The sequence below is a fragment of the Microtus pennsylvanicus genome, chromosome 2 (assembly GCF_037038515.1).
Source record: "Microtus pennsylvanicus isolate mMicPen1 chromosome 2, mMicPen1.hap1, whole genome shotgun sequence".
Taxonomy (NCBI): domain Eukaryota; kingdom Metazoa; phylum Chordata; class Mammalia; order Rodentia; family Cricetidae; genus Microtus; species Microtus pennsylvanicus.
Genome location: NC_134580.1, coordinates 117,698,963 through 117,771,051, shown reverse-complemented (window position 1 = coordinate 117,771,051; position 72,089 = coordinate 117,698,963). Strand labels below are relative to the sequence as shown.

At 41.7% G+C, this 72,089-nt stretch overlaps 1 protein-coding gene and 1 pseudogene across 1 annotated transcript; both read left to right on the top strand.

Annotated features, from left to right (window-relative positions):
• Positions 1–25,579: 25,579 nt before the first annotated feature.
• On the top strand, positions 25,580–71,444 carry Sel1l2 (SEL1L2 adaptor subunit of SYVN1 ubiquitin ligase). The gene is made up of 17 exons (XM_075962332.1): positions 25,580–25,682; positions 27,387–27,549; positions 35,447–35,500; positions 35,925–35,984; positions 36,073–36,154; positions 38,383–38,537; positions 39,213–39,269; positions 46,985–47,053; positions 48,649–48,726; positions 54,715–54,777; positions 55,285–55,372; positions 58,410–58,558; positions 59,620–59,785; positions 59,914–59,988; positions 62,616–62,788; positions 70,369–70,497; positions 71,231–71,444. The coding sequence occupies exons 1-17, from the start codon at positions 25,633–25,635 to the stop codon at positions 71,348–71,350; spliced, it is 1,731 nt and encodes a 576-aa protein (XP_075818447.1). The 5' UTR covers positions 25,580–25,632; the 3' UTR covers positions 71,351–71,444.
• Positions 52,273–52,361, top strand: LOC142845321 (small nucleolar RNA U13; annotated as a pseudogene).
• Positions 71,445–72,089: the final 645 nt, after the last annotated feature.

Below are 72,089 nucleotides of genomic sequence, written 5' to 3'. Positions count from 1 at the left end.
GAAGAAACTTTAAAAGTCTGGCGTTTTCAAACACATTAATTCAACAATATATAAATATTCACATAAAGGAAGATAAATAAAGAATAGGAGTAACATCGTAGGAAATTCAATACCATTTTCCCATCTTTAGTTTTCCTCAACCCCCTCTTCCATCATGTAGATTCTTAGGTTTAGTCTCTTGATCATATCTCAGACTTCTGGGATGCTATGGTCATGCTTTTTTTCCTTTTTGATCTTTGAATGTAGTTCTTCCTAAATCTTGTCTTTCAACCTATGATAGTCTTCCTACTGACTGGTTCAGTCTAGTAGTGATGCTTTCCACTGTATTTTTTATTTGAATAATTGATTTAAAAAAAACACGAATTGTTGAAACAGCTCCTTCTGGGGCCATCAGAACTGAGGGATGGCTAGTTTTACATACAGCAGTGAGTACAGACCATTCGAATTCATGGACTCTTATGCTTCCTGTGGCAGGTTCTTCCATCCTTCTAAGATTCCTCAAACCGTACCACATGTGGTGGTCATTGTTGTAATCAGGAGGATTCGTAGCACTGAAATCTGTACATCAGCATACGTGTCTCCATAGTTCTATGGCCTTCTGTGTATGATTCATCTAACTAGAGGGATACAACTATGGATGTTCAGAATTCAGCTTGAGCTTCAAAGTCTGGGGCTCTGTATCAGGGAATGGCAGACAGGTGGCTCCAGAAGTTGGGTTTTGTTGTTGTTGTTGTTTTGGGGTTTTTTTTGTTGTTGTTTGTTTGTTTTTTTCTGTCGCTCTCCAATTCAGAACTATCAAACTCCAGTGGCAGTTGGTGAGATCTGCTCTTGGCCCCTGAGATAAGGCTACCTATCCCTGTGTCATTTGCTGTTTGAGATGAGCCTCTTTTGCTGCATACTCTTCTCTGGACAGTGCTCCACCCTCCAGCTTCCCACAGCTGCCTCTAAAAGGACTCTCATCCTGGGACTGTGGTAGGCTCGCTGCTTTGTGGTTGTTCCCTGTCCTTAGGCCTCCAGAGTGGCTCAGTTTGAGATAGCACAATCCCATCCAAGATAGCACTCAGTTACTGCCTCTGCGTCATGCAGAGTGATAAAAGCCTGACCCACTGGCTAGTGGAGTTACTGTCTCAGATATCTACAAGGTACATGGCATGATCGCACAGACCTGTTATCTGAGAACTTGGGAGACAGAGGCAGGAAAATCAAGGCCAGACTGATCTACATAGGAAGTTCCAGGACAACTAGAACTGCCTGGCAAGATCTTCTCTTAAGCAAAAGAGACAAGAAAAATAAAACAAGCAAACAAAAACCCTCCTACAGGATATACAGCATATGAGAGTCATGAGACTGTCCGAAGGCTAGGACGCCAGCCTCTTCTCACTGGGGCTCCACGTTTTATCTTCTGAAGGAGACTCCCCCTCCCACTTCCAGGGAATCACTGAATGGGAGCTGTTAGCTAAACTAACACCCGTGCATCACCTGTCTTATTCGCTGTAGTTTTCAGGTAGCCTATCGCTACCTTTGTGATTTTTCTGAAGTTCTCCTTTTCTTTCTCTCTTTGGAGCAGAGCCGTCTTTTTCCTATTTTGACTCTTCTCCTGGGTCGCACAGAGGCAGCTTTCTGTCTGCCATCAGTCCCAGAAGTCTAAGATGATGACATGCTTTAATGATGGAAGGTTCTTTCTTCTCTACAGGGAGCGGGCACGTTTTTAACATAGCAGTACTTTCTGAATTTAATATAGTTGCCTTGCTAAAATAAAATCCTTAGTCATGTTAGGCATCATATCCTAAGACTATTTTCTAGTCCTAATTGAAAATAGTCTAGAGAAATGAAGAACACTAAGATGATTACTAAAAGCCCCTTTGCTTCAATTTAAGCAAGTCAAAGACGAAAATCTTAAAGAGAGAGGAGCCGCTAAAATAGAGTCTCATGTTCAGAATTGCGCATCTTCTCTTCCTGCCAAACACATGCTGTATACACTTATTTCAGACTGAGAGAAAGGGTGATCTGATGCAGTGTAAATTCTTGATTGAAAGCCCTAACAGAAACAGCATCTGCTCCCTGCACATTTTGGCGCTGTGCTATGTGTGTGCATATCTTCACTGTTTGATGAGTGACACACATTTCCATGTGTCTCTATTCACTTGCTTTGAATCCACTCTGTTTCATTTCCAATCTTCCTCCACTGCTGCCCAGAGCAGGGGCTCTGAATCTTTAGCAGGCAATCGATTCCCACGGAAGATGTGTCAGACCACAGGAGAGTGGGCTTCACCTCTCCCCCAGAGTTTCTGCTGCTGGACACCTAAGGTGGAGCCAAGAAACTGCATTCCTTACTCCCAGGTGATGCTGAGGCAGTTGTTGGGACCATGTTTTTTGAATCGGTGATCTAGAGAAGCCAAGTGCTTTTATAGAAAATGCCACTTTCTTCTCCCTTATTTCTGACTGTTGCATAAACTGGCCTTTCTCTGAGGATGTCTGGACCATAAATGTTTTAGAAATATGATGGTTTACATACGCATATGGAATCTTCATCTATACATACTAGGAAGTAGAAAATTACTGTTGCGCTCTTATGAAACCAGGGGCAGCAGCTTGTGTTCTTTCTGTCATCTCATGCATCCACCCAAACCGGGGCCACTTGGGAGGAAGATTGATCTAGTCTTGCTGTGTTACTCCAGGTGCTCTCGTGAATGACTTCAGTAAGCCCTTATTTAGCGTCCACTCTTTCCCGGGAAGTTTTTGTGAAGTGTAATGTAGTGTATCAGAGTCAAGGAGTGGTGATTACTCTGAGGGTGAGAGCTGGAGACGCCAGGACAGAGTGAAGGAAAGTCAACAGCAGATCAAGAATCTTTACTGTGCAATTCTTTAACTTTTCACCTATCCCTCACTTGCAAACAACAAGGCTTCTGTCCCAACTCATTGCTGGCATGATTCACTCTTAGAGAAACAATTTCTGCTCTCCGGTTCTCAACCTGTGGGTCACGACCCGCTTTGGGTCTAATGACCCTTTCGTGTAAAACCATCAGAAAACACAGATGTTTACATTACAATTCATAAAGTAGCAAAATTACAGCTATGGTAAAACAACAAAAGTAATTTTAGGGTTGGGATCGCTGCAACATGAACTGTGTTAAAGGGTCGCAGCATTGGAAAGGTTGAAAACCACTGCCTCAGATGCATTACAAGCATGCAGAGGAAGACAGGGAGAGTCTGAGTCCCCCAGTAGTGCAGCCCCGCCTCCGCTCTTCTCTGTTCTCTATAGCTTGATTCTTCATCCACTCAGCTGGCCAAACAAAACTGCAAGAGATTATCTGTGACCCTGTCTGCATCCAGTCCCTCTCCGAGCCCCTTCTGCAGCATCTTTCGTCTGCCCATGCAGTGTCTCTCCGTTGCTTCTGCACCTATCTCCGTCATACCGTTCCTCGCCAGTTGCCTCCTACCGCTTCCACATTCTTCTCCCTGCTCCCTCCTTTGATGCTCTGCAGTCTGTTGCTCACACCCATCAGAAAGGTCTTTGTCAAGTGTAAACAGAGTGTGTCACTGTTAACCCTGCAGAGGCAGCTACCCGCATGAGTGAAACCCTACTCTCCCTGTAGAGAAGCCCATGCTTCTCTGTGTGACCTTGCTCCATAGTCCTCTCCTTAGCTCACACCCATTCAGAACCTTATTCCCAGTCCCAACACAGAACTGATTGGTCCCACATGGGGTACTGTCACTTGCTTTTCCGTCTGCTGGGAAGGCTCTGCTCCTTGCCTGTTCACTACTATGTGTTTATCAACTTGCTGGCTACAAAGTCACCTCTACCGCAAGGCACCCTGTCTAATCTAGCTGTGACCAATCCCTCCTCGTCTTTGTGTCTCATTTTGTTCCCTTCATAGCATGCATTGATCTCTAAAACTAACTTGATCATTTATTTTTTTTTACTGATTATGCTACTTTTCTTCTCACAGCTAATGGATATCCTCATATAACAGCGAGTATCTCAGCTTTTCTTAACATTCTCTTCAGTTCTTAGAGAACAGCAAATGAGATCTAAGGAATCAATCCTAGAGGGCTGTGTTGCTTGATTGTCTCAAATTCATTGACTCCCAAAAGCTATACAGGGAGGCCCTCTGCCATTAGTCATGTTTTTTTTTCTTTATGAAATTCTATTTAAATATAAATGTGGGATTTGAGGACCAACTTATATTTTCAGCATCAAATAAACACAACCCAGACAGCAACAGTAGCGTGGGAAATGCTAAAATTACTGGTTAATGTTATTGGTTAAAATTAGTGCAATTACTATCAGAAAGAACTTTAGATATTTTATTTAAGATATTAAGAAAAGCATGTGTGGAAGGTGGTAGAGGGGTTTGTTTATTTTTGCTTTGGGGTTATTTGGTTGGTTTTGATCTTTTGAGATAGGCTCCCTGTACACAGTCCTGGCTGTCCTGGAACCCACCAGGTAGATCAGGCCAACCTTGAACTCACAGAGATCTGTCTGCCTATGCTTCCCAAGTGCTGGGATTAAAGGTGCCACCATACCCTGCTCTGTTTTGGGGAGACTTTTGTTTTTGTTGGTTTTTTTGTTTGTTTGTTTTGTTTTTTAATCAAATAACAGGCACTGATTTCTCTGGCTCAAGACATAGTTCACTGATGAACAGAACAAATTAAACAACTGTAGGACCTGCATTCTGGAAGTTTAAAAACATAGAAACTTTTATTTAAGAAGAAATAAATTATTAACAAAATATTGATGTGTCCCTGGAATATTTCAGAAGAACTCCTGCATCACGAATCTTCCAGATGCAGGAGAGTGAAGAGGGGGTGGAAAAGGAGAGAAGAAAGGAAACCTTTCAACACAACTTCCATCTCTCATTAAATCACCCCGTGGCAGTTTAAAAACAGACTTGCAAAAACTTCCTCCTTTCAGTTTTGCTGTTTGCAAAGTACACATTACTAGCCCTTCAACAGAAAATCCTACGTACAAACATGTCTGCCTGCCCAGACGCTTGCCTCTGTCACTGTCCCCTGTATCGTGTGCTGACATCACATCACCATCTTCGGTTCCCTCCTGGTTTAGCCCCACCAACTTTCTCTTTATCCCAGGTTCTCTCCAACACATAATATTCTTCCCCCACAGCAGTCAGGGATTCTTGGAAATTAAAGTCAATCAGTGATGATCACTCCCAGCTCACAACTCTCCCCAAGTCTCCCCTTGTCCTAGCTTCAGAGCTGCCTGCCCCTCTGCCTCATTGCCCACCACCCTTCAGCCATCCTTCTCTCCACTACACCGTTAGCTACACCATCCTTCTCTCCGCTACACTGTTAGATACACCGTCTCCCTTGCACAGCTGTGTGCACCCGACTTTGCAATATCACTGCTGGAAGTCTCCTTCAGGAGATATTTGTATAACCAGCTCCCTCTCTTCCCACAGGGTGTGCATTCTCTGGAAAATGTGTCCCTAGGCACCCTGGATCCATAACACTAACTTTTAAATCCTCATTCTGTTAGTTGGCTGTTATCTTCCCAACCAGAAAACAATGCTGTAAAGGTAGAGACGTTTTACGCACAGCTGTAATAGAATCATAGACAGGCCTTATAATGCTTGTCCCAGCTGACTGTCCTACTTGATTTGAGGGAATGAGAGAGGAAACTACTCAGAAAACACTGTAGAAAAAGTGAGAACAAGACATCAGGTCACCAGAGACGTTAACAGACTTTAGTCAAGCTCACGCTGCCTCCTCAACTACTTTTTATTTATTTATTTATTCATTCATTCATTCATTCATTTTGGTTTGTCAAGACAGGGTTTTTCTATATAGCTCTGGCTATCCTGGAATTTGCTCTATTGACCAGGCTAGCCTCAAATTCAAATCCAGCTACCTCTGTGTCCTCTCCCCCCGCCCACCCAGTGCTGAGAGTAAAGGAGTGAGCCACCACTGCCTAACACCAACTATTTTTCATTGATGTTTTAAATACCATTCTTTCAGTAGCATGGCCTATTGCCTGTCAGTAGCAGTTCTCCAGGTAGGGATCACAGCCCCACGCAACGTCCTGAGAACTTCTATTTAGCAACTTCCACTCAGGTAAAGCCAGTTCCTTAACTTCACCATGGAAAGGAATTTCATGATGAGCCAGCAGGAAGCAGAGTCACCGTTTATCAGGAGAGTTTTAAACATAGTTTTATGCACAGGAGTTAATAGAAAGACATTCAGGGCGGGGTGGGGGGATGCAACCTTGAGCTACTTATGGGTATGGGCTTCTTAAAGAAAAATCAAGAATCAACCTTTGCTGTCTTTAATATATATATGATTTTTATGGGTTCTGAAATTACCTTCAGAGGTTGCTAAGGAAATCAGTTGAGATCATGGGATGGTTCCTGGGAACAATATAGAGGATTAAAGCTTATAAAGTAAACCCTAGAATATGGGGGTACAGAAAGTTAGGATATTTTCATTGTAAACACAAGTTACTGATTTTGTTTCTAAGTTTTTCAGGAAATAGCTGGTAGAGAAGTAAGGCCATATTCAAGGTTCTAAGCCTGGTTTATTGCCACTTTAACATTCCTAATTGAAAATAATTTTATAACAAATGTAAAAATATCTTATAGAAGAAATTTTTCTCTGTGTCAAAACACTTTACAGTAAATGATTATGTGCATCTCTAGTGTGTGTGTGTACTTGTGTTGTTGCATGTGTGTGTATATGTGTGTGTAGTTGCACGTGTATATATGCAAAGGTCAAAGGACAACCTGAGAGAATTGTTCTCTCTTTCCACCATGAGATATGCGTTCGAGGGACTGGATTCAGGTTGGGCTCAAAGGCAAGCAGTTCTCTATACTGACCAATGCTTCCAGCTAGAATACTGGAATACTTCATGGAATGTGCTGGAATACCTGATCCTCAGCTAAAAATCAAGTGATGCTACGGACTCTGGAGTAAGAAACTCCCTTCCCGTGCCTCCAAAATTTTCCTGTTCTTCTTTTCTGCCTCAAGATGATAATCTCATGACGCCAAAGCATGCAGATAGCTTGTTAAAGTGCCAGCTTCCCAGTACTGAGACACCACTTCCCAGTACTGAGATACCACTTCCCAGTACTGAGATACCACTTCCCAGTACTGAGATACCACTTCCCAGTACTGAGACACCACTTCCCAGTACTGAGATACCACTTCCCAGTACTGAGATACCACTTCCCAGCCTTGTACATTTTCAGTGACTGAAAGTTGGCTGAAAGCAATATGGAGTACTTTCAGGTCTGACCTAATAAGGAAGGAAGGAAGGGAGGGAGGGAGAGAGGGAGGGAGGGAGGGAGGGAGGGAGGGAGGGAGGGAGGGAGGGGCAGAAGGAGGGAGGGAGAGAGAGAGGGGCAGGAGGAGGGAGCGACGGAGGGTGAAAGGAAGGAAAAATAGAACATGGTTTATTGATTGTGATGGTTTGTGTTGACTGCCAGATTGACAGGATCTACAATCACCCAGTGGACAAGCCTCTGGGCACATCTGGGAGGGTGTGGTTAGCCTCTCAACAGGCCTGGGGGTATTATCTTCATGAGATTAAATAGGAAGTGGGGAGCAGGGAGCATGGTGTTTGAAAGAGGGTACCCTCAATAGTCTCTGACGGGCTCCAGCCACCATGCCTGCTGCTTGCTGCCAATCTGCCCCCACCATGGCAGATTTTTATTCCTGTGGAATGGGACACCCAAATAAATCCACCCTTCTATAGGTCACCTTGGTTATGGGGCCCCAGACTGAACGCAAAGGAGGAAAGGAGCTGAATACAAGCACTCATCTCCCTCCGCTTCCTGACTAGGGAGACCAAATGTCTCCCTGAAGCCCCACCACCTGGAATTTCTCTCCATGATGAACTGGCCCCGGGAACTATACGCCAAAATAAACCTTCCCAATCCTTTCTTCCCTAAGGTGCTTCCTTAAGTGGGAGTATTCTATCACGGCAACAGAAAATTTAATATACCCATATGTGGTTTGTTATTTGACTGTGAAGAGGAATGAAATGTTGATATAAGCTAGAACGAAGTTAAGCTTAGGAAAGAATCATCCTACAAGGAAACCGTCATACAAGAAAGAAAAATATCACTAAGTGATCGTGTGCATATGAAGAGTGAAAATGTGGAGACTATGGGAACAGAAGGCAGATGAGTAGTTAGGAGAAACAGTGGGACAGACATGAAATAAGATGGTGACCGCTAAAATCTGTGTGGTTCCCTCTTGAGGTGAGAAAATGTTCTAAAACTGACTGTTGTACATGCTTTCTGAATATTTCAAAAAATGAGTCTGACGTGTTAAATGGTTAAACTATGGTAAGTCGATTGTACATCAACAAAGCTGAAGCTGTGGTTTTGATTGGGGACAAGGTCTCACATAGCCTAGCCTTGAACTCACTATGTAAAGGGAGGTGACCTTGAACTTCATATATGCCTACCGGGTTCATAGGCATCCACCATCATGCCCCATTAAATGTGGAGCTAGGGGTCAAACCTAGGGCTTTGAACATGCAAGGCAAGCCGTCTACCAACCGAGCTACAGCCACAGCCCAACAAAGCTGTCTTTTAAACAAGCTTCTGTCTGGCAACTTGCCTTTGTATACCCTGGGATTACGCATTTCAGACAGCAGGAGTTTAAACTTCTTTAATAACAAAAAACAAAATCAAACAAACAAAAACCTGACCCTTTGTAGAAGTACTAACTGACAATCATTTAATTTATTCTGAAAAAGTATGGATATAAATTTCCTTCATAAACCTTTTAAATTCTTTTTTAGTCTTTATTTTTTATACAATTCAAAACAAACTGCACGAGCCTAGGCAGTTTGGATGCTCACCTTACTAGGCCTGGATGGAGGTGGATGGTCCTTGGACTTCCCATATGTCAAGGAACCCTGATTGCTCTTCGAGCTGATGAGGGAGGGGGACTTGATCGGGGGAGGGGGAGGGAAATGGGAGGCGGTGGCGGGAAGGAGGCAGAAATCTTTAATAAATAAATTAAGAAAAAAAACTGCACATACACATACCGAAAAACATGCAACTTCGTTCAAGTAGGTTAATTAGATAATTTCTGGAAAATACAGATGTTTTTACATTTTTAAAAGCAACATTTCATTACATATTTGTTGTAACAATATGAGACAGGATCATCTCCATTTATTTAGCTCACATAATTGATATCACCATGACAACTTACCAGGGGAAGAGTAGACTGGTTATATTCTCCATCTATTTTATTTATAACATTTAGCTTTTAGTGTTTGGCTCCATGATTCAGATAATATAGATTTGAAAGGGTTTATTTTATACAACATGATCCTTTAAGTATAGCAAGCCATATGTCATTTTGATGTTAAGAAAGCTAGAATTAGAATAATTGCACTAAAGTTGTATTTGTTTTAGAAATGGGAAATTTTCAACTTTCTTGTTTCATTTTAAAAGTCCCACAAGAGTGAAGTAAACCAAAATCCTTTTCTTTGTAGGTATCAGTGAGCAAAATCAAGCAGTTTCTATTGCATCTACTGGAACAAGGAAAATCAAGTAAAATAACCAATAAGAGAGAAAATCCCTTAGAAAAAAAGAAGAATCAACATAAATTAAAAATAAAAGGAATTCAAAATAAGGATCTCCTGAAGAGAAATCAAAACTATTGTAAGTAGAGCCCTCTCCCACATATCAGTCTGAAATGACTAACCAGAGTTCACATTTTAGGGCTGCTTCTGAGAAAACATAGGTTATGGTTATAAATATTTATTTATATGCACAATAGCGTTCTGTCCGCTTCTGTTCCAGGATTTTAACTCAGAATTCAGAATAATGATAACAAGCACGGCTGATAATTATATCTCTTGGGAGAAAATCTCCGAAAATTATACAGGTCCTTATCATCTACTCTTCTAAGAGAAAACCTCTTGTGCTGAGGAAAGCCAAAATGAATGTAACACCCCTTTTGTTCTGTGCTGGTAATCTAAGTCTCCATGACTGAAGCAGGCAAGCTAAACACTTAGATTTCTTTTTCTTTTCATTAAAAATGTTTTTTAGTTTATTTTTCCATTCAAATATTTACACTTTCTTTTCTCCTCCCAATCCCCTCCTGCTCCCCCCACCCCCTCCTCCCTCTCCCTCCCTGCTTGAGAGAGGGCAGGGAACCCTGCCCTTTGGGAAGTCCAAGGCCCTCCCTGCTACATCCAGGCCTAGGGAGCTGTGCATCCATATAGACTAAGGTCCCAAAAAGCCAGAACATGCCGTAAAAATAAGTCCCAGTGCCTTTATCAATGGCTTCTCAGTCAGCCCCCATTGTCAGCCACAATCAGAGAGTCCAGTTGGATCACATGCTCATTCAGACCGGTCCAGCTGGATTTGGTGAGCTCCCATTAGAACAGGCACACTGCCTCAGTTGGTGGACCAGCCCCTCACGGTCCTGACTTCCTTGCTCGTCTTCTTCCTCCTTCTGCCTTTCAACTGGACCTTGGGAGCTCAGTCCCTTGCTCTGATGAGGGTCTCTGTCTCTATCTCCATCTATCGCCAGATGAAGATTCTATGGTGATATTCTAGATAATCATCAGTGTGACAGTGGGGCATGGACAGTTCAGGCACCCTCTCCTCTGCTGTCCAAGGACCTAGCTGGGGACATCCCCGTGGACACCTGGGATCCCCGATAGAGCCAAGTCTCTTGCCAACCCTAAAATTATTGCCTTAATGTAGGTATCTTCTTCCCTGCTCCTATATCCGCCCATCCTCCATCTCCACCCTCCCACTCCCATGTTCAACTTCCTTAGCGGTCAGGGAAATGCAAATCAAAACAACTTTGAGATACCATCTTACACCTGTCAGAATGGCTAAAATAAAAAACACCAATGGATAGCCTTTGCTGGAGAGGATGTAGAGTAAGGGGAACATGCATCCTTTGCTGGTGGGAATGTAAACTTGTGCAACCACTTTAGAAATCAGTGTGGCAGTTTCTCAGGAAATTGGGAATCAACCTACCTCAGGATCCAACAATACCACTCTTGGGAATATACCCAAGAGATGCCCAATCATACTAAAAAAGCATTTGTTCAACTATGTTCATAGCAGCATTATTTGTAATAGCCAGAACCTGGAAACAACCTAGATGCCCCTCAATGGAAGAATGGATGAAGAAAGTGTAGAATATATACGCATTAGAGTACTACGCAGTGGTAAAAACAATGACGTCTTGAATTTTGCATGCAAATGGATGGAAATAGAAAACACTATCTTGAGTGAGATAACCCAGACCCAAAAAGATGAATATTGTATGTACTCACTCATTTGTGGACTCTAGCCATAAACCAAAGACATTAAGCCTATAGTTAACAAGCCCAGAGAAGCCAAATAACAAGGTGAACCCAAAGAAAAATATATATAGATCCTCCTGGAAATTGGAAGCAAACAAGATTGCCAGGCAAAAGTTGTGAGCATGGGGGTGGGGGTACGAGTGGGGGTGAGGTTGGGGAAAGAGGAGAGGGGAGAGGGAAGGGAGAAGGGAAGGTCTGGCCAAAGCTTGGATTTCTTAACATGAAAGAAGATTCTAGAAAAATATGATCTTCATAGAGTCTGTGTGAAGAATTTAAGTGGTTCTCAGTCATTTTTAAATTTTTATTCACTGAAAAATGTCAAAGAACATGGTGTAAGGAATGTTGATCACATTCATCCTATAGTCTCCTCTATCATGCCTCCCCTGCTCCCTCTACAGCCAGCATCTTCCCAACATGGCCCCTCTCCTACTTTGGTGTTGACACTTAAGCGTAAAGTTTAAAAATTATTTCAACATTTTATTTAAGCCCAATGCATGCTCTTGTGTAATAGATGTACACAAATTTCTACTTTATTAGCATGTTACTTAAATAGACACTTGAGAGCTAAAATCGAGGAGGAAGTCAAGAATATCAGTTTTCAGTGATACTATAAAACAAGCACATGTCTAAATTAGATAAAATGTACATTGTACGCCATTGTAGTATGCATCCGTCAGGGTTTTTTCCTTTTCTTTTTTTTGGTTTTTTGAGATAGGGTTTCTCAGTAACTTTGGAACCTATTCTAGAACTAGCTCTTGTGGACCAGCCTGACCTCAAACTCACAGAGATCAACCTGCCTCTGACCCCTGAGTGTGGGATTAAAAGCGTGCACCACCACGACCTGGCCTTATCTGTCAGTTTTTTAATGGAGAAATCTGGTCTGCATTTTACTTAGCTTGCATTGGCCTTCCTAGTATAAACCATGCCCATCCTACTACCCATGAGTTCTCCCAACAGGAACTTTCTTGTACAAAGGGAACGACAGACACATGGAACAACTGTGTTAGTCAAAGTCTAGGGAACAGAACCCAGGGAATGAATATGTATTAAAAGTGGGTTTATTAAATCGACTTCCACTGTTGTTCTGGTGTCCAACCGTGGCTGTCTTCACCCTGGAGAGGCTGGAAACTTGGGGCTACTTGGTCCATGAGGCTAGATGCCTCAGCTCTCAATAGTACTGAAGTCTTGGAGGATTAGTAGGGAACCTCTGGTCCTCAGTCTACACTCGAAGGCTGTGATGAATAGTTTTATATCAACTTGGCACAAGCTAATGTAATCTGAGAGAAGGAAAGTCAATAAAATGCCCCTTACAGTTGATAGGTGGGCCTGTAAGGCATTTTATTAATTAGTGATTGATGAGGGAGGACCCAATATCTTGTGGGTGGTGCCATTCCTGGGTTGGAGGTTTTGGAGTCTATAAGGGAGCAGGCTGAGCCAGCCATGGGTAGCAAGGCAGTAAGCTTCACCCCTCCATGGATTTCCATCAGCTCCTGCCTCCAGGTTCCTGCCCTGTTTGAATTCCTGCCCTGACTTCCTTTGATGATGAATTGTGATGTGGAAGCATAGGCCGAATAAACCCTTTCCTCTCCAAGTTGCTTTGGTCATGATCTTTCATTCCGGCAATAGTGACCTTCTAGAGCAAAGGCTGAAGAAGCTGGGTTGTGATGTTGATGGAGGATGGTGACAGAGGTGGAGGCAACAGTGTCAATGAACTCACAAATCAGAAACATAAACTTGTCAGCCAAAAGCTGAAAGCAGACAAGCAAAAATAAAAGCTTATCCCTTAGAGTCTTATCTCCACTGTTCCTCTCTATCCTATCAAGTTGACAATATTTACCATCACTAGAATCTTATTCGGAATTCTTCCAGATATCCGCAGAGTTCCCTACCCCCTAATTCTCTTAAGATACTTCATTATAATTAAAATGGGTAACTTTTAATGAAACTTCATTATCAACATTTCCCATAGCATTTAAATATTTTCTAATTATAAATTTTTTTGTAATTTTATTTCATCAATTTATGTACTGTTCTATCAGTATATCTATAGTTATAGTGAAAATACAGCTGGCGCAGACTTAGGAACAATTACTCCTGGATTTCTTTATCTTAAATGTGTATGTGCATGTGATATACATGCATGTGATGTATGCACACTCACCACTATGGTTGGACTGGTTAGCCAGCCCTCCCTGGTGGATCTCCAGTCTCTATCTTCAATGCACTGTAATTATACTTGGGTTGCAACACCTACCCTGCAGTCATGTGGGTTCTGGGGACCCAAACTTATATTTCCTTATACTTATGCAGCATGAGCTTTATAATCAAATCATATCCCTAGCCCTCTACCCCCATGACATCCTGTGAGATACAAAGGATATGTCTTAGCTGTGTGATAAAATGCCATGCAAACCAAATTTAAGGAAGGAGGAGTTTGTTTCAGTTAATAGTTCAAGGGCAGAGTCCATCATGGTGGAGAAATCCGGCAGCAAGAGCCTGAGGCAGCTGGTCACGCTGCATCCACAGTCAGGAAGCAGAGTGCAATGATTCTTGTGCTCAGCTGGCTTCTTCCTTCTGAAAGAGTCCAGGATCCAAGCCCTGGAAAGAGTACTGCCCATATTCAGGCTGGGTTTCCTTTACTAAATTAACCTAGTTTAGATAATCTCTCATGCGCATGCCCAGAGGCTGGGGAATTCTAGATTCTGTCAAGTTAACAATGGATAATAGCCATCACATCTTAACACACAAAGTTTCAAAAAGTGAAATTTGAGCCTGAATGGTTGAATGATGAAGTCCTCTGCTTCTTAGCCACTAAGCTATTATGTATGCGCTCCTGAAAGATGGCTGACAATGGCAAGAATGTTTGCCGGGTGCAGACGCACATGCCTGAAACCTAGCACTCAGAGGATTTGGCAGGAAAGTTGCACATTTAAGGCCAGCCTGGACTATGCAATCAAACACTCTCCAAAATTTTTCCATTACATGCTTTTCAAATGACTTTGGGGCGATGCAGAACTGTCTCATAAACATGTTGCAATTTTCTAAGCAGAAAATTCATTTGAACGTTGTAAAGGAGAACAAATAATGAAAAATATGTATACTCTACCAAGACCAGCTACTGTGTATGCGTTAGACTTAAAATTTCACATTTTGAATAGTCAAACTTGACCTTGGAGAAATGTATTGTCCTCAGGACCTCCAGCATGTGTGCATACATTCATCACCAGTGCCTGGTCAAAGTACTGCCAAGTGCACAGGAGAAGCCCTGTTTCATAAGCCACACTATCCCTTCATCGAGATTTACAGAAATGAGAGATGAATCCTTCTTCTAGAAGTAAATACAGAAAAGCAGTCACTGCTAAAAATAGCAAGAGGCAGAAACTGAAAACAGGGGAATTCCAGGGGGAGCTATCCATTTCGAGGCTTGAAGGTTTCTTATTGAACCAGGCTCAACTTCTTCTGAAAGTCCTGCCTTAAAAAAGATACCTAAAGATTTTCAATCTTAGTATGTCAAGAGTATTTCACCCCATATTTACCCACGGAAACCTGGTTTGCTGCTTAGATAGGAGATAATTCTAGATAGAACCTGAAAATATCAATATACTTGCTTTGGCAAGAAATAAATGACACCTTCCCATGGAGTCATTTGAGAAAAGTTTAAACCAGGGGCCTTTTCTAAGGGTTTAAACTGGATACAGTGAAACCACAAGGCTCTGTCAGACTAGTAGCAGGAATAGCAGCAGCATCTCAAGGTTCCAAAGGACCTCAGGGCGAAAACAAGTAAGAGGTTCACGGAGAAGGTTCTGTGGCAGAACTGTGACCCTAGGTCAAGAGTAAATGTCAGTCTCTAGAGTCACAGATGGGCAAGCCAGGGAGCAAACACCCTTACCTCACTCTCTGCCTACTCTTTATATTCCCCACGGTCACCTTTTGACCTAACCTATCCAAAGACTGTAGAAAGGAGCTCACAAGAAAGGCAATCAGGGAACAGCCAGCACATTGGCTTTTCAGGCAGGCAAATTACAGTCATGAACGAGAAGTGTGGTGCTGTATTTGTATTTTGATGAATGAATCTTGCCTGAAGACTAGAAGCAAAGCTAAAGCCACTAGAGGTCTGGCAATAGTGACAAACATCCTTAATCCCAGGATTTGGGAGATAGAGTCAGATGGACCTCTGTGACTTCAAGGCTACCCTGGGCTACACAAGATCAATGCAGAAACAAATCCAGGTGGTGGTGGCTCACACCTTTAATCCCAGTCCTAGATAGTCACACGCCTTTAAATCCAGCACTAGAGAGAATATAAAATGAAAGGATAGAGAAGCTTAGTCTGCTTAGTTTGCAGTCACCCAGCCTTGGTAGAGGTAAGTCTTTGCTGTAGGAACTCCTTCAGCTAATAGTCTTTAAGACACCATACCACTTTGGGCACGGTCTCATGTATAAGACAGAAAATAGGAGATGATGTGGGATGTCCTTCTGTATATGTGTTGCTTTTATTGAATGAAGAATAAAGTTGTTTTGAATGGCTTAGCAGAGTAGAGTCAGGCAGGAAATCCAAACAGAGATATATAGAGAGATTAGGCAGAAGCAAGGAGTTGTCATGTAGCTGCCGAAGGAGAAAGATGCCAGAACAGAACCTTACCCATTAAGCCATGGAGTTAAGAAAGAGCAAGCCATGGAGGCAAGAACTTTACAAGCTGTGAGAATAATATAATAACCTGGGGTTTGGACATGATCACAGGCTCACTGTAAATCTGAACTCTGATCTTATTCAGTCCACGCTTTAACATTCCCAAGGTCAAGATCCAGTCTTCACAATGAGATGTAGGTGTTCTGGGCAAACGCTGTTTCCCAGACCACTGGCTCCATCAAAGAAGAGAAACAAAACTCAGCCTAACTGCCTCAAAATGCTTCTGTTCTGGAAATGGGAATGATTAGCATCCAACTGAAGCCTCTAGAACAGGGATATGGTTTTCCATGCTTTGAAAAACAAAGCAATGACTCATTTTCAATCTTGCCAATTATCCTTTAACTCAGAGTTTCTCAAATATAGCAAAGAATACTTGTATCCCCATTACTTAAAAACAAGATGTGTTCCTGGCACAGTGTTTGTCATATACTCAGAATGAATAAATACTTGATGAATTAAATTGAATCAAAACTTGTCTCTGTACAGTTAGGACATGGTCTCAGAACTGAGTTCAAATTCAGAATTTTCTTTGAAGCATGTTGCCTTATAGGTGATACTCAAAGGTTAAAAAAAAAGCCTTGGACTTCTAGAGCAAACTTGAGTGGCGTTTTACAGTTGAATGTGATGTTCTCACAGGCATTACCTTTTTAAAATAAGGTGCAGTTTCCCCCAGAGTGCCTTAACATTGTGACTTCAACAGCTAATTCTTTCTTCTGGGATAAAATTAAGTCTAAAAAAGTAGTAATCCTTATTAAATTGCTAGCAAGATAAATCAATAACCAGCCAGAGCCCTGGAGTGGTGGTGTCTGCTCCTGCAGGCTCTTGTGTTCCTTTCTGCCTCCCGTGGGATTAATCAGCATTCATTTCAGTCACCAGACTCAGTCACTACCACGTCCTTGGTTGAAGAAGGGCATTTTACAACTCAGACGAAACCATTTGGGCATCGTTTTTCTCCTTTCTGCCATCTAAAACAGGGAGGCTAAGTTGATCGTTTGCATTCTATTTTATTGACTTTTTGATTATTTGAGACGGACCATGAGAAGTGCCAGGCGAACACCCCTTTAATGAAACCATGTCCCCAGTTGCTGAGGCGACAGTTTCCTTATAGCCTGCAGTAGCCAGTTCTGAATGAGACTGTATTCCCAGTCAGACAGGTGTGTATAGACGACTGCCCCTTCCACTGGTTGCCACTGCTGACGGCCATCAGACTTATCAACTCACCCTTCTTGGGACAATCCTAAGGCTACTCTTGCTCCAGAATACCCTGTGGGGTACCTACAAAGTGTTTTTTTTTTTAAAAATCAAGCCTGCTTCAGGATCTTCCTCTGCCCAATCTAGCTTCTCCCCAGATGAGGGTCCAAAGACACTTCATAGCAGGGAGTAGTTGAGAGCGAAAGAATGAACATGTCTTGTATCTCTTCATAAAAAGACCTCTTTTTTCTTTTGATCTTGAAGGATCAGCCTCAACAACTGGCTCGGGTTGAAGTACTGTTTGTTAGAGATCACTCACGTATGTCTTGAAGGGGTTAAGTAAATCTTATGTAGTGGGGGAAAAGAAGAAGAAAACACCCAACTTAAGGGAGCTTGGTCACAGGGTTCTAAATTCTCCTTCTCCTGAGAGAGTCAATTTCAAGCTACTAAGCTGGGGATCAGGGCTTGGTTTTGAGAGAGAGAAATAGGCAAGACTCAACCACCCAATAGTGCTTCTTAAACACAACGCTCAGTTTCTGCTTTCCAGAAAACTCAGCATGCACACCTTACTATCTCTCCTGCTGATGGTCGAAAGGCCTTTTCAAGTCAACACAGTTACGTGTAAAAGAGCTTGGTTCATTCTTGCAAACTGCTGGCTGAATCAGTTTGAAGCCCCCCCTCCCCGTTTTAGATACTGAGAAATAATGCCCATGGTGTTTCAAAACTTTTGTTTTTAAAAAACGTAATGGCTACATAAGCACAGACTTGAATCACACTGCCTAGAATTGAGTCATCCTAAATACCAACTGAGTGACCTTGGTCAAGTTGTCTGACTTCTTTGTAGCCACACCACCTCAGCATTAACATGAAAATGATATTAGTGTTTCTGATAGTCAGTGAAAAAACTGAGTAAATATAAACCCTGAGAACTGTCTGGTACTAACTGCTTTATAAGTAGTAACACCTGCTATTATATATATGTATGTATGTATACATATATATAGGTTTGATTTTCATTTTCTAAGACATATTTCTTTTAGCTAAATTAAGAGTTTATACAATAAATTATTTCTCAACAATTATATCTTGTCAGAATCCCTGTTCTCAATTTTTCCTTCCATAGAAGCTTTTGAAGAGAAGAAGTATTTTCCGCTACAGTTAATACTGTCTACCACTTCCTTCAGTACCCCAGGGGTACCTGGTGTTTGATGACAATGAACAGAAGATAATCAAGTATATTAATGCAGTAGTATTATTCTTATTCAAGTATTTTTGAGTTAATGCATCTTTATCTGCTCAACCCTGTGCTGAGTCATTTTTTTTTCTTGGATGGGATGCTATTTTTAGCAACAGATCATTATTCTCCCTCCTTTGACAATATTCTATCTTCTTGGCACACATAATGGTGAATGTGAAGTGTTTTCCTGATGTGAATCCTGAAAAATCAGAGACTATAGCTGTTCTATATTAAATGCAACTGCAATTGGAGAGGACACAGCAGTTGGTGTTAGCGAGTTCTGCTGCTGTGGGAAAGAACCTTCCATTTTTATCTGTCGCTTTGTGAAGACTCCCGACTGGTGGTCAGACTCAGTGGCTCCTGGCTCATCCATCAGTTCCTTTAATTCTTGATGATCCTTTGCATAATACATGATGTAAATATAAGTTGAAATGTGGAATAATTTATTATCTCCTTTCTGTATGTTTTCTAGGTAACTTAAAGAGTATTTATTTACTTGTAATCTGAATGTTAAGATTTTAGAGTCTGGTTAAACATAAAAAAGGAGGAAGAATGTAACAACGGGCAAAGGGAAGAGCAGCACAAGTGGAGCTTTGAAGGGAGACATGGATAAAGGCATCACAGGACAGGAGTGGATACAGGTGACCCGAGAGATAGGCGCACACCTAAGTGTCTTTACAAAGGACACGTTTACATAGACCTGATTCTTGAACATACTTAATTAGGAAAGTTGGCAATTGAAGGGTCAGCAATATAAGCCAAAGATTACCAGTGCTTCCACCATCCATGGAGAGGTGATCTGGGTCCAGGAACCGGCAAACAGAGGGACATTTACCGGCAATGCTGCCTCCTTATAATCTCAAAAAGCAAACCTTGCTAGAAGTTAGGGACTGGGAAATCCAGGTGTCTAACAAAGACAGAGGTCTAGGCTGGAGACCTAGAGAGACCACGGAAAGCTACAGTCCCTCCTGCCTTTGGCAGGTAGTCTTTGCTTTGATTTGGATGTGTCTCTTGCTACAGGGAACAAGCAGTTTGTTTCCATGCAATCCAGGGTGAGGATCGCAATTTCCTATTACAAGAAATTCCTGTTAGAAGAAAACACCATGTACCACGTGGCTTAAACAACAGCAATAGTTGTTTTCTTGCAGTTCAGTGGACCCAGACTCTAAAACCAAGGTGCTGGCTGGTTTGGCTTCATTTGAAGGTGCCTGTCCTAAAGGTCATCTTCTCACTATTTCCTTGTAACCCAACACAATGGTCAAGCATGTTGGCAAGTACAGAGGCAAACTAAGCATCGCTAGAACATGAGGAGTGGAGAGTTATTCCTGCAGCAGCTAGGAGTTAAGAGGAGTTTTACAAAGCAAGAAAAAAAAAAGAAGTAAAAACTATAGAGATTTATTAGTGAGACCGTGCATACTCATAGCAGGGGTAGTTCCATCCCTGAGCATGCTCAGTTTAAAGACATGATTTAAGAAACAAAGATAATAGACACATTTGGGGTTGCTTAGCTCAGGTTAATGAGCATAGGTTTAAAAGATTAAAGTGGTGGACAGCAATGCCTTAAGGCATGTTCAGCTTGCACCATAGTTTTAGCTGATAATAAAGGACAGGGCACTTTGGGTTCTGATTGAAGAGACTTCCCTGGAGGTCTCCACCTCTCTGTAAGCCCCACACTCTGGCATGTCTCTTCTCTACACACGTGTGCCCTGGAGCCTCTTCCTTTTCTCATTAGAACACCAGGCATCCTGGATTGGAAACCTTCCGAGATGAATCATCTTAATCATCTTTTCAAAGACCCTATCTCCAAATGAAGTTGCTATGGGGAAGAGGTTTGGTACTCTAATCGTCTAAGACATAGATTAATGAAAATAAGGAAAAGGAAGTCACGAAACATCAAAAATCTTTCTGCACATTGTGTCTCTGACACATGTTGAAACGTAAAACTCATTTCCTTTTCCATACACACTGCCATCTTAAATAGACCGCTGGCATATCTACTTCTGTTGTGGGGTAATCTTTTTGTACATTGTGAAGATGTGCCACTCTGATGGGTTTAATATAGAGTTGAATGGCCACCAGCTAGGCAGGATTTCCAGGCACAGAGAATGCTGGGAAGAAGAAGAAGAAGAAGGGAGGAGACCCCAGGACATGCAGAGGAAGCAGCATAGGCAGTACAGAGTATATAGGTAACCGAGCCACGTAAAAGAACATAAATTAAAATATATAGGTTAATTTAAGTTATAAGAGCTAGTTAGAAATAAGCCTAAGCCTAAGTACCAGCTGAGCTTTCATAATTAATAATAATTTCTCTGTGTCATTATTGGGGAGCCCATAGTCCTGACGAAAAAGTCCAACTACATACTTCTCTCTCTCAGTCTCTCTCTGTCTGTCTCTGTCTCTGTCTCTCTCTCTCTCTCTCTCTCTCTCTCTCTCTCTCTCTCTCTCTCTCTCTCTTGGTTTTTCAAGAGAGGGTTTCTCTTAGTTTTAGAACCTGTCCTGGAACTTGCTCTGGAAACCAGGCTGGTCTCAAACTCACAGAGATTTGCCTACCTCTGTCTCCTGGGATTAAAGGCGTGTGTCACCACTGCCTGCTACTTTTATCTTTTTTAATTTTCAATTTTTGTTTTCTACTTTGCGTACGTGTGTTTTGATTTTGTGTGCATCTCTGTACCATGTGTGTGTCTTCTGGCCATGAAGGTCAGAAAAGGGTGTCACAAATAGATCCCTTGGAACTAGAGTTACAACCCTGCTATACCTCCTTCTCACCCCTTACTTTCTTTGCAAGACCCATTTCCCAATACCTTTTGTTTTAGCCTTAACTATGAAGGTAACAGAGACTAGCATCAATCAGGAAAAGAGTCTCAACTGAGGAATTAGCTAGATAAAATAAGTTATGGGCATGTCTGTAGTGGACTATCTTTGGTTTTGGTTTTTGTTCTTGAAAGAGAGTATGTGTGTCTCTATGTAGTTCTAGCTTTCCTGGAGCTTGCCATGTAGACCATGCTGGCCTTGAACACCCAGAAATCTGCCTGCCTCTATCTCCTAAGTGCAAGAATTAAGGGCACATGTCGCCATACCCAGCTATGCGAGATTATCTTGATTGCCTTAATAGATACAGGAGGGCCCAGTCAGCTTCAAAGTGGTACCACATCCTGAACAGGTGGTCCTCCAGTACATAAGAAACCTAGCAAAAGTCTAGGAAGATGACCTAGCAGTTATAAGAGCATTTGTCCTTGCAGAGGATCCAGGTACAAATTCCTGTACGTGCACAGTAGCTCACAACCATCTGTAACCCCAGCTCTAAAGGACCCGACACCCTCTTCTGACCTCTGAAACCACTAGGCATACACATAGTACACAGTCACATATGCGGGCAAGATACTTATATGCATAAAATAAAAATAAATAAAATCTAAAACAAGAGAAAGCTAAGGATGGGACTGGGAGTGAGCCAGCAGCAGCGGGCCTCCACAGTTTCTGCTTCAAGTTCCTGCCCTGACTTCCCCCAACCACAAACTATAACTTATAAGCTGAAATCAACCTTTTCCTCCTCTGAGTTGTCAGACTGTTTTTGCCGCCACAGCAGAAGCAAGCTAGAACACCTATCAGGAGTAAGCCTGGTTTTTTCCTCAGAGCAGAACAGGTACCTACGGGCTGGCCATTCAGAGAACTCCAAACTCAAGGAGGCCCTTTAAATCTGTTGCTGGCAGGGCAGAGTGAAGTATTAAAGACTAAAAGTCCAACCAGAGTCATTTATCTGGTGTCTCTAGGTTCTTATCACTGTCAGAGGAAGAATGAGAAACAAGACAAAGTAGAGAATGTGGGTGGGATTTTGATTAGAGTGTCTTAGTTAGGGTTTCTATTGCTGTGAAGAGACACCATGGCCACAGCAACTCTTATATAGGAAAAATATTATATTGGGACTGACATATAGTTTAGAGGCTTAATCCATTGTCATCATGGTGCAAAGCATGACTCTGCACAGGCAGATAGTGCTGGAGAAGGAGCCATGAGTTCAATATCTGGATGCAGCATGAAGGAAAAGAGAGAGACGGAGCCTGGGTTGAGCATTTGAAACCTAAAAGCCCTTCCCCAGTGACACACTCCCTCCAACAAATCTACGCCTCCTAATAGCTCCACTCCCTATGCATCTATGGAGGTCATTCTCATTCAAACCACCACCTCCCACTCCCTGGCCCCCACAAGCTTGTAGCCACATCATAATGTAAATATACATTCAGTCCAACTTCAAAGTCCCCATGGACTATAACATTCTCAGCCCTGTTTAAAAGTCCAAAGCTCAAAGTCTCTTCTGAGACTCATGGCAATCTCTTAACTGCAATCTTCCCATAAAATCAAAATAAAAAAGCAGATCACATACTTCCAACAAATAATGGCACAGAATATGCATTCCCATTCTAAAAGGAAACATAGTGAGGAGATACTGGACCAAAGCAAGATCACAAACCAGCTGGGCAAACTCCAAACTCTGCATCTCCATGTCTGATGTCTAAACACTCTTCAGATCTCCAACTCTGTTCAGCTTTGTTGACTGCAGCACACCTCTCTCTCCTGGGCTGGTTCCACACCCTTTGAATAGCTCTCCTCAGAAGACATTCTACGGTTCTTGCTTCTCCATCATCTTGGCGTCTCCAAAGAAACTGAGGCTTCAGTCTCACAGCTTCACAAGAGGGCCTCTCTAGGCCTCCAAGCAGGGATACGGCTGATACAAGCCTGGCCTCCGGGCTTTCCTTAGTCTCAGAGGGAGATTCTGTAACCCTTTTCTTATATCCTTGCCTCTAAAGCCATAACAATGTGGCAAACGTTACCAAGTTCTTCAACTTGCCAAAGCTGGAATGTGCCTGTGGGAGCCATTTTCATTCAAACCACCACGGGAGAGCAGAAGGCAGCAACAACAGTGGCGGATAGGCCAGAGGCACAGCTCCATGCTACAGTGACCTACAGTAGCCTGAGCTCTTTTCAGAGACCTCCTCTCAAGTAAAGCTGGGATTTTTGACTTCATAGCAGAAAAGAACTTCAGCATGAACCAGTATGATGCAGAGCTAAAGTTTATGGAGAAGATATTTTAACATAGATTTAAGCAAGGGAGAGAGAAGCTCGGGGGAAAGGAGGCGACACACCTGATTATGTGACCTTCTCAGGAGGGAATCACACACAGTGACTTTGCTGTAGCCACAACACCATTACTGGTGGCATCTACAGTTACATCTCAAAGGCTTGTTACAGAATCTTTCCTTTCTAGGTAATGAGCTCATGATATGGCCCCAGAAGTGCACTGGATAGGGTTACGACTAATAAAGTAAAACTCAAGATCACCAGCGTTGCACACAAATAGATTGTTTTCACTGTAAGCCAAAATTATTAGATTCCCAGAAAATGTCTACCTGATTTTGAGTAGCTTGTCCTTATGGGCAAACTTCAATGACAAAGAGGATTACTGAGAAATTAAGGTGTATTATGTTCAGGGGCAACAAGAAATTTCAGGACTGGGTCATGATTATCCAGACACAAGCTTCACTGCTCCTCCTCCTCCTTGTTGTTCCTTTATGAGGTTTTTGGACGTGTCATTATATCAGATGCATGATGGAAGCAGGCAAATTTGCAAGGTTGGCGATATGGACAGAGATGTTGATATTTTGTAATAACAAAGCAAAGGACTATGAGCTGTTTTCTTGGCCCACCATGCCGATCTCATCTACTCTTTCTCTCCCCCCCCACCTCTGTTTTTTTCCTGTGTCTACTGAGTCTGCCTCACATCAAATTCAGAAAGCCTCCTGAAGTCATTTTCTTACTGTGCTTTCCCAAATCTGAAAACCTCCAAATCATAAGAACAAAATTAGAGCATCAAGAAGATAACTTTATCTGGAAATTGAATCCTGCTATAGTAGTGAAAATATGTTATTTCAATACATTTGGGAAAGCAAAAAAATTACAACAAAAATAACAGCCCTGGGGAGGAATTTGGTCATGGTAAATCGTTCCTTGTAGTCAATCTTCCGGAATGTATGCTCATGCTTTGAGAGCATGCTAATGCCAATAATTGCTATTCCATACACAGATTAATCAGTTCTTTTCTCCATTACTTTTTTCTTTTAATCATGAGTATAGATAATATACAGCTCAAAGCAGAAATTAGATGCTAAAATGCCTGGTGTTTCTGACTTGATTGAATAACTTGAAGCTTTCAAAATAATTTAAAATTTACTTTTTGATTATTTTTTTCTATTTTTTTTAAATAGACATCTCTTGTTATCTTGTCTGGGAGAAGAAAAAGAGCCACTTAAAGTTCCTTGTGATCTTGTTAATGAGGCTTCAAATCCCAAATGCCTTTCCTTTGAAAGGGCTTCAGGCTCTATTTTTTTCTAATCAGGTTCCACTGTGTATTGTAATGGATTTGGAAACAGAGGGGGAGAGAGCAGAGAGAAAGGAGAGAGAAAGATAGTTGAAGAATGGGGAATTAGAAGTCTGATCAATTAACTTTCCCTATCAAAAAAGCAAGTAGTAATAGTGTTTTTTTAAAAATTTAGTGTTGCATAAATGCTAGAAAAATATCATTTCTCTATTTTTCTTAAGTCTCATAAGGCTCACTGATACAGAGTACCCACCTAAACAAGGCAAATTATTATTGATAGTACATGTACCTTCCCCAGCATCTCAGGAAGGTTTTAAGGAATGGCAGAAGCCTTATACAAAGAAAAATTCACAAGAAAATTGTCTCTTCAGCTCCTATGCCTATTCTGGTCATCCTGGAGATAACTGGCCCATATACTTATAAAATCTCAGGGCTCTAAGTATATAGACCAAGTGGCACAGGCAAGTGAGGCCTTGACAGCCAGGACTAAGAACACAGCACCTAAGATGACCCCTCTGTCTAAGGTGTACCAGGAGACCGCTCACCTTCTGCTTGCAGAAACCCACATCCTTTTATGGGAAGCATCTCTTTCCAGGGCAGCATCCCTTCCCTCTATTTCCCAGGCCCCTGAGCTAGGAATGATGCCAAATGATCTGCTTGAAATGCAAATGCTTGACAAGAAAGTAGCAAAACTCAAAACAAAATGTAGCATAGCATCAGTGCATTGTTTCTCCAAATTTAAAAATAGAAATAATATTGGTTTTTCTCTTTTCCCCTCATATAGTCAAAAAGCAAGCCAAGGAAAGTATCACAGACGAAGGAGATGAGCTATTTCAGATGGGCAACAAGATGCTCCAGGAGTCTAAAAGCCAAAAACAGAAAACAGAGTAAGTATCTCATTCCTTTAGCCAAGTAAAATTTCCAGGTAAAATAATAGACAGTCAGAAAATCTAGTTTATTACTAAAACCCTATTGGAATAATAAATAAGTTTATTTTGTTATCAGTTTTCTACTTTTAAAAGGGTTAAAAGGTTACTTAAGGATTCCCAAGTTTATCACCCTTAGTAAGGAAGAGGGTTGTATGTGAATTGGGATTCCTTTCCATGAAGCAAAATGCAGACCTAAGTGACTGATAGGTACGTTCAACAGAAATACTTTTCTACTCTGATTTGTGAGGCATCTCAAATGAAATAAAATGGTTTGTGTTTTAGCATGATTAATTCTACCAGAGTCTTTGTGCAGACCTTATGGCTTTCAAAGCCCTTTCATGTATGTGATACTGTCTTGTTCACAGAGGAGTTTCACCAAGTGTTACTTCATTTCCCCTTTAAGCACTGGGAGTAGGCTAGGGAGACAACAGTCTGTGGAATGCTTGTCACATAAGCCCAAGAACCTGAGTCTGAATCCTAAACACCTATGTAAAAGCCAGGCACAGTGTCCCACACCTACCACCCCAGTACTAGGAGTGGGGACAAGCAGATCCCCAAGGTCCCTGGTCCCAGCCTAGTTGAGTGGCTCTAAGAATTCAGCAAGAGACCTTGTTTCAAAAAAATAATATGGAGGTTAACAAAGAAAGACACCCAATGTCAACATCTGGCCTCAACATGTACGCAAACATGTGTGTACATACAATGTATAACACTACACACAGACATACACAATTTAACAAAGAACAAACAAACCCTGCGGGTAGGTTTCTCAGCCTGTAGCATGAGAGTGCCCAGAGATAAGAAGCCCACTAGGTATTCCCTCTCAAGCCCAGGGGTATTCTAAATTCGGTTTGATAATGCAAAAACACTCTGAGAGGGTCCCATGGAACTTTTCCACTTAACACTGGAGGGATCCTTCCTCTTTGGAAGAAGCAGCAGGGGAAAATGCAGTCCTGAGAGCAAATCTCCCATCAGCAGAGGCGCTTTTATGCTGGGCTCTTCCTGCCCAGGCTATCCTGACCCAGGCCCCGCCCCAAAGGTGACAGAAGAGTGGCTTGTTGTTTTCACAGTAGCAGAGGTGCAACTGTGGATGGAGACGGGACTTGAACAGAGGCAGTTAGATGCTAAAGTCCACCCATTAAAGTTTGTTTGGATTGTTATTTTTCTAAACAGTCTGGTTTTACTGTATTGAAGAATTAGTTCTGTTTTTGAAGACTATTTTAGAATATAGACTTATCAACATTTTTGTGATACAGATTTCCTAGATGTGACATTTAAATTATGATAATTCTTGTATCTTTTAGGATTTGTTTTATAAAACAAATGCTTATTAATAATTGAAGAGACCATGGAAGAGCTCACTGCTTTAGGATGTCTTTAATTTTTCCCTTTAGTTGATATATAGGTGTGACAGGTGGTAAATATTATATAAATACCTCATTTTTAGTGACTTCATAATTTGTCAGACAGCTTTGAAATTCAAATCTTTGAATTCACATAGAAGTGAAAGAATTATTTGTCTAGAGGTATAATGGATTTCTGCAAACCTGTATCATGACTAACAACAATTGCAGATTACCTGCTAGAAAGTCATATGAAGGCAGAAGTGGAAATTTCCATTATTTTGTGAATCATTTTCCTGACTTTACATTTTCAAAACAGAGCCTACATACTCTTTGCCAGAGCAGCTGACATGGGAAATTTAAAAGCTATGGAAAAAATGGCTGATGCTTTGCTATTTGGAAGTTTCGGCATGCAAAACATAACAGCAGCTATCCTGTTGTATGAGTCCTTGGCTAAAGAAGGATCACACAAGGCCCAAAACGTGAGTTTTAAAAGACAATGAAATTTTTTCAGCAGCTACATCCTCAGTTGACACAAACATATGGAAGGGGAGAAGAAATAATGCCCCCACCCTACTGCATGGACACAGACCAGACCTAAAAATTCCATTTCTTGGAAATGGAGTCTGGACTGCAGCAACTCCCAGGGGAGGAGGCTTGGAACTTTCCACCAAATATTCCAGACTCCTTGTATATATGGATGCCAGGGGGCTGGGGTGATGCTTCCAACCAAACAGTTTTGTCCCACAAACAAAATTCACGACCATTAATCAAACAATAAAAATGAGAGAATTCAGAACATATGAAGACGAAAGTAAGGTCACCTAAAAGGTGTACAGTAGAGACCTTTTGTAGTATCATCCAATGCAATACAGGAACCAGGCATGGAATTTGAATACACTATTATGCTTGCTTAGTGAATAAGCTACTTATTGAACAAAAACCCCTTCTCCTTCTTCTGCATGAGAATTTGACCTTTGATTCACATTTCAGTTCTGTTTCCCAGGCAACCTGATAAGAATAAAATTTTAACTATGTCTTTACCTAGCATGACTTATGATGGAAATGGCCCCTGACTGGCAAACTGCCTTTGGAGAGGAAAAAACTGCAATGAACTATTGAACCTGATGATGGTGAACAGATTCTTAGGAACCCTGTACTTGTTGAGTTATTATGTGAGGGTTGAAGCATTTGCACTAAGATGGCTTCCATATTCTCCCCATATAGATCTCATTTCCTTGCCTCTGAGTCACCTTCTGAGGCATCTGGAATGACCACTTCTAGAAGACTGTCTACACTGCTAAGGAAGGCTTGACATTTCCCACTGGCACACTGTGGTTCATTTGTTCTATTCTTTCCAGAATAAGACTGGTGGCAAGTGCGGTTCATGGGAGTCCTGTGGGTCTGTATGCTTAGCTGAGCCAGAAGAAGTTGAACTAAATACCAGTGATGAATAAGACAATCTCACTAAATCTGCAAATCTATAAAGTTAAGATAATTACAAAACAGTGGACACTGCAACTTGTTCAGTGGTGTATCTCTAACATTTAGCAAAGTGCCTAAGACAAAAAAGTGTAAAGTTTAATGAATTATTAATTAGTTATGAATGGTTTTATGGAGTTATTGTAGGGCATTCAATTCCATGCCCGGAACATCATAGTCATTTATTATAAGACAGATGAGGGAGTAGAGAGGGAAGGCATAATGACTGCTTAAAGACAAAGTTTCAATTAGGCAGAAGGAAGCTATAAAATTATTGTTCCCACTATTATACTTCTAGACCTGTTATACTATATAGAGTATTTTATTTTTATATGAGACCAAATCCATTTGCCTCTCCCTAGTCAGCTCTTTATTCACTTAAAACCATGGATATCTTTCTATGTAAATACATACAGATCAATGTCATTATTTAAAGTTCCATATTATCTTAATTTATATTGGTGGATACTCTGTTTAATTCCAAAGAATTCTTGTAATTATACATATAAAAGAACACAGTGGACAGATCTGTGAATGTTAATAAAATACAAGAATTGCTAAATCTCAGAGTTTAATTAACCAAAAACTAAAGCTTTGGATGTCCCCATCATTTATTATCACCTAATTATTTTCCTTATTTTCAATGCACATAAAAATTAAGTCAACCAGACTACCCTCTGATCAAATTGTTTGCCATTGGCTTTTAAGTTAATCAGAAAATAGTTTTCTAGGACAAACATAGTAGCAGAGGTTACAGCTCTAAACTATAACCACTGGCCATGAATTGCCATAATTAGCTCTATTTAGAGATGAAGGCACTCGAGGGAAACTCTAGAAAATGCAGTTACAGGCTTCACGGTGCTATAATGAGGTGTCAAAGCAGGAGTCCCCAGACCATGTTTGAGCATATGTGGCTCTGGGTTCTGCATCCTAATAGCTTTTCCATCTCATGCTCACTCTTGGTATCTCTAAAGAAGTTATGTCACAAAACCTCAGTTTTCTCATACCTAAAAAGATCGGTAATAATTTGTGTGTGCTTTACAAAGCTGCTGGGAGAAGTAAATGACATCTGCCAGAATCTTCAGCAAATGTTGTAAAGGACATTAAAGCACACTGGTGTGGGACAATGTTCACTTCACCAGCTCTGTCTTTTAGGTCAGCCAGTCCTTGTTTTATATGTTGGTTCCCACACTCCCCCCACCCTGTGATGTATCCTTTTTGAGTCCCAGTTTTCTCATATATAAAATGGGGTTATCTGTTCAGTACGTGTGTGTGTTTGGTCTCAAGGAAGACCAGAAGAGAGAATGTGCCTGTGAACAAACTTAACCAAAGAAGGTTGACATTGACCTGATACACACATTTCAGTCATAATGTTGAAATGTGGCAAGTTATAATATTGTTTAGTAAAAGTCCTCTGTTAAGCCCACTTCCCCTTTTCTGACATCCTGGACCCCTGTGATCTTCAGGCTGACTGCATATGGACTAGCAAGCAAATCATTTGCATATGGATTTGCTGGAAGTCTCCAAGACTGCAACTGGACTTGATACTGAACTAAGGCTATCAATCATTGTTACCTCTAGCAACTTCCCTAGGAATTGATTTACTCATTCATTCATTTATTGTACGAAGAACAACCAGTTGAAGGGATTTTGTACCACAGGCCATCCTGATAACAGCTCTTTAATAGTGCTCGCCAGGAGCATCTTTGTTGGCCTGCTGTTTGAACTAGCCTAACCTAGGAATACTGTTTGGATTGTCAGAAATGTTTCTGGGAACTAGGAGGACAATGTCACACAGAAATGCACTTTAAAAAGGCTGGAAATATGACCAAATAATAATATTCTTGTATATAATATATAATATTATTATATGTACTGTGTATATGTATATACATTATACATAGAGTAATATATGTATGCATGTGCACAGAGAGTGAATAATGGATATTTATGATGTCTGAAGAAAAGGGAAAACAGTCAGAAACTCTGGAAAACAGTAGAGAAACTGGGAGTGTGGGAGATCTGGAAAAGACCCGAAATTTAAAAATCCAAATTAACTGAAGGATATTCTTCAAAGGGCAACACAAGTGATTAAGACTGTAAAGCCAGCCTGCTGGGACATTTTACAAAGCATCTGTCCGTACCTTCTAAAAGAGCTGTAGTGTAGTCTCCATGAAAATGACTCAGCAGGGAAAGGTGTAGCCTGAAATGATGGAGGAAGGTCATTGGCTAATAAAGGAACTGCCTTGGCCCATTTCATTGGTTAGAAGATAGGTGGGAGGAGTAAACAGAACAAAACGCTGAGAGGAAGAGGAAGTGAGGTCAGACTCGACAGCTCTCCTCTCTGGAGCAGACGCCTCAGAGAGACGCCATGCTCCCAGCTCCCAGGCAGACGCACGCTATGAAGCTCCGACCCAGGATGGACAGAGGCTGGAATCTTCCCGGTAAGCGCACCTAGGGGCGCTACACAGATGATTAGAAATGGGCTAAATTAATATGTGAGAATTAGCCTAGATAGAAATGGGTCAAGCAGTGTTTAAATGAATACAGTTTGTGTGTTGTTATTTCGGGGCAAAAGCTAGCCGAGCAGGTGGCTGGGGTGTTGGGGACGCAGCCCTGCCGCCGCGCCCGTATTACTACACTGAAACCTGAGTTTGATCCCTCCACCCACCTGGTGAAAGAAGATGACTGACTTGCAAAAGTTGTCCTTTGGACACCACATTCTTATTGTCACACACACACATAAATGTGATTTTTTTTTGTTATTGAAGTTACATGTATACGCTTCTTTGCCTATAAATCCAAAGCAGTTTTGTCACAGATTATATGAAAATCCTATCATATAAAAATAAAGTACAATTGATGCACAAAAGAGAAATATGTGAGTGATGCTTTATTGTGTTCTGAGATTTGAAATAATTATGTCTCAATGGCAACAGCTCCACATAGTCTTCATTTATTTCAAATTTGAACTGTTAAAGTGTTTCCTGGAAGAAATATAGTCATTAGCACCATGATATGGCTGAAAACATCATCTCCAGTATCAATCTAATAACCACTTTGATGATTCGAGGCCTCTGTTAGTTGTTTTTCATGTTAATGGCCTTGTATTAAGAGTGTCTGAGTTACTCATTAGAACTGATTCACACTTTGCTTTGGCATGTGGTTTGAGCCAAAAGTAATGCTCACAATTCTCTCCAGCTTCGTATGATAATTAGAGGAAAATTGCTTAATCTTTCTCCTCCTTTAATAATTCCTTAGAAAAAACAAACAGAAAAACATTTGATTTTTAAATTGTTACTACAGACCCCAAGTGATTTACTTTAAAATATGGTAAAAAATGCCCATTACGCTGAAGCCTTTGCAATAAATTCCGGGCATTTAACCTGGCATTAAGCTCCACAAGGCAAACCAGCAGACTTCAGAATCAAGTCTTATGAGCCAGCCTACGTACAGAATTTGACCTTCAAAACTGTTCAAGTGTCACAGACGTCACCACTCTTTCCTTAACTCACAACACATTTCTTTCCTGTGTTAAAATGTAATCATTTTACAATCCACCTAGTTTTATCATATCCTTATCTCAAAAAAGAAAAGACAAAAACCATTAAAAGCTGATGGTTGTGAAGTTGTTAGGTCACAATGCCCAAGAACGAAAGAAAGGCCGGGTACTTAGCACAGCTCATTAAGTGACAACCCTTCAGGCCTCTCAGTTTCTTCTGGAATGATATAAGTAGCATAAGAACAATAAAAATGAGATGAAAGTAAAGCCTTTCATTCATTGTTATGATTCTGCTAAAGAGGGAGGAAGCATGACCCTGGATTGATTACACAAGGGTGGTACCATCATGGTCCAGTCCTTTTGTTTTTAGTGAACTTTATATAGAGAAATACTCCTTCCCCATCACAGAGTACAAATCTAATACCAGCTTTACTTCACAACTTCACCAGTTTATACAGTTTCCCCAAAGGATCAGGCCAACATGTTTGCTGAGCTCTGCCCACAAACGATGTACTCTCAGTAGAGAGTCTTCAAATATAAGACCAAATGATACCTTCTCTTTAAAGGTCAGAATGTTTGTTTACTGTCAGAGTTTCTGCATAATTGAACAGGATTCTCAACCTAGCAGAATAGAGAATGGCCAGGAGTTGCAAGAAAATTTTTTAATCTAAAATTGGCTAGTGGCATCCTTTAAAAGAGCCAATTTAGCCATTTCAAATACACATCACAATGTGTAAAGGAGTCGCAGTGTCTTCCACTTGTAATGAATGTGTGAGGCGCACCGTGCAGGGTCGTCCACTTATAATGAATGTGTGAAGCGCACTGTGCAGGGTCTTTCACTTGTAATGAACGTGTGAGGCACACCATCTTTAAAAGGAAACTCTCTAGGCCTAAAGGACCGCGAGGGGTGCACCCACACACTGAGACAATGGGGATGTTCTATCGGGAACTCACCAAGGCCAGCTGGCCTGGGTCTGAAAAAGCATGGGATAAAACCGGACTTGCTGAACATAGTGGACAATGAGGACTACTGAGAACTCAAGAACAATGGCAATGGGTTTGTGATCCTACTGTACATACTGGCTTTGTGGGAGCCTAGGCAGTTTGGATGCTCACCTTACTAGACCTGGATGGAGGTGGGTGGTCCTTGGACTTCCCACAGGTCAGGGAACCCTGATTGCTCTTCTAGCTGATAAGGTAGGGGGACTTGATCTTGGGAGGGGGAGGGAAATGGGAGGCGGTGGCAGGGAGGAGGCAGAAATCTTTAATAAATAAATAAATTTTAAAAAAAGAACGTGAAGATTTTTAAAGGCAGAGGCTTTTATCAGTATACAAATTATGTAAAGGACAGATGTTACACTATTGTGGGAGAATTACTGTACTTTTGAGGGAAAAAATAATTTCTAGAGTCAATATCAAAATCACCAAAGCAACACCAGACTCGGGTTAGGGCTCAGTTCAAAGTGCTTTCTCTGTAAACATGAGGATCTGGGTTCTAAGCTCCAGAACTCACACAAAAAGTCAGGGGCAATGACATGAACCTGTGACCCCAACACTAGGAAGGCAAAGACAGGTAAATGATCCCTGTAGCTAGTGTCACTGAGCCCAGCGAGTTCCAGGTCAGTAAGAGATCCTGCCTCAAAAAAGAAGTGGATGGTATCTGAGGAACTTTGTACTCCAACCAACACACACACACATACACTCATTCACACATATACACACATACACACATACACATATACACACATACATACACACACATACACACATGTGCATATACACAAATAAATAAAAAGTAACAGGGTTCTTTATCCTTTAGAGTATAATACAGTTACTCATTTCCTGAGAAGATTGAGTTATTGAACTTCAATGAAAATGCTGGACATCTGGCAGTATTCTTATAAACTCTGTGAAATAAAAATTTTACAAAATGAGCTTGTTAATGCTAGATGGGGGTGATGATAGTAATGGCAGATGAGGAACAGACAAGAGGAGATAGGCCTGGAGACTACTGGGGTGACCCAATAAGAACTGAGAAGCTGCTGGAAGAAATGAATCTGCAAGAGCCAATAAAAAATTGAAAATTGAAAATATCACAAGTTGAAATGTACTTAATCCACTTCACCTTCCAAGCACTGTAGCTTACCAACACATACATCACAGAGTGGTCCACCCTTGTGATCACATCCGACCCGGAACTGCAGCTCGCTGCCACTGCCCAGCATCCTAGGAGTATAGCATCCCATGCCACTAGCCCAGGAAATAACACAATCCCGATTTGAAACACAGTTTCTACAGAGTGCATATTGCTTTCACACCATCACAAATGTGGAAAATCATAGGTCAAACCATCTGGGAGCTGCATATGTGGGCTTTGAATCGCATTTTCCAATTGGTGCGTCACACTGATGTACTGATTTAACTTGCTTCTGTGGTTTCTATAAAAGCTTTTTGGATGGCATACTGTGTCGTACGCAGGAAGGGGCTTCCACTACTTCCATCTTGCTCTGTGATCAGACTTTCACTCTTTATTCAGTATATTTTTAAGTAAATATTTTCTTATGTCAATCCTGTTTTATTTTTAAAATATGAATAAAAGTACTCAAATTAGGTGTGGGGAAATAGCTCAGTAATAGAGCATTGCCTTGCATATGTGAGGTCCTGGACTCAGTCCACATATCACAAAAAGCAAGAAGGATAGAAAACTTAAGGATTTAACATATCAAAGAAAAATGTTGTTAACAGCAAAGGGAAACATATGTCAACCACAAGTTTATAGTATTTTTAAGTTTGCTTGCTTTTCATTTTGGTTTTTTTTTTTGAGACAGGGTCTTTCTATGTAGTCCAGGATAGCCTAGATGCCATGATCCTCCTGCCTCAGCTTCCTGGGATTACAGATCTGCACCACATGTCTGACTTTAGTATTTTATTATTATGATTTATTCTAAGGTTCAACAAGAATTATACACATATAATCCTCCCAATATAAAGGCACTTTTTATAGTATTCTAACTAACAGTATAAGTTATAATTAAAATAACAAATTTAAAATATTGTTAAAAATATAAAAATATCCATTATCAATATAAACAAAAATCTATGGGATTGTTGAGATGGCTCAGTGGTTAAGAGCCCTTGTTGCTCTTGCAGAGAGCCAGGATTCAGTTCCCAAAACCCACAGAGTAGTTCACAGTCATCTATAACTCCAACTCCAGGGAATCCAAGGATTCTGTTTTGACCTCTGAGGGCACCATGTACACACATGATGCATACAGATACATGTAGGCAAAATACTTACACAATAGAATAAAATAAAAATCTAAAAACTAAATATATGCTAAATGATGACAAGTTGACTGACTCAGTTTGGTTTTTTTTTTTTTTTTGCCCTTTAGGCATTAGGGTTTTTATCCTCTTATGGAATAGGAATGGAATATGATCAAGCCAAGGTAAAGTCAACTCTATTTTTTTTTCAGAAACAAAATTTATTTACTTAAAAGTAACACTGGGTAGAATTTATTCTTAAAGAAGTTCATTCTACTGTATATTAAAAGCATCCACTAAACAGAGAAATTTAGCAATCTGCCACAAACTTCTTAAAGTCTTATATATCAGGTTCATTACTAAAGGTAGATACTATCTACTTCATAGGATTTTAAGATGATTAAATGAAATACCATATGTCATGCCTTTATCACAGACTCTAAGCCCTGTAACCCCCAATAAATGGAAACCAAATTAACAGAACAGATTGAGACTCGGAGTATATTTTGGAATGGCTTTCAGTTCATTACTGGGGTAGGAATAAAGAAGCAATGTTTGGCTTGAGTTCCAGTTTAGGAAACCATTATAACTGTATTTCTTTTATCTTAGGCACTGATATATTATACCTTTGGAAGTGCTGGAGGAAGTATGATGTCCCAGATGATTCTGGTTTGTATAAATATTCTTAGAACAAAATAGATGTATTATAACTATAGCATTATCTGAACATTAACATGTATCCATGCTTATGTTTTAGGGGTACAGATATTTGTCAGGAATCAATGTTTTACAAAATTGTGAAGTTGCCCTAAATCATTACAAGAAAGTGGCAGATTATAGTGAGTAATTCTCATAAGTCTTTAAGGAAGGGTTATTGGGTGGTTGATTGGTTGGCTGGTTGGCTGGGTTCTTTTGAGACAATATTTAATTGTATATAGCCTTGGCTGGCCTGGAATTCCCTATGTAGGACCAGGCTGACCTTGAACTCACAGAGACCCATCCATCTCTGTTTCCTGAGTGGTGGGATTAAAACTGTGCACCACTATGCCTTGCTATACTATTTGTTTCTTAAACATAGAAGTTAAGTGAACTTCCCTAAGTCTAACCTATATAATGTTGGATAGTTTGTTTAAAAGTTCCTAGTGGGGGCACTGTGGTATGGGCCATTGTCTTAGTTAGCATTTCTGTTGCTGTTAAGAAACAGCATGACCACCTCAATGTAGTAATAGGAGCGGTGGGCTGCATCCCCGGCACCCGGCCGCCCGCACGGCTAGCTTTACCCGAAATAATTACATGGAAACTGTATTCTTTTTTTTTATTTATTTATTTATTTATTAAAGATTTCTGTCTCTTCCCCGCCACCGCCTCCCATTTCCCTCCCCCTCCCTCTATTAAGTCTCCCCCCAGCCCGAAAAGCAATCAGGGTTCCCTGTCCTGTGGGAAGTCCAAGGAACCCCCACCTCCATCCAGGTCTAGTAAGGTGAGCATCCAAACTGCCTAGGCTCCCACAAAGCCAGTGCGTGCAGTAGGATCAGAAACCCATTGCCATTGTTCTTGAGTTCTCAGTAGTAGTCGAAACTGTATTCTTTTAAACACCGCTTGGCGCATTATATCTAGCCTTTTGTCAGCTAACTCTCGCACCTGGACTAGCCCATTTTTTATAATCTGTGTAGCCCACGAGCTGGCTTACCAGAAATGATCTTAACCTGCATCTGCCTGGAGTGGGAGAATCATGGCGACTCACTGACTCAGCTTCTTTCTCTCAGCCTTCTGTTCTGTTTACTCCACCCACCTAAGGGTGGGCCTATCAAATGGGCCTAGCAGTTTCTTTATTGCTTAACTAATGAAATCAACAGATTGATATATGACACTCCCCCATCACCTCTATAACAGAAGACACTTAACTGAGGCTGACTTACACTTTTAGAGGTTTAGTTCATTATCATCGTGATGAGCAGCATGCCAGCATGCAGACAGACACGGTGCTGAAGAAGGAGCTGAGAGTTCTACATCTTGACCCACAGGCAGCAGAAGGAGTCTGTGTCCACACTGAGTGTAACTTGAGCATAGGAGACCTCAAGGCCCACCCACATAGTGACACACTTTCTCCAACAAGATAACACCTTCTAACAGTGCCACTCCCTATGGGATCCATTTTCCTTCAAACCACTACAGCCTGTAAACTCTGTTCTTGGAACACAGAAACAGAGAACAGTCACTTCAATTTTGAGGCTAGCCAGAGCTATACAAAGAGACCCTGTCTCAAAAAATATATAAGTGAAAATGAAAAAAATTCTAATGAAGCAAATAGAAGACACACACAGGAGGGGTCACTCCACAGTTTAGTCACTGTTGTACCACCCAGGTTCTAGCTACAGAAATAGAGCATGAGGAAGTCAGAGTTGTCTGTCGTACTCCATGTCGCAACATCACTCAGAGAGATTACAGACCTTCTAATCAAAGTCTTCCTAGATGTGGATTAGGCTTCTGTATTCAAAAGAACATCTGAACGTGTATCTTAGGCATCTGGGAAAAACGGGGGTGGGGGCTTGAAAAAAAAACACTGTTGGATTTCAGAGGCTATTTATGACAAAATCATTTTATATGCTTAATGATAACAGAATTGTTATGTGCATATTTCAAACTGTACATTTCATTAGGAATATTCGAGCACATATATCTTCACATTTATTCTCAGACTATCTATAGGGAATAATTGAGTGGCACTTATTCTTATATTGCAATGCCCATTCCAGAAAAGAAGTTAGCACAGAGAGACTAATGGGTATCCCTTTAAAGCCCCAGCTCGAGTACCCTTGCTCATAACCTCATGAGAATCTATGCTGGTAATATTTATATGAGTTCCAAAAGCAAGAAAGACTTTAGCCCACTGTTTTTCAGATCCAAATAAACAAAACCCCACAAGTCCCTATTTCCTATGTATCTCCTGTCAGCAGTCCAGATTCCTGCACAATTTAAGCAGAATGAGTCTGACCATGACTCTCCAAGTTAACTGTTACTTCTTTTAGTCTGAGTGTTCTATTTTCTGATTTGTTTCCATTCACAGTTGCTGACAAATTGGAAAAAAGTGAAGGTATTCCAGTGGAAAAAGTGAGGCTAACAGAGAGACCTGAAAATCTGAGTTCCAACAGTGAGATTTTGGATTGGGACATATACCAGTACTATAAGTTCTTGGCAGAGAGAGGAGATGTTCAGATACAAGTAATGCACAGAGAAAAGACCACGTTCTTAGGACATGCCAATCACCAGAGAGTTGCCCCCTTTTGAGTGCCAGGGGGATCAACAACACCTGACTTGAATGTGAAGGGGAGGAGATAACCTCCTCTCTGACCCTTGCTACCTGTAGTTTGGAGTGGGGGGGGGGGGCTTGTTCAAGAAGAGGTTGCCATAGTGATAGTAAGATGGTGGTGATAGTGATGGTGGTGGTGGTGGTGATGGTGGTGGTGATGGTGGTGGTGGTGGTGGTGGTGGTGGTGGTTTTGCATTTCTTCCTGAAATTTTCACTTTTAAAAACCTTTATGGGAAAATAGTAGCTCCAATGTTGGCATTCATGTAGATGGACTCCCGAGGATCCAGAGTAGAATAGGACAGCACCTATGTGACCTCAGTGAGACAGAGAGACTATGGCCTCTCCATCCATGAACCTGGTCATTACCATAGGCCAGCCACTGAATTTGTACCACTAAGGAAGTCATATGCCTAGTAACAACTGATTATGTGATAAAAGGCATAGACTGGAATGTTCCCCACCCCTTTCAAAGCAAGCCAATAACATTAAACTGAAGCAATGCACTATAGAAAAATCAACAAATAAATGCTATTTTATTTAAGTTAATATTACTGCTAAACTCTTTTTCAAAAAATCATCATTTCCAGGTATCTCTTGGACAATTACATCTCATTGGGAGGAAAGGTCTAGATCAGGATTACTATGTAAGTTGATCTCAAACTTCAGTCCTATATGGGAGTGAGTACGGTAGTGGTGAGGGAAGCTGAGGGTCCAGTGAAAAGCAGAAGAACAGGAGGTGGGCAAGCTTTTGGGATCCCACAGCTGTTGCTCTGGTCAGGTCCGAATGCCAGCCCCTGAGGGAAAGCAGAGTTCACCAGCAGGTGCATTTTCCTTACCTGCCGTCAGGCACACAGCAACTTCTGATGAGCAACCAAGGTAAAGAATGCCCCGCGGCTGTGCAGACCCTGGACATTCCCTCCTCCTGGAGTTCCCTCAGAATGGAGTTGAGCTTGGACTTCACTGCCCTTGAACTCTCATCTTCCCCCAAAGTCCTCCTGGGAAATTTCTGCTAAGTTGTCTAAGGACCTGATTCAACAGGTTTGGCTAGGTCAAGAATCAGAGTGCTTTTAATTGTAACTCAAGGATCTCTGTAATTCTATGAAATGTTTAATCACTGTGTTTGACCTTGCCTAATTGTGGTGAGTTAGAGGCCTAATCAACCCTCCAAATACATCGTGGAGGAAAAAGAATAAATAAGCCCAACCTCCATAGGCAAGATACCACATTGCAGGCTATGTTCTGCCCTAGATTATGATTGTGGTTTCAAGGTGCCAATCACCACAGACCTGGAGAAACAAAGGATTCCTTCTAAAAGATGATGTTGCACTTACTATTATTTTCTAGGAGCCACGTGCTCATTTTCTCAAGGGAATATAAACTCTGTCTCAGTATAAACCCAACAGCCTAAGGGGCAGAAATTACCCGCCCCCTTATAAGGTAGCTACATTAAAAGGGAGATCTGTTACTACTTTCCATTTCACTTGATATTGCTATTTCATGTATGGCTTTGGTGCTGTTACTTTCTCTTTTATATGAGAGACGGTAAACATTAGAAAAATGTCAAAGTTAATTTCATAAAGTAGGTAGCAATTTCCATAAGCCTGTGTATCCCAGAGGAACTGAAGCAGAGGTTTCCAGGGCTTTTAAAACCTATTTGTGAGTGCTGTGTTAGCTCCTTAGCTGGGAGTTCTACATTCATAAGACCGCGCCAGAGTCCAGTTTTAGATTAGAATAGATATTAGTCATTGGGTACTTAAGCGGGAACATTTCCCCATTTGTTATAAACAGAAACTTTTACTAGCTCAAGGATGATAACAGCCTTTTTACAGAACACTCTCCAACACATACACACACACACACACACACACAATGGCAACCGTTGAAGGGAGCTGGAGCCACCTCAACTCAGGTTAAGTACAAGCCCTCCTGAGTGGCACTGAGGATCCCAAGACCAGAGTGGCAGCAGCCAGGAACCAGGCATCATGAGGACCCATCCCAGACTGCCCAGAGCACTACTGCAGGGACTTTTTAAAAGTGTGTTTTATAAACAAAAAGCCTGCTCTGCAGAGATAAAGCAACTCCTTTCAGGTTTCAGAGCTGGGAAGTAAGTGCAGTTAAGAGGCAGAATTGGGGGAGCTGGTGTAATGGCTCCACAGTTAAGAGAACAGAGGACCCAGGTTCGATTCCCAGCACCCACATCGTGGCTCACAACTGTCTGTAGCTCCAGTCCCAAAAGATCTGACACTCTCTTCTGGCCTCCATATGTCTGGTTACACAAACACACATGCAGGCCAAATACTCCTTTACAAAACAAATCTTCAAAAATAAAGAAGCAGAAGTGGATGCAGGCCCTCATCATTGAAAACTTGTGATTTTTTTTTTTTTTTTAGTAAATGTCATTTATTTTTGCACCGCTCCCACAATACAGCCTCTAAATCTGCTTCCTCATTTTGAGAGGGAGACTACAGAAAGGCATGGCTGCTCAGGTGCCTCCATCTCTGACTTTCTAGTTTTTTGTTTTGTTTTAATTTTTGGTTTTGGGGTTTTTTCCCCCCAAGACAGGGTTTCTCTGTAGCTTTGGAGCCTGTCCTGGCACTAACTCTTGTAGACTAGGCTGGCCTCAAACTCACAGAGATCTGTAGTAGGGAAGCCACTTGTTTGTTTCCGAGCTGCCCAGACTCCTGAAATAACCACACAGAAACTGTATTAATTAAATCACTGCTTGACCAATGACTTAGGTATATTGCTAGCTAGCTCTTACATCTAGAATTAATCCATTTCCATTATTTTACCACGAGGCTCATGGCCTACTGGCAAGGTTTCAGCGTGTGGGGGCGGCTCCATGGCTTCTCTCTGACTCTGCCTGCCTCTGCCTCCTGAGTGCTGAGATTAAAGGTGTGCACCATCACCGCCCAGCCATCTCCAACCTTCTAATAATTGTCTGGGGCCTCATTTTTCTCATCCAGAGACCCCAAGATTGTAATTTTAATTCCAGAACCGTTCCAGTAGTCAGGCACTCTTTGGGACGGGTTCAGGCTGGTTCTTCCTACTCCTCAGTCTGATGAACCTGAATATATGTGGAAGTTTCCCCGAAAATCTCAAATTTAAGCCTGACTGCCTTATGCACAGTTAGCTAGCCACAAGGAAGAGGGGAAGACGAAAAAGAAAAAAAAATCTCTGAGAGGCTGCTAAGGAGCTCCTCCCATATTTGGCTTCATATCCTTTGAGAATGGTCTTGATAGCTCTAGTTATCTATTATCTATTATCCACTACTATACTCCCAGTTGTTTTCCGCATAGCACATATAACTCCCTTCATTATATTGGTCTCTATTGCTGTCTGTGCCCACAATGGGACTTATGTGTTTGTTCGTCTTGCTCTCTAGTTTGTCTTCTACTCAGAATAGTGCACTCAGTAAATGCATAGTCAATAAATGGGTGTTTGTAACCTACACACTGGATGATGCCCTCAGCCAGTCTGATGTTCCAGTCCGCTGAAGAAATTCTTACTACAAGGCCCATTTTAAGTGTGATGCTCCAGTTGGCTGATCAGCAAGTTAAATATCAAAGTGCCCAGGGATAACTATCCTGCCTTTCTCCATCACTGCTCACTATTGGAATGAATTAATTTTCTCCTGAATTTGTTATCAGAGGGAACAATTTGGCTCCTCTCTGACCAAATCTGGAATTATTAAAAGTGGTGTTTGTGCAATTCTTGATTACATTATCTTGAATTTTTCTATACACACATTTTAATTTCATTTGCATTCTTAAAATACAAACGCTCAGAATGAATTTGATTAGGAAAACTGGGTGGTTGGGTGCATATTATTAACATGGATACAGCGTAATTCAATTAAAACCAGCAAAGGAATAATATCAACCCTAGGAGCAACTGCATTATCCTCTCTGCTACCCGCTATAGGGAGAGAGCTAATGCCCCTTTCCAGGATGATCTTCAGAGCCTTGGATAAAGGAAGTGTTCATAAATGTTTTCAGAGTAATGCATTTCCTTCACATTTCATTCTAGAGAAAATCTTACAAACTGATTAAATTAGGGATTTTCTTAGAGCCAATAAAAAAAACACATTTACAAGATGGGGGAAGTTTAAATAATGAAACTTTACCTAGCATAATGCCTGTGACATTCTATCTTTCATAATAGCACACCATTAGCTGCGACACAAATCATTATTCCACTGAGAAAGAAAGTAGCTGTCGATATAACTTTAGACTATAATCTGCCATTGGCAGTAAGATCTATCCTGGTTAAAATGTACAGTGTAAAATGAGCAGCTGATGAGTGCTCAATGATTTTCTTCAAGGCAAGGTCTCACATACTCACTCAGACTGACCTCCAACTTACTACACAGCTGAGGATGACTTTGAACTTCTTATCCTCCTCCTACCACCTCCTGACTGCTTGGGTTACAGGCATGAATACCATGCCCAGTTTATGTGGCGCTGGGCCTTGGATCCAAAGCCTTGGGGATACCAAGCAGGCACTCTACCAACTGAATTATATCTTTGGCTCTGCTCAGTGAATAATTGAAGGCGACATGGATGGCTGGGTGGATAATTACTCTTGTTTCGTTAGTTTGTTTTCTGGCATGATCTCACATAGTCAAGGCTGGCCTCAAAATCATTATGGAAGTGAGGATGACCCTGATCTTCTGAGTCTCCTGCCTCCCTCTCCCAAATGCGTCCATCCCCCACCTCACTCAGCTTATGCAGTACTAGAGATCAAACCAGGGTTTTGTGCAAGCTAGGCAAGCGCAAGCACTTGACCATTATACCTCCAAACCGTCAAAGTTGTTGAGAGCAATAACTTGGTTTTACATATGTATTTCACCACAGTGACTTGCATGGCAATTTCAAGTGATGTTTTAAATACATTTTACAGCTAGGCATGGTGGTGCATACCTTCAATCCCAGTGCTAGGGAGGCAACTGCAGGTGGATTTCTGAGTTTGAGACCAGCCTAGTCTAGAGTTTCAGTACAACCAGGGCTTCACAGAGAAACCCTGTCCCTAAGGGGGCAAAAATGAGAATAGAAGCAATCACAATCACACAATAGAAGCAACCACATCAGAACTGGTAAATTTAAAAAGGAGAACTGAGCTCCAAGTAGAAAAAGACAGAGACATAAGACAACACTGGAGCAGAGCAAGCTGCAACACTGGGGTGAAGTAAGCCATGAATGTCATGGCAGTGGGTTAGCGTAAGCCACGACACTAGAGCAGAGTAGCCCATATCACTAATTACTGTGTGAGAAGCTGCCAAGTCTCATGAACCTTATGGGATCACATCGTTCAAGGGTTGGGAACTCTAGGACTTTTATTTGCTTCTGAGATTATTTTTTAAAAAAACTTCAAGTTATCTTTTTTTCCCAGACTAAAACTCTTTTTTTTCCAGAACTTTCTACTGCAAACTAATTGAGAGCCAAACTACTAAACTGGACTTTGAAATTATTTTAGGACCATCATACTTAGGCCTTCAAGATATCCCATAAAGATTAAATTCCAGGTCCCTTGTTTCAAAGGTTCATAAATATTCATTCGTTCATTTTTAAAATGTTTTATTCATGCTCAATATATGGAAGATACTATGCTAAGTACAGAGGATCCAACACTGAAGGAGACAGATAAATTGGTGGGTGAATGACATTACAGGGACAGAACAGGTACCTGGAGAACACAGAGGGAGAGAATCTACATGAGAAATCTAACCAAGAGACAATGTGACTTGCACAAATGACACCCTTATTGGGTGTACACTTAGCTCTGGCCCACAGAGTCTGTGACGTATCAGCCTGAATGTACCCAATCTCCCCAGGTCTCAGCACCCAAGCAGGGCCAGGCCTGGTTAGTATTTGGATAGGAAGAAAATCCATACAAAAAGCCCTTTTTTCAAAACCAGCGATTTTTTTTTCAATTTGACAAATCATACATAGTTTTCATTTTCTCCTAACACTTAGATTAGTCCAGAGATTTTAGTTTCAAGATTTCCAAAGGATTATAAATCTCTAATGATGTTTACTTTCTAACAAAATTAAATTCTTAGTTAAATTCTTAGCTTCCATTTACTTTCACAAGCCCTAGTTTTGGGGTACTGTAGTCTGGCTACACTGAAACAATGATGATTTTTTAGATAACTTAGACATTCTCAAAGGAGTGAAGAGTCCCTTTCTCTTGACACCCCACTTGATTCTGATGGCCTTGATACAGTTACACTCCTATTACTTTGGCCTTCCACTTACACCAGGAAGGCAGAATTCCAAGGACATAGAACTGTTTTCAGTCCTCTTACGGAATATATATACTGAGTGCATGACTTGAGATGTCATTAAATAGGGAAAAATATTAACAGTATCTTCCTTAAAATGATATTATGAGAATATAGAAAGAAAAGCCATATAAATACTTGTTAAGAAACAGTACAGCCTATATTCTTTTCTCATTCTCTACCCATCTCATTATTTGAGGACATTTCTTTAATCTCTTCACCTACTCAATGTTGTGAACACATGTTCATTTTCTTTCTCAGCACCATTATCAGGTAGCAAATGTAGGAACCAACTTTTATTTTAAAATAATTTTATTTATTCCTTGATATTTTCACACATATCTACTTGATATCTTCAACATATCTACTTCCCTCCCTCACTTAATCCCCTAGACCTCTTCCCCTAATAAATCCCCTCACCTCACATTCTCTCCATATTTACATAGATAGATATAGTTATAAATTCTTCTATATATATAAATAGAATTATGTACAAGTTAGTGCTACCTACATCCGCATGGCTGTGGAGCCATTCACTGGGGTATTAGCAACCTTGCAGAGGCCAAACCCCCAAAGAAACTTGATTCTGTATTCCCCAGCACTTTCAACTAACAACAGCTCCGAAATGAGGAACGGGGCCCACGGAAGGCTCTGTGCCGTCTGTGCTAGAATGTTGACCGTCTTGATCTTAGACAATGACAGTTCTGCAGCTGACCACAGCCGATGTGAGTTCCTGAGTGAGACAGCCACGCCATGTCCAGATGACAGCATTTCACAGTGTCCTTCCCCATTCTCAAGGCTCATCCTTCTTTCTGCTTCCTTTTCTGTGATGTTCCTTGAGCCCGTGGGTTTGGGGGATGGGGAATGACATAGAGAGGTTCCATTTAGGGCTGCACATTTGAAACTGACTGAGTCACATGCCTTTGGCAACCATGAGTCTCTGTGTTAACTGTTACTCACTGCAAAAAGAAGCTTCTCTGACCAAGGTTGACAGCAGCACTAATCTATGGGTACATAAACATAAATGTTTAGAAGGCAGTTTGATAATATAGGCATTTAGCAAAATGGAAGAAACGGGTTCTCTCTTTGGGCCTATGACCTTTCTAGCTGTGGGCTTTTGGTCAAGTTAACAGTGTCAGGCATGAACTTTCTCCTATAGATCTAGCCTTAAATCCAATCATAAATGTGTTGGTTACCACCAACAGCCATGCCACTGTTTCACTCTCTTTGGGAGGGAGTAGCTCATTGCACATTAACCTAGTCAAGTCCCTGTAAAGAACAGACTCACTGTGCTCAAGCAGATGCACTGAGTGTGAATCTGACACCCAAGAGTTGTTTATGACTCTCATCCTGAGGTTGATTGCTTTTATTTCTCAGTAGTCTTCTAGAAAGTCAAGATGAAACCTAGAGAATGTAGCAATAAGAGTTAAAATTATTCTAGGATGCTTAATCTTATTACTTAGAGAAATCAGAGACTCTGTTGATGTCCTTCATTTTGATTCAGAAGTTGCCTTGGAGCAGACCTCTACACAACGACATAGTCTCAGCAAGCAGCTGGGTGTGTCGGGCCTTATAAACATTAGGATTCTGCAAACTATATTACAAGTTGTCTCAAAATAAGTACATAGAAGCCTACTTTTTCAAATACTGGACTATTTAAATCTGTAGCTGAGAGTCATCTTCCACTATGAATCTACGTGTCTATCCAGCTTTTCTAAATGTGAGAAGAAAAAAGTCTTTACGTTTTAAATTATATATTTTAAATTTTATGTATATAATTTAAATTGTATATATAATTTAAAATGTAAAGACTTTTATATATGAATATATATTCATAAATTTTATATTTTATACATATGAATATATATGATATATATTTACCCTAGTTCAGAACACACACATATTCTCCTACTCTCCAGGTTTATGGTTGAAATAACACTTGGAAGAGTGCCTTAAACACAGTGGTTATTTCATAGATATTTTTAAATGCATATTGAATGAATAAAATCTAGTTCAAAAAGCCATTTTGTAAAATGTATTTGTGACTGGCAATAATACTATTCCTTTTCTCTCCAGAAGGCACTATACTACTTTTTAAAGGCAGCAAAGGCTGGGAATGCAAACGCCATGGCATTTATAGGAAAGGTACATGCTTCTAGTTCATCAGTACTTGTTGTTTCTTTAAAAGTTAAGAAACATGGGACTGGGAGATGTCTCAGTGCATAGCATGCCTGCGGTCAAGCATGAAGACCTAGGCTTCAATCTCTATCCCCCACCCCACCCTCCCAAAAAAAAAAGCCTATCATGGTTATGCAGGTCTATAACCCCAGTTTGAATGGGTAGAGACAAGCAGATCTTCCGATCTCATTGGCCAGCTAGTCTAGCTCAATCAGTGAGTCCCACCAGGTAGAGGGGCCAGTAAGGTCACCCAATAGGAAAGTCACCTGCAGGGGAACCCTGGTAATCTGAATTCAATCATCAGAAACCACATGAAGGCGGAAGGAAAGAACCAACTCAACAAAATTGTCCTGCTGTGGCATGCATGCTAGCAATACACCCCCGCACCAACAGACACACGCACACAATGTAGCCCTGACATAGACCAGGTGCTGGCCTCGAACTCACAGAGGTCCATCTCCCTGGGCTCTTTGAGTGCTGAGATTAAAAACATATACCACCACTCCTAGCTGAAAAAAAATTAATTATATAAAGTAGAGATCCATCAAGGAAGACATTCATTGTGGATTTCTGACCTACACATGCACATCACACACACAAACACACATGCGCACACACTCAAAGAAATGGACTTGAGATGTAGCTCGGTGGCAAAATGTTTTCCTGGTACATACAAGGACCTAGGTTCAATCACTAGCACTGCAAATAAATGAATGAATGAAACACACACACACACGCATGCACGTATATGTGTGCGCCTGCACTCTAAGGACTGACCAGTACAACTAGTTGAATGCAGAGTAACATGTGACCACACTTGAATACCCCTTTCCTAGCAACAACTCAAGAGGCACTCAGCTCCAGACAGTGGTGGTGCTCTTGAGGTGACAGGAAGAAGCCTGTTAGGACATCAGCCTTTATCTGAGGCACTCACAAAGCCTTGAAATACAGCCCATCTGGACTCAGCTACAGAGAGTAGCTATAAAGCCCGTGAGCTTCCTTTAGGCCCAACAGGTAACAGACCAGATGTCATCAGAGACCGTACAGGCCCTGGCTCAGGTACGTGTCTCTTTCCTCCACCCCTAGAATGAGAAACAGTTCTACCCTAACCAAAGCCAAAATCTTGTGCCTCCTGTGACGGGCTATTCTCTCCCATAAAGAGACTGCTTTCTCTACCTCCCCCCACGGCACCCCAGTCTGTTTTGACTCCCTGTAGCCGATTTACATTAGTTACCATGGGAATAAGTATCCTGCTTCTAGAAACGTTACTCACATACTGTAATTCAGATGCAAGGAACATGAGAAAACACAAATAGGGTCCATTTCTTTTTCCTGGGGCAGCATCTCTCTAGTGTGTGTGTGTGTGGTAGTAGGTGACATTAGCTTCTTCTCCTTTCTTGCTTGAAGTAAAACTAAGACAATGTCTACTCCTTTAAAATGTACAATTCAGTGGTATTGATTATATTCACAATGCTCTGGCAACCATTATGGCTGTTTAGGCTTAAAATATTTGTATCACTTTTAAAGGCTTTTGCTATTTACATCCTCTTTTTCACCCATAGATGTATTTAGAAGGGAATATTGCTGCACCACAAAATAACGCCACTGCCTTCAAATACTTCTCCATGGCGGCCAGCAAGGTATACACCCTGTCCCCTGCAGTAAACATGTAAGATAATCGGCTTCTATTTCAAGCAGACTGATGCCCAAGAATTGACTTCAAAGTCCTAAGCCTATATGATAAGTATATCAAGGGAAGACAGGAACACTCCAAGGTATGATAGAGGGGAAGATTTTTATTGCAGACATGAGGAATGAGTACAGCTATAGACTTCTGAAGAAGTCCAGAGCAAGGACTAAATATGGCCAGTAGACTGAGGGAGGGATAGGAGAACCAGCAGAGAGAGGAAAGAAAGGAAGACAAAAGAACAAAGGAGCAAGCACATGGCCAAAATGGCAGGGTTGTATTGTATGGGCACGGAAAGTTAGAGAAAGAGAAGCCCATGAGCTAGAGAAGTCTAGGGTAGGGGATGGGGTCAAGAGCTGGGAGAAGTCGGGATGCCAACACAGACTCTGTAACAGGTATTTGCTACGCTGAGAGAACCTGGAGGCCAACAAGCACTTTGGCATGCTAATGGGCACCACAGTTAGCCACTTGTCCAGAGTTTCTTTTGGACCTGTCAGTAGCCTAGAAAGGACTTTTGTGTCCAAGAGAAGTAGATCATCAGCAATAGAGCACCGAGCTGGAGCATGGAGGGATATGACCTGTCTTCTGTCTTTTTGGTGATTGAAAAGAACAGTGACTCATGCCACCCTTGCTGGAGCCAGCAGGAAGCTAGACAGATGTGCAGATTCCATCGCCTCTGAGGAGCAGACGAAGCCATGACTTAGCGACAGGAAATAGAGGGGTAAGGGTGGAGAGGACATGTTAATCATGAACTGCAGCAAGTTTAAGACAAAGAGAGTCGCCACCCAGCTTGCCTCAGTGACAGTTTATCTAATGGCTAGAGCAGCATGTGGAAGACTGTTGGGGTAGACAAGGAAAGGCAATGAAGACCATGATTTTCTGACTTGAGTATCATTCCTGCAATTTATTCCCAGTGTGGCCGCCGATAAGCAATGTAACTTTCTGTGCCTCACTTTCCCTATCAGTGAGTTGAGAATTGAAGACTTGCCTAGTGTTGTCATATTACAAACCATGAGAGCACTGACTGGCATATAATAGTTGCTGGATATCGACTGTTGTCCTTTGTAATCTGGAACTAGTCAGGTAAAGAGAACCTCAAAGCACAGCCAAAACAGAAGAACTTGCACACAGAAAGGCTGGGACAGTTGGCCCTCTGTATACCATGTTCCACATGCATGCATTCAGCTAATCAGGAAGCCAAAAATAGTAACTAAATACATTACAGACAATTTCTGACCTAAACAGTATAACAGCCATGTCCATCACCTTGAGAATGTATTTGTTCTGTTACCATGGAGATGATTCAAAACCCAGGGAATGTCTACTGGCTGTATACTATACTACATGATCACATGCAAGAGGCCAGAATCTAAGGGCATTAGTATCTTCTAAGGTCTTGAAGCCCATCCCTCCCTCCACAGGAACTGTGGAACATCCTGATCTGTCTCCTGTTGAACATGACTTTAATCCTAGCACTCCGGAAGCCGAGACAGGTAGATTACTGTGAGTTCAAGGCCATACGGGGCTACATAATGAGACAGTGTGTCAAATGAAAAAAAATAAACAAAATCCAAGAGAATATCTCTGCAGTAGTCTTAGTGAAACTGGTGTCTGTCAGTTCAAACTCAGTAGACTACCCTGAATCCCTTCTCTACACAAAGAATGACCTCATCCCACACCCGTGGGCCTAATCTCAGGAAATGGCCCAATTAACTCTCTGGCACCCACAATAGGAAGCATTTTTTTCTGCATTGCAATTTTATTCTATAAACTGGCAAAACCAAGATGCATTTGGATCAAGAATATTTTCAGCTCTTCTGTTTCTACAAGCTGTACACTGTCTTGGGAGCCTGTTTAGAAATGACAAGCAGCCCATGGCTGTTGCTATTGTGGTAAAATTCCTGAGAGGCTGGTCCTTGGCCTCCCTCCTTTGTAATTCATGTGAAATTGTCGCTCAGCACGGCAGCTATCTGGAATACCATTAGATTAGACACCCAAAGGAGGACAGACTTAAAGGAGGTAAGTGAGGATAATCTTTTGTGACTGATTCGTCACCCCAAAGGGATAATGCCAGGAAGCCGGGTGTATAAAGTAACTCTGCTCTCCAGATAATAGAGGACTGGTAACTAGCAGTGACCCAGTGACCCAGCCTAGTTATATTTTAACCTTAGCTTTTCTTCTTTATGACGAAAGCCTAGAACTGTATTTAAAGTAATTCTCCTCGATAGCATTAGGTGGGCACAGCCACACACTCCACAGTCACTGCCTGAACAACGTGATAGAGCTTTCATACATATTTTTGTTTTGTAACTAAAAAAATAAAATGCTGCTCTTGGGATTTCGCTACAGCTCAGTCGACTGCTTGTCCGGTATGTACAAAATCCTGGGTTTAATCTTTCCATCAAATAAAGCAGATATGGTGATGCCTATAATCCTAGCACTCCAGAGATGGAGGCAGGAGGATCAGGAGTCAGGAGTTACATTCCAAGTTCAAAGCTAACCTGAGCAACATGTCTGCAAAACAATGAGAGAGAGAGAGAGAGAGAGAGAGAGAGAGAGAGAGAGAGAGAGAGAGAGAGAAAGAGAGAGGTTAAATTTTCTTTAAAGTTCTATCAGCACCAGGATATAAAAGTATAAAAGTACTATGTATAAACTCTCTAGTCTCAGTTGTATCCCAGAGGACATAGCTGGTCCAACCCCATCTCGGTACATTTATCACACCCTTCCATCCCGTGTTCCTCATTCTAAGCCCTTCTCATCCTGAGCAGGACTCAATCATTGTCCCCGCCACAAAGCCTCCCTACATGGTTTTGCTCACAAAATCCATTCTTCTTTTGAATTGGTGCCTTACTCTCTACTCTAGGACTGTAGAGCTTTGTTGGAAGGAGGCTGCTTGTTGGTCCCCAGAAGCTCAGCCCTGAAATAATCACACAGAAACTCTATTAATTAAATCACTGCTTGGCCCATTAGCTCTAGCTTCTTATTAGCTAACTCTTACATCTTAAGTTAACCCATGTCCAGTAATCTGGGTATGGCCATGTGGCTGTGGCTTACCAGCTAAAGTTCTGGTGTCTGTCTCCAGCAGGGCTACATGGCTTCTCTCTTAACTCCACCTTCTTTCTGCCAGCATTCAGTTTAGTTTTCCCTGCCTACCTAACTTCTGCCCTGCTATAGGTTCAAAGCAGTTTCTTTACTAATCATTGGTATTCACAACATACAGAGGGGAACCCCACATCAGAGCTTTCTGCCCTCTGACCCCTTCTCTACTGTCTGGAATCAATGTCCCCTCAATTTGAGGAAGACAAGGTCCTAGCCTCTTGCTGAGATTTATTAAATGTCAGATAAATGACTATCTGTTCCATATGTTTATGACCCTTAATTAATCAAGAACATTAAGCCCTAACATGGAAGTTGTTGGGAAGTTGGCTATACATATGTCTTGTTCAGCCTTTAACAAGTGCTTTTAAAATCACTGTTACGTCAAACCATGGACAATCATATCCTTCTGTGGTTCATGATTGTGATAATACATGTGAGCTGTACCTCCCTTAAACCTTGGTGCCATGCTGGCAAATGACCCATCTGAAGTAGGAAAATATAATTTGAATTTTCTTTAAAAATGGCAAGAGCTGTGTAGGATTACTGTTCTATGTGGCAGCAGCTGGAGCAGAGATGCTAATCAGCGGCTGCTACCCCTAGACAAGGCAGATACCTTCTGGTTTTCCTCACTCTCCTCTAGTCTACCACTTGTCCATTCAAGTTACCTCAGAGAGGACTCAAGGACAGATCAAAGTTTGATTCCAACCAAATCCCACTGGGCAAACCAGTTGTAAGGAAGTTTATTGGCTTCCTTACAGAGTTTGGGCAAGGGTGATTTAAGGCAGTGGTCCTCAACCTTCCTAATGTGTGACTGTTTAATACAGCTCCTCATGCTGTGGTGAACCCCAGCCATAAAATTATTTCATTGACTTTGCTACTGTTATGAATCGTAATGCAAATATCTGATATACAGGTTGGCTTGAGGCGACCCCTGTGAAAGGGTTGCTCAACCCCCAATGGGATCATGACCCACAGGTTGAGAACCTTGGACTTAGAGGACCATGGATGACCACAGAAAAGCCACCCCACTAAAAGGCCTGAGGACAGTACAGACGATGGCTCCATCATAGCTACATAATCTGTACACTCCAGTGAGTCCCCAAACCACAAAATCATGTGCAAATAAAGCTGAATTCCACACATCGGGGAGAAGGGTGTAAAAGGGAGCAGCTGACATCTCCCCCATCTTCTATGAGGAAACAGCCATAGCCATTCTAATAAAGATAGTAATGGCTGTCACACTGAGAGGACAGCACCCTACAACGACCCCTTACATCACCAGCACAGAGCAGGGAGAAGACAGAGTAGACCACTTCTGTCCCAACAGTCTAAATAGGTTCTCTGAGCTTTCTACCACTGAGTTACCAGTCAAAGAAGGAAAGCAGTTTGTTTGGATTGTTACACTCCTCTCCCTTTCAGTTTTTCAACATTTAAATGATGCTTCTTAGATAATCGACTCATCTTTCACAATAGGTCTTATTGTTCCCAGAGCGCAGAACAGTGATGGCTAGAAATGGCAGGTGGATGGAAGAGAAAAGAGAAGAAAGGGCGGGGGTGTGGCCTAGCTACTGACTGCTTGTGTTGTTCACGGCCTCAGGATTAATACCCAGCACAAAACAAACAGGGAGGGCTTTACTCCACTTAGTTAATATTGGTGGGATATCCTAAGGATTTTTATAATATTCGGTCCTTTGAAATGCACAGCTCACAGCTGGGATCCTTGAGATAGTGTTTAAAATACGCCTTCTCTGCTTCTGTGCTATTCCCGGGTCATGGGGGCATGCTCTGGCTGCCCCCAAAGAACTAAATTTAGGTTGTTAGGAGACACTGGAGAGCTTTCTATCAGAATTTAACTTCCTGAGGAAACTCTGTAAGCCTATAAAACAGATCGATGGGCAGATCTACTGAACCAAAGCCAAGTAGCCAAGCCCTGGCTTCTTACACAGTCACCAGAGGGCAAAAGACATGACAAAAGAAAAGAAAAAAGGAGCTCTCCCTTGGAAAATTACTGTGTGTGTGTGTGTGTGTGTGTGTGTGTGTGCATGCCACAATATATGGAGATCAGAGAACAACTTTCAGGAAACCATGGCTACCATAGGTTGCAGGGCTACAACTCAGGTTGTTACACTTGCAGCACACCAAAGAATTTTACCATGAGCCATATGGCCTGTCATTTTAAGGTTCGCTCTTCACCCGGTGCTCACACACCAAATACAAATATGCCAGAACATGTGCTAGTGGAGGCACAGCCCTCCCGTTTTGAAAGCACTTCATTTTTAGAGTGCTAAGTATAGATGAGAAAAAAAACGGTAATTTAACATCAGGTAGGCACTGGTGATGTTATGAACAGTTAAATTTGAATAAACATATACGACATGATATGATATATAGTATATACAAATAATAATAAATTATTAACTGTGAGCAGTGGTTGCACTGAAATCCAATGTCCCGAAATGTTATTTGGCTATTGATGTCAACTCTCTTTGGCCAAATTAGGTAACAACTGTTTGAATAGACCTTCCCATTTTAGAAAAAAATCCATCCTTCAAGTCGTGGCTCAAGTGTCACTACCATGATAAAACTCAATTCCCCCAAGTTCCTAGCCTCAACCAAACAGTCAAGTACCCCCTTTTATCTGCCCACAGTGTTTTCACCTTGTTTAACTTGAACACTTACAACATTTAGTCAGAGGGGTGACTAGAATAAAGGCATGAAAAACCGAATGACTCACCAACCTCTTAATTGGTGGCCTTGGCCATTTCTTACTGGGTGCGTTTGAAATACTTGAATTGATTTTGCAGTAATTTTCCTTTACATAGTTTTTTTTTAATTATTCTAGGGCAATGCAATTGGTCTTCATGGACTTGGTCTCCTGTACTTTCATGGGAAAGGTGTTCCTGTGGTAAGTTCAATAACCTTGCCACCCTTTCAACATATTTCTAGCATTTTTGCATTTAGCATTAATGTACAAGAATTAGTTTTTATAGCTTGGTTAGCCAAACTAGTATATCTGACAGGGGATGAAATGATTCAGTGAAATCTTTCCAAAGAGACAGAGGCACAAACCTGCAACAAGAATAGCATCCAGAGTTGTGTCTGAGACTCACAGGGTCAAACCAGCTTTTGAAACAGCTGCCTCCTGAGGATTTTACTGATAGAGAAATTTATCTTCTTAGCGTAATATGTCTTTTGAGTGACCTTCCCTCATCTAAAAAAAAACCAACTACTAATACAGAAAACTACAATTTATAATAAAATAATTATTTCTATATAGAATATAAAATAATAATGAAAAGGAATTCTATTTCTGGTGCCTATAGGATGCTGACAGTACGCTTAAGCTGGAAAGTGGTTGTTACCATGGAGTTATGCATATAGCATTGAGTAATACAGTGTGATTATCTTGCAGAATTATGGTGAAGCACTTAAATACTTCCAGAAAGCTGCAGAGAAGGGATGGCCTAACGCACAGTTCCAGCTAGGCTTCATGTACTACTGTAGGTACCGCAAATATGGCTACCTTATTTAGAATGACGTAGGCATTTGGTAAACCTCCTCTTCATGTAGCAAGCATCACAGGGTTGCTGTGAGTGACTTGCAAAGAACATTAAGGCATTGGTTTAAGAGAGCTTTAAAGAAACAAAAAGACTTGGATATTAGTTGAAAGAAAGGGTAAGGAGATACAGAGGCAGGATGCCCACCTTTGACTAGGCTAACTTTGAGGTTCCTGTAAGATCCAGCACACATGTCCAGAAATAACAATGGCACTCATGAGAGAGAACAAGGCTGAGGAGAAAGATCCGAGACATGAACGTATTGGTGTAAGCCATGAGTAGTTGAGTTTGCAAAGGAAAAAGAAAAAAATGTGAGAAAAAGGAGATGTGGCTATGCTCATAAATCTGGTGATCCTTTCTGGCATCTTGAAATGTTAAGCCAAAGAAGAGTGGCTATCAAGAAAAGAACAAAAGCCTGGAAGGGGAGGAGAGGTTGAGAGGAATCCAAAAGGGCAAAAAGGTGGAACTTTCCAGATGCCGTGTACATGTCACTGATAGTGTGCAACGATAATGTAGCACAAGGTCTGGCAATAGAATAGTGGAGGAGGAAGACTGTGTGGGAAGGACAAAGCGAAGGGGAGGAGGAACTGAAAAGGCAGGAGGGAGAAAAGAGAAGGAAGAGAGAGGAATGAAGAGGGAAGAAAAATTAATTGGTATCCTTATCACTTAGTCAATATGTAAAATTGCTGTGTTAATTGGTGAGATTATTGTATTTATTTGAACGAGCTCAGTTGACAGTGGGTTAGGGTGTGAATACAAAAAGAGAAAAAAGAAAAATAATATTTCAAAATGTATCTTGAAAAGAGAAAAAAAAGAAAAGAGAAAAAAGAAACTGAAGGGAACAACATCCAAGAAGGAATTGTTATTAAATGATGAGACATGAACATAATTATAACCGATAGAAGGAGGTTCTGGGAAAAGTTAGCGGCATTAAGATCTGATTGATCCCAGGTAGGCGGAGGCCTCGTGGTCTTGATAGAGAAGTGGTGTTTCTCAGCCTGCAGCACTGAAGGGAGAGCAGAAGCACAGATCCACAAACTGGGGTAAGATGATGAGGTAGAGGTCAGTGAGGAAAGACAAGATGAAGTTGTCCTTCACCAGCAAAAATACTGCATTCTTAGAGCAATAGCAAGGCAGTTACAGTAAGGAGCTCAGATGGAGAGGAGATTTGTAATAATTCCTGTGGGAGTTAAAAGAGTGAGAAGTCAGGACAAACCCCAGATATCTGAACATGCCCTCACCAAGTTCTTCATGTCAGAGAAGGAACCAAGGCAACAGCCAACTCTCTCTAGTAGGTCACATCTAGTCAAGAAGTCTACTGATGTCTGCCACTCTGGTCCAGCTAAGGTGATGTTTGCCACTGTGGTCCAGCTATGCTGATGTTTGCCACTGTGGTCCAAATAAGATGATGTTTGCCATTGTGGCCCAGCTAGGCTGATGTTTGCCACTGTGGTCCAGCTAGGCTGATGTTTGCTACTGTGGTTTAGCTAGGCTGATGTTTGCTACTATGGTTTAGCTAGGCTGATGTTTGCCACTGTGGTCCAGTTAGGCTGATGTTTGCTACTGTGGTTTAGCTAGGCTGATGTTTGCTACTGTGGTCCAGTTAAGATGATGTTTGCCCCTGTGGTCCAGCTAAGATGATGTTTGCCACTGTGGTCCAGCTAAGATGATGTTTGCCACTGTGGTCCAGCTAAGATGATGTTTCCACTGTGGTCCAGCTAGACTGATGTTTGCCACTGTGGTCCAGCTAAGATGATGTTTGCCACTGTGGTCCAGCTAAGATGATGTTTCCACTGTGGTCCAGCTAGACTGATGTTTGCCACTGTGGTCCAGCTAAGACAGTCTGTTTTTTATCGTGTTTGACATCATATTCTCCTAATTTGCTCCAAGTCCTCAGCTTACAATCTGTCCAATTCCTCAAGCTTCTAGGAGAGAATAATAGCAATGGCTTTGCATGTTCCAGTTCATTTTACTCTCTCAACATATGGACATCCCACAGCTTATAGCTGAGCTGACTGGGTGATATCAAGGCCACACATTCTACCCAAGTTGACACAGTCAGGCTGGGATTCAATTCCAAGCAATCTGTCACCAGACTTCTAGCTCCTTTTTAATTTTTTCAAATTTTACTTATTTACTTATCTGTTTAGACATAGAGTCTCACTATGTAGCCTGAGCTGGCTTTAGACTGGCCACCCTCTTGCCATGGTCTCTGGAGTGTTAGGATTGCAAGCGTGTGCCCCCATGCCAGGCTGGCTCTAGCTTAATTCCTGTGTGGCATTGCTTTTAAAAACCATGAAACTTTTGAGCTGGGAGGGAATGTGAAGCCAATCCAGGGAAAGCCCCTTTGTTTTTTGCAAGTAAAGTCCCTAGATGGGAATGACTCAGAAAGAGGAATAACAGTTAACAAGAGAGCTGAGCCAAGAATCTCACCTGCTAGAGATGTACCAACTCTGCCCAGCACCAAATGCCTCTGCCTCTCTTCCCATCACGAGCTCAGACAGAGTTGCCCTTCCTGGACCTGGGATTTGCCTGCTCTGTGATTGTGGCTGGTTGAGATCTACATGGAGAGAGAGGAGAGAGAGGAGAGAGAGAGAGAGAGAGAGAGAGAGAGAGAGAGAGAGAGAGAGAGAGAGAGAGAGAAGGGAGAAGGGAGAAGGGAGAGGAGAGAAGAGAGGAGAGGGACACAGAGAGAGAGATGACGGTAAGATCACAAAAGAACTCCCGTGATCACACATTTCTTTGTCTTCCTATGTACATGAAACTGAATAGCACTTGTTTCTTAATTTTTCTGAATGTGTAAAGACTGACTCAACCACTTGCCCCCCAAAATAGTGACTCTCAAGTAGTTTTACTTACGGTTTTAGGGTTTTCCCCATCCTGTGTAGACTTGTTGGGTATCACTATGACTATTATATCCATAAAATGCTTTTCCAAAAAAAAAAAAAAAAGAGTGGCTTAAAAGAGTTTTCATTTTCAGCCGGCTCTGGAGTGTGGAAGGATTATAAACTTGCCTTCAAATATTTCTACTTGGCATCTCAGAGCGGGCAGCCTCTCGCCATTTACTACCTAGCCGAGATGTACGCAACTGGAACCGGGGTGCTAAGATCATGCAGAACGGCCGTGGAGGTAAACTTAGGGTCACACGGAGTGGGGAAGCTGCTTTTGTTACATAGATCTTTTCTTGCTGTTGGCAACAAACACCACCATTTGACAGGAGGAGAAATGATAGTGTAACTTAAATTGGGGGAGAGAAGGCGAACAATGAGCCCCTCCTCTCTGGAGTCTGGCTCCTCCTCGCAGTCACAGTCTGCCTCTGGAATTTAGAAGGGCTTCAGCCTTCAGAGTCAAACCACCAGAGCAACCTGGCACTCCCATTGAGAAGGGAGTCACTCCTCAGGAAAGGCAGGCTTGATTTAGTCTAGGAAATGTAGCCCATTCCTTCCCAGAAAACAGGGTCCTTAGATTTTAGATGACTCGGATGACAATTGAGAAAGTGGGTTCTTTCGGCCTGAGCCAGTAACGTACTTTTCAAAAGAATGCTTTCCGGACCTTAATGCCCTTCATTGATTTATTAAATACGTCCGCTGCATCAGTACAAACACCTCCACGTTGCAATCTGGTCCCTCTGAAACTCATTTCAAAAGCTCCCAGCTAATAATCTATCTTTAGATTTGTTCCTTTGCCAACTTCCTAATGAATTATGTATGGCTAACCTCTTTTGGTTACATAAGGGCTATTCAGCTAAGTTGACATTTGTCCCCATGGAGCTCCCCACACCTCCTTCCCCGGCATGTCACCTATACCCTCAGGCGCTGCCTTTCCATCCTCCTCATTCCCACATCAGCTGTAGCCTCATCCGCGCAGAGCACTTGTGCCTGGAAAATGACACTATCAACAACAAAACCCTCCAAATTGATATTCTTATCCTCTCGAATAGCCTCCAAGCCAGGAAAGTTTATTACACAAATTAAAAGGAGCCGGAGAACAATTCGCTAGAGACAAAGCTACCCTGAGAATCTATGTGCCTATACACGTATTAGTTCTTCACCCTCAATGATTTTCAAAAGCCAGGCAATTTTAGAAAAAAGTTCTTGTCTGCTCAGCCATCAGCAGCTGAAGACGAGGACCACAGATCACTGTGTGGGCTGAAGTTAACCAGCCCGTTTGACTCCTTTTTCCATCTTCAGCTTTACAAAGGTGTCTGCGAACTCGGCCACTGGGCTGAGAAATTCCTGACAGCCTACTTTGCCTATAAGGATGGCGATGTAGACTCTTCTCTCGTTCAGTACGCACTGCTCGCAGAAATGGGATACGAAGTCGCTCAAAGCAATTCAGCATTCATCTTGGAATCTAGTAAGATAAGATCTTCTCAACTCCCCAACCATGCATATGCAAAAATGGCTTACTATGTCCTCATTTAAGCCTTTTTAATGGAATAGTTCCTTCTTTGTTTTTTTTTTTTTCTTTCCTTTTTCTTTTAGAAAAGGCTAAAATTCTGGGGAAAGAGAAGATGTATCCAATGGCACTTCTGCTATGGAACCGAGCCGCCATCCAAGGTATAAAACAGATCAAAATAGGCACATAGCTGGACCACATCGATGGCTAGTCCTCTGATTTGCTTCAGTTGTGTGGTTGGGAACCGAGGCACAGAGGTACAGGGTGTCAAGCAGGGGGCACTTCAAATTGCTCTGCTGTGAGAGGTCATTTCTGAGCATTCATTTTCTTCATTATTCTCAAAGTCTCTCAGTTTAGCAAGCCCTCAGAATTTGTCTCTGTCTCCATGGTACCAGAACTGTTGTTCAAAACAGGATAATTTTACTCAAGAAAACAACTATCTGGGGCTGGCTTTAGCCATTCATTGGCTGAGTTGTTTGCTGAGCCGATCTGAGATGTGCCCTGTGTCTCCGAGTCTGTAGGCAAAAGTCATTTTATGTGCCGACTACATCTGACTTCTCCTCTAAAATGAGACATTGATGATGACAACACACTTCAGATATTTAACTATCAATATGTTAGAATTTTAAAAAAAAGTGGGAAGATCCTTTCTTGGCACCCTCCAGGCCTTCCTACTTGCTGGTTTCACACGTGGTAAGGAACGTAAACTATCATTGCTCAGAACAGCATTGGCAGGTGGCATTTGCATCACCATGTCCCTTCCAATTTTCCCCCCTAGAATTATAGTATTAAAATCAGAGCGATGTGGCACAGCTGTCACGGTTGGCATTTGGATGTGTGAGGAACTCTTGCAATAAGAGAGCAATTTTATTTCCAATTAGGTTTCTTGAAAATCATCTCCTGTTAAGGCTGAATCATCCCTTTTAACAGGAAGTAATAGGATAAAAAAAAATGATTCTCAGCTGATGCTAATATGAAGCAGAGGGGAAAAAAACCACAGTGGTGCCTTCGCAGACCCAGCTGAGCTGGTAACACAGCAGCGAGCCATCAATGCGATTTTAGTGAGAAATTCTATGTTTTGTAAAATGCAATAAAGACCTTATTTGGAGCGAGAAAACAACACCAGCAATCTCTCAGCCATAGCAAATCAGCTCGGTTGCAACAGATACATGTTTATTTCAAGCCAGGAAATGGTGTAGAAATTGGACCAAAGGAAAAAGAAGCAGAAAATGAAGAGACATTAATATTAACTAGAACACACACACACACTTGCTAGATTGCTCAAAATAACCCTGTGTCAAAAGGTCAGACATACCCATCTCAAAGTTATGGCTGCTGAATGGCTTACAAAAGGTAGGAATTCAAATAATGGAATTCCAATTAGTCACTAATGCTTCTTCATATGAAGAGCTACTGAGACATCAGGGCCCAGAACCACCGTGCAGCTATGGGATTGAAGTAGACATCTCTAGTCAACAGATCTACCCAGGAGCCTGTCAGAACTGCCACATGCACTCATTCGGGTACTGTGGCTCTGAGCACAAGCTTGGTCACTGTCCTCCATTCTCAGAGACTTGGGAGATCCTGTTCTTAACTGCAAAGCTTAAGATTACACAGGTGTCCCATCCCTTTGTGACTATGGCCAAGCAGTAACCTTGGGGGTCAGCATGACAGATTGGAACAAAACTAGAGATGGAGTAGGTTTCTCTTTGGGGCCTCATGTCTCTCCTGGCCTCTGTAGTTAGCCCTCAGTGACATCCCTATTGGCCTTCGCTCCCACTTACCTGTACATTTTGTGTGAATCCTGTAGGAAGCAAAATCTGAAACCTAATGTCTTCATCAGCTTATGAGTTTTAAAATGTTGGCTCTTCTCAGAGGGAAACAAAGATGGCTCATGGTGTCACATATCTTTCAAGTGTCTGTGCTTGAATTAGAAGTTTAGAGGAATTTTGTTAACCAAAGGTAGAACTTTAAAAGAAATCCACAGCCCTGGACCAAATTGGGAAAGAATTTTGGAAGGGAGTCCTATATGTCAAGACATACCTCAGACCCTAATACACTGGTTCCCATTTTCCAAGAAAGCCTGGATTTTGGGAAGGGTTGTTCACAGCTAAGACAAATGTCCATCATAAATTCTCCCTCATCCTCTCAACCCACATTCTTTTAGGAAACAGAAGCATGGCCATCTCCTGAGATACACACATACTCTCAAAAGCCATTTCTAAGTGGCCGCAAATCTTTGAAAGTAATGTGATTTCCTCCGTTCATGATATATCCATGTTTATTGGAAAGCAATATCCTAAATTAGCTCCAGGGAAGGCATTTTCTAAAAATATCCTAGCATGATCATTCCATAAATATTTATCAAGTACCATACTGGGCTCCAGAACAATTTAGGTAATTAAGAGCCTTCCAGTTCTTGCTTTGCCCTTATGGGGCTAGATGAGAGTAGAGTTTTAGAAAGGAATTCTAGGGGCAGGTAAGATGGGATCCAGTTCTCTAATAGTTGCCATCCTATCTCCAAATAGGTACTTATGTGTAGTTTATTATTTCTTTCAGAACATTATAATCATGAATATTATCCTGCAACGAACATGACTAGCATCGTAATTGTGTCTTATCTTTCATACAGTATATGTAACCTTACCTGTGAGATATTGCCTGTCTCATGTGTACATATGCATGTAAGTGTATGTATTTGGTGTTTTTGCAGCTTACTAGGTGGACTTACAGAGGACTGTACACGAATCTTTGTGTTATTATTCTCTCTTTCTGGTCTTCCTCTCAGGGAATGCTTTCGCTAGGGTGAAAATTGGAGATTACCATTACTACGGTTATGGGACTAAGAAAGACTATGAAACAGCAGCCACTCACTACAGCATCGCAGCAGACAAGCATCACAGTGCACAAGCCATGTTCAATCTGGCCTATATGTATGAGCACGGCTTGGGTATCGCAAAGGTAATTGCATTTTTTCAAAGCTAGAAATGACAGCTGTTTAAGAAGAAAAAAATTATAAATGTTTGGAATTTCATCGATGCCATTAATGTAGAAGAAAGAAAAGAGTCCCTCTCCCTTGTGCTAACACATATAACTACACTATTGCCTTCATGTCCTCCAAGTACACAATTAATGAATAGATGAAATCTAATTTGGGCCAATCTGATTCATGTATCCCTCCTTTTCCCAACACATATTTTTGTGGTGAGCCCAGTCTCCACATCTTCATTGATGTGATTTAAACATTGACATCTCCACCATCTCCTAAATGGTCAGCTATAACAGGAAGGTGGAACAAGGCCTGGGCTATAGATTTAGGTGGCATGCATTCATCTTACAAAGCAGTCATCATCTCCATGACACCATACTGGGCACTCTAAAGACACCTAAGAGGTTATAGAGCCCACATCTGGCTTGAGGCATGTTCACTAATAAAAGAGCGCCCTAACAGTGCAAGCTAGTGGAAAAAACATCCCTTAGGCAGCAGGTGTGATTAGTCAGAGATGTATTATGAGTATGAAAGGAAGAGGCAGGTATGTTAAATGCCAATATTAACCAGTTTTGGTTAGGTGTGATATATATATATATATACATACATATCTATATTGAGGTAAGCACTCTGTCCTTGTGAGCATCAGAAATCCACACTGCAGTTATAAAATCATTTTGCAGAGTTTCCTTAGTGGTGGGTCCAGAATTTTATGCAAGGCATATCTGGTCCCAAACAATTTCAGGAAAAAAAATGGGACCGACAATGAGTCATACTTAGCAACAAAGCACGTTTCTCTCCATGGCGCTTCTGTTCCTAAATAGTTCTAGAGTGAAGTGCCATTGGGCCTCCTGGCTCTCTGTGCTCTCTTCTTCCGTCTGGTTGAGGATTATTAGTAGGGAGTTTCCTGAGAACCGCTGAGCTAGTGCTCTCTACAGCCAAAGGCTTCCTATTCTGGCCCTGATTGCTGGGTCATGCAGACAACACTGTCTTGTCCTCGCTGCAGCCTGCCTGTGCCCGACCATTTTTCATCAGTCAGCCCTGAGCAATAACTTGTCAACTCCAAATCCAACCCATTTTCCCACTCCTAGCAGAGGTGAGCTACCTCTGATTGTAAAACGGACAGGACCGAATCCTAAACTGGATATTTCTCTGAATGTTATTTGTTGACTCTCCACATCCCACCGCCAGCCACATCACTGAAACAGAGCTAATGATACCTGGCCTACCCTCCAGCTTAGAGGATTAAATGAACAAGCCTGTGTGAAAAGGCTTTGTTGTTATACACTGTGTGGAATGACTGTCACTTGGATCAGAAGAGAATTTGAACATCTGCTAAGGTTTCAATAAGATCATTAAGTCCTCATATAAAACACCAAAACCCAAGAGAAGCGTTGTTTACAGAAAATGTACAAATGACCCCACTCAGTGTGTTCACTAAGTTAGCTCTCCTGCCCAGGGTGATTCAAAACAGGGCTCACTCTTAACAGCCACATCCTCAGCACAGTGAGACCATTTTCTCCTGTGTACCCAGAGGCCCAGTGGCGTATCCTCTCATGACACGTGGCCAAGACTGCAGGAGAGGACTGTCAAGGGCCCAGCATTGGACCGTACCAGTGGTTTTGGTTTTCTTTCCCCCATACCCACCAGTTAGCCTCTCTGCTGGGCGCTTCCTTCACTATTCAGATAGCAGCTGTTGGGACATCCATTCCACACGCAGAAAAACTAGCCACAGGTTCTTCTCTCTGTCCCTTTTCTATTCTTTCCTGCCAGGCTTCCTCTTAACTCACAGGTCATTCACTATGATCAAACTGATCAGTTTTCCTCACTGGAGGTATCATGGGTTTTTGGTTGGTTGATTGGTTGTTTTGACAGAAAGCATCTACATTAAAAACCATGGTGCAGTTGGAGACGAATAAAAACCAAAGAGAAAGAGAGAGAGAGAGAGAGAGAGAGAGAGAGAGAGAGAGAGAGAGAGAAAGAAAGAAAGAAAAAAGAAAGACAGACTAGAACCCAGGGGCTGCTCTCCGACCTCTATCAGGACTTTGGATTCAGCTGGTGAGAGATCACTATGCTTTGTCCTTACTAAGCTCCTCGTTTAGCAATTAGAAAAATAATTACCAAGTATTCAGGGCAAACTTTATTAATTTCATCATCTCCGACAAATTAGTAAAGTGACTCTAATTTTCAAAAACAAGCTTTCTAATGAGCTCAACCCCCAAACTTATTACAAAGCGATTAGGAGAATGGCCTTTCTAGCGTTTGTCCTCACTGTAGCATTACATCAGTGTGGCACACCACAGTTCTTGTTACCGTAAATGCTCGTGCAAACCAGTGAGACAAAAATGAGGGTAATGTCATTTCCAGAGAGTCTCTGAGAATGTAAGAAGGTTGGTGGAAACCTGATTGGTAAACCCTTGAATTTAAGGAGGAAAGTGGGGAGTTGGTGTAAAAATATGAGCCTCTGGTGTGCGCTTTTGTCTTTGGGAACAGACGGTGGGCCTAAGGTAACGCAGACGCCTATCCTAGTAGCTTCACTGAGAAGCACCTCAGCTCAGTGGGCAGCTTGATCTAAACACAGGGTTAGGGTAGACTGTGTCACTGTAGGAACATAAAACAATGCCTTGTTTCCCAAACCCCTCTTCTGCCAGAGATGTAAACACCCTGCCACACCTTCTAAACTCCCAAGGACAAAACAAAAAAGAATGGCTCCTCTACAGTTCACCCCAGGGGAACTAAAGAGTTGGGGTGAGGGGTGTAGTGCTTTACTTACAGAACACGGGTCAGGAGTCGCTGACAGGACAGTTGGTGACCCTAAAGCAACCACATGGGCAAGTTTTCATCAAGAGTGGACGTTAGCTTCTTCATAGCCAAAAAGATGGACCCCTCCCCCGAGCTTCCCAAGCCTATATACTCTAGCGCCTCCCTGAGGCCACGTGCAAATAGGACAGACTTACCAACGGGGCTGTAAGAAGTAGCTAGACAGTAACTGAGGACCCTGTGACCTTCCCCAACTCCCTGCTGTCAGGGAGTATCAAAACTCTACAGGCCCAGCTGTAAGGATCCTTTGCAAGCACACTAGGCTCACCTGATGAAGATGGTGGTTGTCTTGCTGTAAGGATAGAGCTGTCCCACACGCCTGAAGGAAAATTAACTGAGGATAGAAACTTGAAAACGCGAGCATTCAGCTCACAAATTACTATGAAACTCTTCTGCAGTTTCTATTTTTTAATTACTTCAGAAGCTATGCTATGAGCAAAGCCTGTTATCCGTTTCTCCTGGCTATTCCAACTGTCTCTACTCTGGATCAGTTCTGAATTTTTTTTTTCACGTTGGTCTGTGGCAAAGGCTACCTGGGGCCTTCAATTCTGCTGTTCTCCCATTACATTTATACCAGAAATACCTCTGCCCACTAGAGACTTATAATTGTTAGTCTTTAGAATATTTATGGAAGGATGCCTACCTACTTGGACTACATTTCCCAACATCCTTTGCATCATCATGTGCCTTCTCCCCCACCCCACCCCACAACTGCTTAAGAGAAAAGTGCCATTTGCTCTAAGGCAGCCAGTACATAAAAGCAGTTTCTCCCTGGCCATTTTGCACTTTGTTGATGGATCACAGCAGAAAGCAGAGGTTCTGGGGGAAACGCAGAGTTTCTTAATTACAAGTGGAAAAAAAGAATCCTTTACCACCCAGGAACATCCATGTTAAAATGCTCATTAAAAGTAAAAACAAACCTTTCAGTGTTAAGTGTCCTGAATTCGGGGAGTTTATTTGTTACGAGTGTTAGCATTACCTTAAGGAATGCTCAATTCATCTACCACTACTATGATATTGTGGATAAAGTTTAAGTCCTTCAAACCATTACTACCCTTACTGTCCCAAAGGCAATGCAGACAAACACACAAACTGAAAATACCTTCCTAGCATAATAATTTCTCGACTTCTTTCCTGAAATTCAGTGCCTTCTTTGACTTAACTGTTCTTGATAACAACAGCCTCATATACCGCTTTTCTTCTAAATATAGTCTAGGCTATGTATTCCTTCCCCTCAAATGATGTAGGAGGGTCATCTTTCTATCTGTTGATTTCATTGGTTAAGCAATAAAGAAACTGCTTGGCCCTCATAGGTTAAAACATAGGTGGGTGGAGTAAACAGAAGAGAAGGCTGGGAGAAAGAAGCTCAGTCAGTAAGTCGCCATGATTCTCCCACTCCAGGCAAACGCAGGTTAAGATCATTCCTGGTAAGCCAGCTCGTGGGCTAAACAGATTATAAGAAATGGGCTAGTCCAGGTGTGAGAGTTAGCCTAGAAGAGGCTAGATAAAAATGGGCCAAGCAGTGTTTAAAAGAATACAGTTTCCGTGTAACTATTTCGGGGTATAAGCTAGAGCTAGCCATGCAGGCGGCCGGGTGCCGGGGACGCAGCCCCGCCGCTCCTATTACAACACTCAAATCCTTCAGTATATTCCCAGGTTTAAGATACCTAATTCTAGAATGTTACGGTCTGACTCTCCTTCACTCATCTGTATGTTTATCACAAACACCTGATAAGGTGATTGCTCACATTATGAAGCTCATTCATATCACATGTGCTCACCTATGTTCAGCTGAAACTAAGACACAGGCTAGGCCTTACAGCATCTGTTTTCTTTCGTGCTGGGAAGATTTGTCCCAATCTTCTGAATTTTAAGTACTTCAGGTGAGAATGTTCTTTTTTTGCTTCCAACAAATTTAATTAGCAGACTTTGAAGCTTTAGAAGTCTTTAAGAAATGAGCCAGCACATGTCTTGTTATATGAATGAGCATCCTTTGGGTATATACCCAACAGTGCTATTGCTGGGTCTTGAGGTAGATTGTTTCCTACTTTTCTAAGTCGCCATACTGATTTCCAAAGCAACTATGCAAGTTTGCACTCCCACCAGCAATGCAGGAATGCTCCCCTTACCCCATATCTTCTCCAGCATAAGCTGTCATGATTGTTTTTGATCTTGGCCTTTCTGACAGGTGTGAGATGAAATCTCAGGGTTACCTTGATTTGCATTTCTCTTATGGCTAACGATGTTGAGCATTTCCTTAGATGCCTTTCAGCCATTTGAGATTCATTTGTTGAGAGTTCTCTGTTTAGGTCTGTACCCCATTTTTTATTAGATTATTTGTTCTTTTGATGTCAAGTTTCTTGAGTTCTTTTATATTTTGGAGATCAGCATGTGCTCAACTATGTTCATAGCAGCATTATTTGTAATAATAGCCAGAATCTGGAAACAACCTAGATGCCCCTCAACTGAAGAATGGATAAAGAAAATGTGGTACATTTACACAATAGAGTACTACTCAGCAGATAATAATAATAATGACATCTTGAAACTTTCAGGCAAATGGATGACTCCAGAAAAAAACATATTGAGTGAGGTAACCCAGATTCAAAAAGACAAAAATAATATGTACTCACTCATAAGTGGCTTTTAGACATAAAGCAAAGGAAACCAGCCTACAATCCACAACTCCAGAGAACCTAGACAACGAAAAGAACCCAAAGAGAGACATACATGGATCTAAATAGGAAAGAGAAAAGGTCTCCTGAGTAAATTGGGAGCATGGGGGTCACAGGAAAGGGTAGAAGGTGAGAGGGGAGAAAGGAAGGGGAGCAAAGAAAAGTATATGGTGCAATAAAAACAATTAAAAAACAAAACTAACAAAAAATTAAAAGGAAGAAATGAGCCAGGTATGGTGACACACATCTGTGATCCCAGTCCTCAGGAGGTGGCTGTCTGGAAGATTGTGAGTCCAAGGTCAAGCAAGGATCACATAGTGAGACCCTGCTTTCTTAGGAGTGGGGAAGGAGGGAGGGGGAAGGAGGGAGCTAATGCAGAGAGCAGAACACAGCTGAGGGAAGACATTACATAGGACAAGGATTAGCAGAGGGCCCAAGAACTCACAAGTACTGAAGCCTAAAAAGACACCTGGGTTTGAGGATGCAGCTTGGTGGTAACCTAGCATGTATGAAGTATTGAATTCAATCCCCAAAACCAAAACCAAAATGAATTTCTGGGGAAAAAAGAAAAAACTCTCCTTAGTCCATAGGTACCCAATGAAAACACTATTCTGGGAAAGATGCTTTGAAAACAATACTCCTGTGCCAGAGAGACACTCGTGGGTAAAGGAGTTTGTCACCAAGCCTGATGGCCTATGACCTAGTTCAATCTATGAAACACACATGGTGGAAGGGGAGTTCTGAAAGTCAGCCTCTATACTCTACTTAAGAACGATAGCACACACACATACACACACTAAATGTAAAAATGTCTTAAAGGAATATTCCTTAGAAGTCTTTTTTATCAATATTAAGCAACAAGACAAAAATAAAATAAAAAATAGAAATATAAGCCATAAGTAGTTGGAAAATAACTATCTGCCTTGGAACAATTCAATAAGGAAAAGGCCCCCAAATATGATAACACATCATTTCAAAAATCAAATTCCAACCTGAAAGATAAAATAGCCCACCCATTCATTTTGTAAGAATTATTGAAGCCCTATGTTGTAGAATATTATTTTAAGATGTGCTATGGCAGGCAGAGAGAATAAGTAGAAGGAGAAAAAGTAAGAAAGAGAGATCAAGGAGTGAGAAAAGAAGGAGCCAGTCAGCCAGCCACAGAGTAAGAAAGAGTGAAAAAAGATATACAGAAGAAAAAGTAAAAGCCCAGAGGCAAGAGAAAGATGGCATAATTTAAGAAAAGCTGGTTAGAAATAAGCCAAGCTAAGGCTGGGCATTTATAAGTAATAATAAGCCTCTGTGTGTGATTTATTTGGGAGCTGGGTGACAACCTCCCCTCAAAAGTCCAAAGAGTAAAGGGCTTAGGAGAAAAAAAAACAGGCCTACTATGTAGTAGGCACCTTATTAAACTTATTTTTGAAGATAGTCCAAGACAGTCAAGGACCTGGAAAAAGACAAATAAATAAACAAATTCTATGATACATACTACAGAGATTGTATGATTATTATTAGCTATCTACACATAGGGATCTGTACTCATGGTACCTCAAGTTCGAGCTAACTAACCCCGGATGATATAAGAATGGCTTTCAAGGCCTGTGTTATTTTTCCATCACAGATGCCATTCACAGCACGCTGATTTTCTCATGCTCTGTAGGTCAAGAGTCTAAATGTCCTGACTCTGCTTATGGTCTCACACGACTAAAATCAAGGCTAATTCTGTACTGGAGGCAGTGGGAAAGAATGTATTTTCAATCTGATTCAGGTTGTTAGTGTTAAGACCAAGCCCCCTGTTTCCTGGCTGGCTCTTTGAGTTGCTTCTGATTCTTTCACTGTGATCCCCGCTCCCCGCACCCTGCACCCCGCACCCCAGCACCCAGCAAGGTTGGGTTCCTCTCATACTTTCATCTCCCTCTCCTGCCCCAGGCATGATGAGGGCATGGACAATTTCGTGGGCCCATTCTACCTACCAAATCGAAACTGTGATATTTCTAAAAACGGTTTCTGTTTCTCAAGAATCTGTGCCTGATAGAGACGGGATGCTTTCTTTCCAGGACCTTCATCTGGCCCGAAGATTGTACGACATGGCTGCTCAGACAAGCCCAGATGCTCACATACCTGTGTTCTTTGCCCTTATGAAGCTGGAAACTGTGCATTTACTCCAAGATATCCTGTTTTTTAACGTAAGTTTGTCTCAAATCGATTCTAGAAACTAAGAAACTCTGGGACAAAGTGATGAGGCTTACGAAGGGAGTGATTTTATTTTTTATTTAGCTAACTTTTCTTTGATAAGTGGAATGCAAAGTCTTGTACTTAGCACACGGCAACTCTGCTTGTTGAGCATGTGTTGACACTGTGTAGTACAACCAGTGAATTAATTCAGCAGATACTCTTCCCGCACACGCTGTGTTCAAAGCCTTAAGCGGAGATATGCTATATATACTTGTTCAAAACACAGCTCCTGCTATCGGAATCTGAGACGGGTGAGCAGATGGCAGGTGGCAAGTGATACCACAAGGAGCTGTATTTCTTAAACGTAGACATTAATTTTTTTGAGACAGGGCCTTATGACATAATCAAGGCTGACCTGGAAGTCACTGTGTAACCCAGGCTGACCTCAAATCTGAGACCCTTCTGCTTCAGGCTTCCCAGCACAGGGATGACAGGCAAGCGCCACCTTGTCCAACTATATTTTATACAACTTTGTGGTTATTTTAGTGGTGGTAATTAAGCCCACGTATGGGCTCTACCCTGAAATAGATCCCATCTTCTAAGATGGAAGGGAGCAGGGGGCGGTCTGGGGGCAGGGTGGCAGTGCCAGGCTTGTGAGAAGAGCTGGTTCTGACTACAGTCAAGTGCTGGGACTGTTTATTTGCTTGTTGGTTTTGGTTTTGACTGAATGCCTCTTGCCAGCAGTTTACCATGAGATGGAAGTGGCTGCAAGTAGACAGCACCGTTGGACCATACTGGGATTTATTTGTGATTGGCCTAATTGTTGCCATGCTGATCTTCTTGCTTACAAATCGCCATAGGTAGGCTCCGGACCATCAGGAAACCTACCCACAGGTTCAAGCCAAGCTATCCTCACCAAATAAAGAGTTTCCTCATCCAAATCAAGAGCTAATGCAGATTTCCCACACGGCTGTAATCGAGAGAGGACAAAGCTTAAGAACTGATCTAGAGAAACAACTCCAGACTTTCTGCTTAGTCAAGGGTACTGTAGGGGGATGCTGAAGACAGGTCATCTAAGACTATGCCACAAATTTATCATCTTGGTGATCTAGTCCTGGCCTCGATAAAAGTCACCATCTTTGTGTTATAGCAAAGATGTCCTTCCCTCGTGAGAGAACAAACTGGGTGTGTTGGCTCTAGACACATACTGGAATGTATGGTAGTTTCAGGGGAGGTAGGAATGCAGGTGCTTGAGAAGATGACAAATAGACTAAACACATAGATTCCATAGGGATGATCTCGGGGACAAACTGAAGCCCTGATGAACAACAGTGCTTCTTCACAGCAGGTCACGCCTGGAAAAGGGGGGTGGCAAAAATGAAAGCTGGTATTAGCTTCATGGCATAAATGAAAAGGTCTAGCTTTTCTGGATCCCAACAGGCAAGTCGGGAACCTAAGACTAGGCAGGGGGATTGGTGTATGAGGAGAAGCCAATAGGCCCATGACCTCTGTTGAAGGCTAGGCTTGAATCCTAGCTTTATACCTTTCTAGCTGTTTTTGAAATCCTTTAGCTTCAGTTTCCTGATGTGCAAGACAAGAGGGA

What these genes read in the sequence shown, in the direction of transcription:
- Sel1l2 (XM_075962332.1), top strand. Translation starts at nt 25,633, where the DNA reads ATGGGCAACAAGATGCTCCAGGAGTCTAAAAGCCAAAAACAGAAAACA. An exon ending in AGCCAAAAACAGAAAACAGA is followed by an intron (nt 25,683 to 27,386) that starts GTAAGTATCTCA and finishes TTTTCAAAACAG; the next exon opens with AGCCTACATACTCTTTGCCA. An exon ending in GAGGAGATGTTCAGATACAA is followed by an intron (nt 38,538 to 39,212) that starts GTAATGCACAGA and finishes CATCATTTCCAG; the next exon opens with GTATCTCTTGGACAATTACA.